General features: G+C 45.8%; 2 protein-coding genes across 4 annotated transcripts in view; both read right to left on the reverse strand.

The window, feature by feature from the left end:
- The window catches only part of ggt7 (gamma-glutamyltransferase 7), a 36,366-nt gene extending 29,389 nt beyond the window's left edge, over positions 1-6,977 (reverse strand). The window contains exons 1-3 of the mRNA XM_084333113.1: positions 6,646-6,977; positions 5,713-6,272; positions 1,807-2,033 (exon numbers count right to left, since the gene is read on the reverse strand). Of these exons, the coding sequence (XP_084189239.1) occupies positions 1,807-2,033; positions 5,713-5,947 (462 nt within the window). The 5' untranslated portion in view covers positions 5,948-6,272; positions 6,646-6,977. The remainder of the gene's footprint in view (positions 1-1,806; positions 2,034-5,712; positions 6,273-6,645) is intronic.
- A 16,206-nt stretch (positions 6,978-23,183) lies between these two features.
- tp53inp2b (tumor protein p53 inducible nuclear protein 2b) lies at positions 23,184-41,083 on the reverse strand. 3 transcript variants are annotated; one of them, XM_084333703.1, is made up of 4 exons: positions 40,837-41,083; positions 29,147-29,574; positions 27,639-28,182; positions 23,184-27,533 (listed from the first exon to the last, which is right to left on the reverse strand). In XM_084333703.1, exons 2-4 carry the CDS (start codon positions 29,268-29,270, stop codon positions 27,260-27,262), a joined length of 942 nt encoding a protein of 313 aa, XP_084189829.1. In that variant the 5' UTR covers positions 29,271-29,574; positions 40,837-41,083; the 3' UTR covers positions 23,184-27,259. The 3 variants fall into 3 exon arrangements, with proteins under 3 accessions (XP_084189829.1, XP_084189830.1, XP_084189828.1); XM_084333704.1 differs by having other exon boundaries at positions 27,639-27,795; positions 40,833-41,083; XM_084333702.1 differs by having other exon boundaries at positions 40,833-41,083.
- Between the last annotated feature and the right edge of the window lie 25,335 nt (positions 41,084-66,418).

Below are 66,418 nucleotides of genomic sequence, written 5' to 3' on the forward strand. Positions count from 1 at the left end.
TGCTCAACTTTAACAAACAACATAACTGAAGGGTGTGAGAGAGAGAGACGGATGCATGCGAAGTCAATGCAAGCCCCAAAAGACATTTTCACTTTCATCCCACGTGCCATTGCTCTGATGAATTCTCTGTGTTGTTGTTTCTCTCATGTATTGGGCTGTTTTGGGCCAATGTCTTTTGTGCCCCCGTGTGGTGTTTGTACTGTGTTGTCTTGTTGATTGCAACCATGGTGGAGCCAAAGACAAATTTCAATGAAAGTGGACAAATAAAAATATCTATTCATCTGTCTGTCTGTCTATCCATCTACATTTACATTTTACATTTAGTCATTTAGCTGAAGATTTTATCCAAAGAGAGATACAAGTTGTGTACAGGTCAGCAGGAAGGGTACAACTCTTTCAGCTGAGTAACAATGTTCATCAAACAGTGTTGAAACGTGGCTGCTGCAGTGTTGAGTGCATAGTAATAGACTAAGAGACATGGTAGTATAGTAGGTAATAATTTAGACGAGGAAGATTATTTAGTGGAAGTATCTATCTAAACAAACAAGACTAGACAGACGGTTGTGAGTGAGTACGGAACGACAGAGTGGACTAAATTAAAGAAGTCTCTCTCTCTCTCTCTCTCTCTCTCTCTCCCTCTCCCTCTCCCTCTCCCTCTCAATTTATGCAAATGACATGTCATCAGCTTGTGACTGCAACTTGTTCCCGTTTGCGGACGACTCAGCCCTGCTGGTCTCTGACAGGGACAAGTTACAGGTTGAAAAAGCCCTCAGCTCTCTCTCTCTCTCTCTCCCTCTCCCTCTCCCTCTCCCTCTCCCTCCCTCTCCCTCTCCCTCTCCCTCTCCCTCTCAATTTATGCAAATGACATGTCATCAGCTTGTGACTGCAACTTGTTCCTGTTTGCGGACGACTCAGCCCTGCTGGTCTCTGACAGGGACAAGTTACAGGTTGAAAAAGCCCTCAGCTCTGAACTCAGCAGAATCTGCACCTGGCTCGCTGATAACAAACTATTACACCCGGGTAAAACAGAGTCCATTCTCTTCGGTTCAAATAACAAACTCAGCAAGGCCAACAGCTTCTCAGTTACAGTGGGTGACAATAGTCACAAGGAAAGATGAAATTAGATACCGGGTTCCATCCTAGAGGCAAATCTTTCCTGTGACAAAATGGCATCCAATGTAATCAAAAATGTCAACCAACGAACAAGATACTTGTACCGGATCTCCTCTCTGGTAAACAAGAATACCCTGAAGACTAACAGGAGCACTCATTCAAGGGTACTACGACTATGCTTGCACTCATGGTACCAAAGCACCTCAAAGGCACTAAAAACAAGATTACAAACATCACAAAACAAACTGGTTAGACTACTGCTTGACCTTACTCCTAAAACCCACCTCACCCCTGCCCACTTTGACAACCTAGGATGGCTTAGAGTAGACGACAGAGTACAGCAACTTGCAATGGGCCTGGTCTACAAGATACACTACACCACTAAGGTACCCATGGGGCGGCTATGGCTCTGGGGTAGAGCGGGGCGTCCAATGATCAAAGGGTTGGTGGTATAATAATAATAATAATTATTATTATTTAATAATTAAATAATATAAAAATAATGTGACTCCCTACCCACCTTCAAAACCGCTCTAAAAAAAACACCTACGGGAGGCCGCAATTCGAAACTGGCCCCGGTAAATGTCCAAACCCTCCTCCCAACCACCCCAATATACAGTCTCTCTCTCTCTCTCTCACACACATACATTCTCTCACACACATTCTCTCTCGCTCTCTCACGCACACACACACCTGTGGGTCTCCGAAGTAGATCTGCATGATGAGAGCGACGGTGACTCCAGTGGCGAAGGTGAGACAGGCTGTGATGATGACCGTCAGTCCGTCCCTCTGGCAGGCGCAGTCCTCGGCCAGGGGGTCTCTGGTCGTCTCCCGCAGGGGCGAGATGTCATGGCTGGCCAGGTCGGAGGCCGAGGAGGGCAGGCGCTGCAGGCGGGCAGACTTCAGGAACAGGTCTGGGTCTGGAACACACCAGGAGGAAATAATAAATGATGCAGATCAGCACGATAACACATGCCCGCCCACGCACACACATACACACACACACACACACACACACACACACAGAGTATACAGAGTGAGTCAGGTGATTGTGTGTGTGTATGTGTGATGAGGTAGTGTAAATCAAATAACACACCTTTATATAAAGTGCTTTGCAGTAGGCTACCATGCAAACGGGACCCAGGCAGGTACAACATCCTAATGAGGGCCCCTCCTTTTAACAGATGGTCGATAGTGTGGCTGGGCGGTAGACCCGGAAATGTACCGTTACCAGCATATTAAGAATCTCTCTCTCTCTCTCTCTCTCTCACACCCCAACCTCATTTTGCTCATGTCAGTATGTTAGGTAAATGCTTTCCTCCGGTGCATAGGCAGGTTCACTTTGTGTCCCTTTGGCTTTAACCCTTTCACAACCACACTACAGGTTAACCCTTTCACTACCACACACTACAGAACCGTCTGTAGTGTGGTTGTGAAAGGTTAACCTTCTGTAGTGTGGTAGTGAAAGGTTAACCGTCTGTAGTGTGGTAGTGAATGGTTAACCTTCTGTAGTGTGGTAGTGAAAGCTTAACCGTCTGTAGTGTGGTAGTGAAAGGTTAACCTTCTGTAGTGTGGTAGTGAAAGCTTAACCATCTGTAGTGTGGTAGTGAAAGGTTAACCTTCTATAGTGAAAGGTTAACCATTTGTAATGAAAGGTTAACCGTCTGTAGTGAAAGGTTAACCATTTGTAATGAATGGTTAACCGTCTGTAGTGAAAGGTTAACCGTCTGTAGTGTGGTAGTGAAAGGTTAACCGTCTGTAGTTCAAGTTTCTTTAATAGTTGTCATGGTAAAATACAGAATACTTTTCCATGAATTTTATTTTTCTGTATGAGCTCCTGAGTGTGCTAGATAAAATAGATGAAAAGTATCAAATAGAAAAAGTCAAGAGTACGTAAACAAAAAGTGTTCAGTCAATCAATATATACAATATACAATACAGAGTAAAAAAAGAGAGAGTAACAGTGAGGTACAATGCAGCAATGGGATCAGGTACAACTTAGGGTAAGGTGCAATGAGGTATGAATTGTAGTGCAAATCTCTTTGTTAATAAATATAAAGTGTGTTAAAGTGTTTAAAGTGAGTAGAGTGGGTGTTACGGTGAGTGTGTGCGTGTGGATTCTGATAGCTGGATGCAATCCTACCTGGAGGGGAGAGAACAGATGGTGGAGGTAAACGGTACTCTACCCCCCCCCCCCCCTCAGTGAGCTGTGGTGTTCCACAAGGAAGCATACTAGGACCGCTACTGTTCCTAATTTATGCAAATGACATGTCGTCAGCTTGTGATTGCAACTTGTTCTTGTTCGCGGACGACTCAGCCCTGCTGGTCTCTGACAAGAACAAGTTACACCTGGGTAAAACAGAGTCCATTCTCTTCTGATCAAATAACAAATTCAGCAAGACCGCCGGCTTCTCAGTTACAGTGGGTGACAATATTGTCGCAAGGAAAGATGAAATTACATACCTGGGTTCCATCCTAGAAGCAAATCTTTCCTGTGACAAAAATGTCATCCAATGTAATCAAAAAAGTCAACCAACGAACTAGATTCTTGTACCGGATCTCCTCTCTGGTAAACAAGAATACCCTGAAAACTCTGGCAGGAGCACTCATTCAAGGGTACTACGACTATGCTTGCATCTGATGGTACCAAAGCACCTGAAAAGGCGCTAAAAACAAGATTACAAACATCACAAAACAAACTGGTCAGACTACTACTTGACCTTACTCCTAGAACCCACCTCACCCCTGCCCACTTTGACTACCTAGGATGGCTTAGAGTAGACGACAGAGTACAGCAACTTGCAATGGGCCTGGTCTACAAGATACACTACACCACACAGGTACCCATGTACATGTCGAAATACTTCCCAAAGGTCAGTGAATACCACAACCACAACACCAGAGGGAGTTCCACAAATCATGTGCAACCCAGATTTGGCACAAACAAGGGACTAAACACATTTCGCAATTATGCCACAACAATGTGGAATGCCCTACCCACAGCCGTAAAAAGATGTGAATCCCTATCCACATTCAAAACCGCTCTTAAAGAGCACCTACGGGAGGCTGCAATTCAAAACTGCCCACCGTAAATGTCCAACCCCCCCCCCCCCTCCTATTGTGCAGTCTCCTCCCCATCATATGTATTCTCTGTTAGGATCTATGGGTAACAGTACTGTATATTTGCATATCGTATATGTCACAAATGTAACAGTACTATATACCTGTATGTCATGTATGTCCCTATGCCATAAATGTCATGATGTCATGTATGTTGTGTATGTCATAAATGTCACTATGAATTGAAAATGGGGGACCCTGATGTAAAAAAGACAAACGTCTTTCTCTGGTCTGCATCCCCTTAACAAGTCTTTGATTATTCTCTTAGTAGTGTGGTAGTGAAAGGTTAACCTTCTGTAGTGTGGTAGTGAAAGGTTAACCGTCTGTAGTGTGGTAGTGAAAGGTTAACCGTCTGTAGTGTGGTAGTGAAAGGTTAACCGTCTGTAGTGTGGTAGTGAAAGGTTAACCTTCTGTAGTGTGGTAGTGAAAGGTTAACCGTCTGTAATGTGGGAGTGAAAGGTTAACCTTCTGTAGTGTGGTAGTGAAAGGTTAACCGTCTGTAGTGTGGTAGTGAAAGGTTAACCTTCTGTAGTGTGGTAGTGAAAGGTTGAAAGGTTAACCGTCTGTAGTGTGGTAGTGAAAGGTTAACCTTCTGTGGTAGTGAAAGGTTAACCTTCTGTAGTGTGGTAGTGAAAGGTTCACCTTCTGTAGTGTGGTAGTGAAAGGTTAACCGTCTGTAGTGTGGTAGTGAAAGGTTAACCGTCTGTAGTGTGGTAGTGAAAGGTTAACCGTCTGTAGTGTGGTAGTGAAAGGTTAACCGTCTGTAATGTGGTAGTGAAAGGTTAACCTTCTGTAGTGTGGTAGTGAAAGGTTAACCGTCTGTAATGTGGTAGTGAAAGGTTAACCTTCTGTAGTGTGGTAGTGAAAGGTTAACCGTCTGTAGTGTGGTAGTGAAAGGTTAACCTTCTGTAGTGTGGTAGTGAAAGGTTGAAAGGTTAACCGTCTGTAGTGTGGTAGTGAAAGGTTAACCTTCTGTGGTAGTGAAAGGTTAACCTTCTGTAGTGTGGTAGTGAAAGGTTAACCTTCTGTAGTGTGGTAGTGAAATGTTAACCGTCTGTAGTGTGGTAGTGAAAGGTTAACCAACTGTAGTGTGGTAGTGAAAGGTTAACCGTCTGTAGTGTGGTAGTGAAAGGGTTAATTCAGCATACAACTACCGGATCACATGTTGACACACAAACATTTGACAGGCAAACACACATAAGAGGGTCAACATGCTAACTATTCATTATTGGGAGAAGCCTTTCCTTGGGCCACATCCGGTTTGCCCCTGGCGCGTACATTCTAAGCACGGTTGACCCGAGTGGGAATCGAACCCCTAATCATGCCATCTACCCCTTGAACCTTTACAGAACCACACGGATCATTGATTGATTGATTGAATTAACAGATTGCAGAATGGGTACAATACAGTACGGCTCAATACACACAATTACCCTCAGACCCTAATTGTGGTACCATTCACACCATCCCACAACTCACCTGTATCCTGCTCAGTCAGGAAGTTATCGTCATCCTTGCGAGATTTAAGCGTGTTGTTGTCCCCAGACGTCACGTCGTCCTCCGGCAGCCTCGGGAAGCTAGTGATGCTCATGTAGTCCACCGGTGAGTAGGCGCTGCCCAAGGTTGTCTCCTGACTGCAGGCATCTTTATCGGCCATCGGCCCACTAGACTGACTAGAGTAGCCGGTCACGGCCTCGCTGGCGGGATTGTACATGACGACGTTTGCACGGTCACACTCAATTAGGCAATGAACTCGTAATCAATCAAATCACACGGGAGGTTAAAGGTCGCTGTGCAGATCATGCAACGCGGCCTATTCCATGTTCGCAGGGTTATATATAGATATATCCGTGGACCGTCCGTAATGGTCAGCGATGCACTTGGTATTGGGTAACAATGTAACACTTGTTATTGGGTAACAATGTAACACTTGTTATTGTTATTGGGTAACAATGTAACACTTGTTACGGCGAGACGTCGCCGAGCGGTTCCCCGGATGATGTGGCGTCTTCACCAGGCGAGCGGTCCACTCGTCACACCTGCGAAATGAGGGAACGCAGTGGATTTAGTGAGTCCTCCTCGTTTTCGGCACAAAATCACCTACGTTTGGCCAAATTATAGCCTTGGTTTGCATGTCGACTAACCGGCCAGGCGAGCATTGTTGACATGGCGACAAAACCGGTTATGCTGGCTAAAAAAGCTGCGACTGGAAATTGGGTTATCAAATCAAACGAGCTATAAAGCAACAATAATAACAATGTTTGTCATTGACAGTTGGTACGTTACGTATAGGGTATTCCGTGTACTTTTAACGACATTTAGATGCGCACCATAGCAACCATGGCATCAAGTGACGCGCATCTCTCATCTATGCGGCAAAATCATTGTTGCCCATTGATCGCGTTTACTTACCGTCGCGGAGATGGAGATGTGTAGTGTTATTGTTTATTGTGAATTAAATGTCCTCCTATTCCCCGGCAGGTTGTTCCTCGGCCGCCTTCATCAGGACCAGCATAGACGATCAGGACAAGAAATCGATGACATCACGGGGAGAATGTCACCACCTTAAAGATACAGTTCAGACGTCGCCTAAAAATGCAGATATAAATAAATCACTTCACCTGACAAGTCGTGGACATACACTCATATATGCCTAATATTGCTGTACTGTAGATGAACGTGCACGTCTTGATAACCGATTGAATGTAATCACAAACTCGCTACATACTACATTACTCCTTGTGTCGTATTGCTACTACTGCTGCTGCGACTGAAGCCTCTCAGGCAAATAGCCTAGTTGATAAACAGGTTTTTAGGAGGATAATGGCGCAGCAGCAGCACCTGCTCCAGTTACATACTGAGGGTCATTATGTCCGTTCATCTTTCTTTGCAGTGGGACTTGACACCCTATTCTGAATGGTAACTATACATAATAGGGTCTTGGTGTGAGCTGAGAGAGAGATAAGGGAAAAATAATAATATGATTCAGTCAGCAGCTCAAGCAGTTGGAATTAGTTTGAACACTTATTCCTATTCTAAAAAAGTATCCTATCATGAGAATGTTTCGATTTTAAGACCCTGTTCTTCTAAGCCCATTCAACGTGAGGCATTAATACCACCCGCCCATCCTCGCCACTCAGCCAACATCTCATTACCGTCCACGCCCTTGTTTCAACTACCCCACTCTCAACAAAGTATCACATCACCTCCCCCGTCCCCCACAGCCCCCCCCTCTCCCACAGCCATTGTCCATAATGACCCCCCCCTCTAGAACTACATAAACCTCCTCCCACTAATCTATCACTCTCTCACTCTCTGTTAAAGATTCCATCCCACTGTGTTGTTATTTTGATATGTTGTTCCTGGCCAAATTCCCAAACAGGTCTCTGACATCAAGGCCACCTGCACCTGGCTCGCTGACAACAAACTATCATTACACCTGGGTAAAACAGAGTCCATTCTCTTCGGATCAATTAACAAACTCAGCAAGACCGACGGCTTCTCGGTTACAGTGGGTGACAATATTGTCACAAGGAAAGATGAAATTGCATACCTGGGTTCCATCCTAGAGGCAAATCTTTCCTGTGACAAAATGGCATCCAATGTAATCAAAAAAGTCAACCAACTAACTAGATTCTTGTACCGGATCTCCTCTCTGGTAAACAAGAATACCCTGAAGACTCTGGCAGGAGCACTCATTCAAGGGTACTACGACTATGCTTGCACCTCATGGTACCAAAGCACCTCAAAGGCACTAAAAACAAGATTACAAACATCACAAAACAAACTGGTCAGACTACTGCTTGACCTTACTCCTAAAACCCACCTCACTCCTGCCCACTTTGACAACCTAGGATGGCTTAGAGTAGACGACAGAGTACAGCAATTTGCAATGGGCCTGGTCTACAAGATACACTACACCACACAGCAGGGGCGGTTCTAGCATCAGACCTTTAGGGGGGCTCAGCCCCTAGATTAGTACATTTCACTAAATGCCATGGTCAGGCAAGGGAGGGTGCGGGGCAGGGGGGTAAAGCCCCCCCCCCCTTGGTGGATTTTTTTGTCAAATCAGTTGTGCAATAGTCAATTTTGGTGAGTTGTTTCTATATAATTCACTTATGACATTTAGGTAACATTAATGAACAACTACAGTATTAAGGAAACAACTACAGTATGTAAGTAGTAAACCTATTATTATAATTTTTTATTCCAGTCGATCATAATGATCATGATCATATTACGGAGCGCTCACTGCGTTCGAGAGAGAGAGAGAAAGAGAGGGAGAGAGACTCACATTTTCGTATATCCATCCAGGCCCGGACTGGCCATCGGGACGTTCGGGATGAATCCCGATGGGCCGGAAGTAAAGTGGGCTGGACCAAAATAAAAAAAAATTTTGATGGGGGGGGGTTCGACTGGCCCATTTAGTCCACTCCGATCTGCCCACTTTGGTAGGGTAGGGCTGAAAAAATTAGATGTAAAAATGAAAATTGCCACAGAAAGATGCTTAAGATGCTGTACACTGTGTTGTTTTACTACCTGTACCCCCCCCTCCCCCCCATGCTGCTATGATGCCTGAATTTCCCCAAGGGGATCAATAAAGGAATATCTTATCTTATCTTATCTTAAAAATAGCCTACTAGCTCTTGCAGTGATTTCAGTCATCTCCCAAGCTACATGGTCTGTACGGCGGGCCGGTGTGGGCCAGTGTGAGTCGGTGTGTAGGCCACTAATGTGGGCCGGTGTGTGGGCCAGTGTGTGGGCCAGTGTGTGAGTCGGTGTATGGGCCACTAATGTGGGCTGGTGTGTGGGCCAGTGTGTGAGTCGGTGTGTGGGCCGGTGTGTGGGCCGGCAGTGGCGCCGGCAGGATTAAATTCCATAGTACGCATGCTTGCTCGCACAGAAAGTCCGTCCAGATGATGTAGCCTACACAGTGCTCTACTACAGATACACTACCCAGAGCGCAACGACACACATAGGTGACAATAGTGTGTGTGCGCGCGGGCCGGAGTGACTCTGAACGTCTCAGGCTGAATTTGTGTCCCCTAGCCCAGGGGTTCCCAAACTTTTCAGGCCGCGACCCAAAAATAACGGGGTCAGAGAGCCACGACCCCCACTATTATAGGAGGTACATTTTTTTTTTTTTTTTTTATATAAATGGAAATGTATGGTTGAAACATGCACACATTCAAACGCACACACACAAATAAGCATTGGAGGCTTTTAACCAGGGCCGGACTGGGGAAATCATTCAGGCCAGGAAATATAGTGCAAAATATAGCCCCAGTCAGGCCACTTTTTAAGCAGGGGGTCTGGGGGTCCCCCACCAGGACATTTCTTGTTACAAAGACTTCATTTCCTGCATTCTGGTGCAGGCATTTTTTTATTTGTACCCTTTAAATGCCAGTGTTTGTGATGGAATCACAAATTATTGTTAAAAAACAGGCTAGCATATGTATGATTAGCAACACTGATTTTGATGGATTTTCAGTTTTTTTGTAATGTCAGATTGAAAATAATACAATCTTTTATTCAACTGCAGCCCTGATCATAACACCACATATTAATTTTATAATTCTAACCCTTTAAATGCCAGTGTGCGTGATGGCATATATTTGCAATATATCAAATGCAAAGTAGATTTTTCTGGGGGGGATTATTACAGGCTAGCATGTGTCAATGATTAGCAACAACAGTTTTTTGTAAGGGTCCCGCCTCCACCAATCACATGCAGCTTGATTGATTGATTGATTGAAAAGTTTATTAACAGATTGCAGAATGGGTACTGTTGTGAAGGATCAGATTAAACCGAATATATATATTTATTTATATATATATATTTAAATAGTGTTTGTATATCGTCTGATATCCCCTGTATATTCCTTGTACAATATGCACTGAATATCCCTTTAGTCTACTAAACAGCCCATAATAGTTTCATTCTACCATTGGACGAGAACCTGGCGCCAGGTTGCCATACCCCTAGGTTCAAGTTCAATCGTGCCGCCCAACATGTCGTGGCAAGCCCCGGTTCCGCGTAGGAATACGTCTGGCGAAATACGAATGGTACTATTTGTTCATAGCGCATATATATATGGCGCAAGTAAAGTAGAACTTTCCTTTTAGTCCAGTTCTTTACCCTCCAACAGAGTGACAGACGCGAAGCCTCACCCACGACGCACGTGTGGTGTAGTAAGGCCTACTTGGCCTCAGAATAGGCATTGAGATATCGTGTGGATTAATAGTTGAATAGTCATAGTTTGGCACTATACCGTCGAGTTGGACGTATTCTATTAAGCTAATAATAGTCTATTTATGTATGGTGCATCGGTCGGTTAGAGTTATAAAGTTATCAGTACCCCCATCGTTCCTGACGTTATCTGGACGCTTAACCAGGCTGGGCAGACCCCTAGTGGTGCTTGCATCCGAGGAGCTCCGGGCCAGGGCGACTGGACCTGTATATTGGATTACTCTACCCGGACGACGGCGAGCCTTCCACGGCTTGGATTATGCTTTGGGTGCTTTGATTATTCCATGGATAACGGCCAACACTGCGGAGTGTTGGAACTACCCCCCGGAGAGGACTCCAGGTGAGACGGCGCTCTACACCAGTGAGGTCGCCTCACGTCTCTCCGTTGTGGACCGGCAGCTACCGTCCACCAGAGGGTCCAGCTGTATTCGTCTGCGGACCGAGGTTCTGTGGGCACCGTGTTCAAGACTTTGAATTCTCCCAAGAAATCGTCGGCCAGATGGGATACCGCCAGCGGCTTCTCTAACCCCCCCCTCCTACTGTCTTACAACCAGCGGGACCCCCCCCCCCTTAGTGTATCCAGCTCTAATCATTTAAGTACCATCGCTATAGTTCCTAAATATCCAGGTTGTATACTTACTCCCTGCGTAACCAGAGATTGGACATTCAATGTTGATTTGCCTACGAATGCTCATTTGCCATACAAGTGCATATTTCAAATCATAAGTGTAAACAAGTGAACGTTGTATATACCCTTTGCTATATTAAATATTCGATTTGTACATTTGTGTGGACTTCGTTTCATCAGGTGGGAAAGTGTTCATCATATATATATCATGTACTGGATGGCCAGAAGTTAAAGTACAAGAGGTAGTGGTATTAAATACCATATCTAACAATACAGTCAGGGAATTGTACCCCTCAGTTACAATTGGTCCTTCGAGCCGGAGGGTAACTAGTGTAATATTAATATAGTGTTATTAATATTGAAATGGCCTATGATGAACACTCCACGAAACGGTCCTCCTAACCTAGAACGCCCGCGGCGCAGACGACAGCCACCTCAGTACTTAGAGGATTACACTGTCAGTCAACTACCTAGCCTTCGACAAACGGTAAACGCGGTAAAAGTAGAAAGTAAAATTATGTCTGACCTTAACGATCAGGTTTCCCCGAACACAGAGGCCCTAGTAGGTCCTAATGTAACTGACCAAGCTCACGGTGGGGACCAGGAGGGAGCTGACATGCCTTTACCCCCCGCCACTACCGAAGAAGTAGTCCCCGACCAGCCCCGGGAGGAAGACAACCCTACAGAGAGAGAACTCTGCACGGAAGAAGAGGAGGAGAGCGCCGAGGAAATAGAGCTCCAGGACTCCCCAACGAGTACCCCCAGGAGCGGCTCACGCAGGAGCGGCTCACCTCCACAACCGCCTTCCCCCAGCGAAGCGGAGAGGATGCTACAACAGGCGTTCCTCGTCAGCCTGACAGCCTCTACCGAATGCGATCGACTTCAGGGTGAACGCGACCGTCTCCAAGCACAGGCGCTCAGCGAGCGCGAACAACTCCAAGCGCAACAACGGAGCGAAGAAGAGCGCACACGCCTGGAGATGAGACGCCTTCAGACGGAAGAGAATATGGCAAGAGACCGGGCCGACGCCCAGCGCGCCGCTGCCGGTGCCCAAAGAGAAGCAGATCTCACCAAGCGCGAAGTCGAGCGCGACAAGTTACAAGCGCAGCTAATGGAGCAGCTGATCCGCAAGGCAACACCCTCTCCCTCCGCCAGGGGTTCAAGGAACTCGTCGAGACAACAGTCAAGGGCAGCGTCTCCTCAACGAGCAAGCGACCCTGAACTTGACCAACAGACCGAGCCTATACCCCCCGCAGACCCCCTTCCCAGACCGGTCCAAGCGAGACCCAGCTACAAGGAAGGAGCGGCATACACTGCGGAGAAGCTAAATAAACGATTACAGGATCTGGAAGATCTGATAGAGGAAGAAGAGGGAGAGGAGGAGAACCAAGCCCGACGACAGCACAGTACTCCACCGGACCAGGAGGTCCAGTACAGCCCAGGCTATACCCCCGCGGCGCTGCGCTACAGACCCCCGACTCTATTCACGGGTGAGCACGACGCACGACCAGCCCCGAGGAATAGCACCTGGACCAGCGGGCCATGGTACCCTGTCAGTACCAGCCCACAGTGAGGCGCAAGAGGGGACTCACCCAGGAGGTCTCTCCCCCAACGCTCGCCGATGTATCAGCCATCCACGGCGTCATACATTGCCACGCCGTCATTTCCAGACTTCGCCTATGAGAGTCGAGCACAGTACACGGAGCTCCGGATGTGCTTAGAGACAATGATGGTGGATGTCGCTGATGAACGCCACAAGTATGCAATATTACTGAAGCACCTGAAAGTACCGCGAGCGCACAATATAGCGCTAGCCTATGCCACCTCTTCGACACCATACACAGCGGCCCTAGCGGCGCTGGACCAGAGATATGGACGTATATGGGATTACGTAATCCAAGAGATAAGGCATATTGATCGCCTACCCCCAGCCACAGACAATCGCTCATTAGACGACCTGTCAATCAAAGTGCAGTCCCTGGTAGGGATGCTGGGAGCGCAACGGGAAAAGGGCATGCATGAGCTATACGCCAACTCTAACGTCGAGAGGATTTTGGAGAAGCTGCCACCCGCAAGACAGGAGCGTTTTAGGCGGCAGAGAGACTACCGGGATCCCAACGGCCCCGAGCCATCCCTCCTTGATCTAGCCGACTTCCTGGCGAGAGAAGTCAGCAGCTTACGACTGGATACATTCGGGCGGAGCACGCCAAGCTCCAGAGAGGGACCCAGGAGAATAAATGATGGAAGAAGATCGGTGACTGTCATGCACCAATCAGAGTCAGTACCGAGCAGTAAGAGTCACAGCACCCCCTCGAGAAAAGAGAAGTGGAAGATAGCGTGTCCCTACTGTGAGAAAGAACACTGGCTGTCACAATGTGACCTATTCACAAAGATGAATGCAGAAGAAGTGAGTCAATGGATAAAGTCCAACAGGCGCTGTTACCGATGTGCGCGGCCACACATGGCAGCCGAATGCCGCCTAAAGAAAAGGTGCAGCCGGTGCGACGGAGCCCATCTAGATATACTCCACGAAAGTAACAGAAGACGGCCTCCACCTGCACCATCGAGCGGCACCAAGGCAAGTGTCATGTACATTGACCCCGCCAGCAGCAGCGGCGCCCAAGTGCTCTTAAAGGTAGTCCGTGTGACATTGAGCTACCAAGATAAAGTCATGGACACTTACGCCGTCCTTGATGACGGGTCAGAGAAGACCCTTCTGCTCGCGTCCGCTGCGGCCCAGCTGGGACTGCGGGGGAGCAAGAACGAAATGACGATTCGGACAATAAGAAGAGATTTAAAGACGATAAAGGGCGAGAATGTCTCCTTCACTATCGCAGCAAACGGGCAGCCAGAGCGACGGTATAAGATTACAAATGCTTTCACCAGCCAAGAAATAGGACTATCGCAGTACACCTACCCTGTCGCCAAGTTGATGGATAAATATGTGCACCTGCGCCAATTACCTATCCCGCTCATAGACGGCGCTACCCCGACCCTGCTGATAGGCTCCGACCATGCAGAACTCATAGTCCCGATTGACCGGGTCCATACAGGACCCCGAGGCTGTCCTGCAGCAGTCGAGACCCGCCTAGGGTGGACCCTACAAGGCCCCCTCGCTAAATCTCTCAACCGAACAGCAGCCACTAGCTGCCTCCACTCCAGAACGACAGAAGAAGACACCACTCTCCTGCAGCATGTCGAGAGGCTATGGACACTAGAGACAATGCCCTTTAAGAACGAAAGGAAAGATATTCGTTCTAAAGAAGACATTTACGCCATCAACCTACTCGAGCAGGGGACAAAGAGAGTCACAGTCGGCGGAGTGATGAGATACGCAACTCCACTCCTGAGGCGAGAGGGAATGCCCACCTTTCACGCAAAGAAAGACGCCACGGAGCGCTATCTATTGAACACGGAGCGGCGCCTAGCCAAAGACCCCGCTCAAGAGAGTGTGTACCGCGCTGAGATTGAGAAGCTAATCACAGCGGGACACGTAACAAAGATTGACATTAAAGAGGCCGATCAGACGACCGAATCATGGTACGTGCCGCATCACAAGGTCCATCACAACGGCAAGGATCGCATTGTGTTTAACTGCAGCTACCAGATCGGATCCCAAAATCTGAATAAAGAGCTCTTGCCCGGCCCCACACTCGGCCCCTCCCTACTAGGCGTGCTACTGCGCTTCCGCCAGGACAAGGTGGCTATCAGCGGGGATATCAAAGGGATGTTCTTACAGGTGAGACTAGTAGAGGAGGACAAGCCCCTGCTGCGGTTCCTATGGAGAGAGAGGATCGGAGATGAGAACCCAGCCATCTACCAGTGGGAAGTACTCCCCTTCGGAACCACATGCAGCCCGTGCTGTGCTACATTTGCACTACAGAAACACGTCGCAGAGGACCCAACAGCAGATGAAGAGGTCCAACAGAGTGTGAAGAACAGTTTCTACGTGGACAACTGTTTACAAAGCGTTTCGACTCAAGAAGAAGCCGAGGCTCTCCTAATCAAGCTACGCGCCTCCCTGATCAAAGGCGGCTTTGATCTCAGGCAGTGGGCCAGCAGTGACCCGCACGTATTGCGCAGCCTCTCCCCCGCGGACAAGGCTGCCAGCAGCGAGACCTGGATGGCGACCATCCCAGGAGAAGCCCAAGAAATGACACTAGGACTAGTCTGGCGCTTCAAAACAGACTCGCTCCACTATAGACACAAACCCTTGGCTCCAGAGCAGGGAAGGTCGACGGCGATACCGACCACCAGACGGAGTGTGTACAGAACACTCGCCAGACAATATGACCCGTTGGGATGTATTCTACCTTACACCCCCCGGGCAAAGATGATTGTACGAGCACTATGGGACAAGGACCAGGGCTGGGACGACCCAATACCCGCACACCTTGCCTCAACATGGAGAGAGTGGGAGACGGAACTCCGCTCACTCCCAGGCGTCAATATACGCCGCAGCTACTTCCCATCCACAGTGAGGCCAGAGACATGCGAGATTGATCTACACGTCTTCAGCGACGCCTCCGAAGTAGCCTATGGATCGGTGGCCTACTTGCGTGCCCAAGAGAAGGGAGGAAAAATACACACTGCTTTCATCCTGGCCCGCTCAAGAATAGCCCCACGTAAGCAACAATCTATCCCACGTCTAGAGCTCTGCGCAGCCCTAGCAGGAGCGCATCTAGCCACGTTAATCCAACGTGAACTCACCATTCCGGTGCACAGAACAATCTTGTGGTCAGATTCCACGACAGTACTCACATGGATCAAGTCTGATTCATGCAGATACAAAGTCTTCGTGGGAGTCAGAGTCACCGAGATTCAAGAGTTAACAGAAGCAGCGAGCTGGCGGTATGTGGACACCAAACACAACCCAGCTGACGTCATCACCCGGGGAATGTCTCTGGATGACCTAACCCGTCGCAACATCTACAGTGACGGACCAGAATTCCTCAAGCTCCCGGAAGGAGAGTGGCCTACGCCCACCCCACGGGAAGCAAGTAACGAGGAGGCTGAGAACAAGAAACCTATGTTCTGTGGACTGAGCACAGTCGCCTCCACAGACCCCAACATAGATGACTGCATTACCCTAGAGAGTGCGCAGCAAAGAACATTCCTGCGGCACCACCCAGAGATTCAGTCCACCACTGACATGTCAGCAGCTGACTACGAAGAAGCAGAACTTCTTCTACTACAACGAGCCCAGAGAGACTCGTTCCCCGATGAGCTAGACTGTCTACAGGGAGGAAACCCCGTCCCATCAGACAGCAGACTGCTCCACCTGGCACCAGAGAGTGACGCCCATAATCTCATCAGAGTGGGTGGTCGCCTGCGGAGAGCCCCCGATCTACCGGATGATATTAAGTACCCGATCGTCTTGAACAGCCGACACAAGGTCACAGAGCTGATCATAAAGAAATACGACGAGGATGTACACCACGCAGGAGCAGAGAGAGTCTTCGCGGAGATCAGACGTCGTTATTGGATACTGCAAGGGAGAGAAGCAGTGCGGCGCTTCCAGCGAACCTGTCTAGACTGCCGTAAGTGGCGCGCGCAGCCCAGCATACCACGGATGGCTGACTTACCCCCCTGTCGCCTCCGACTCGGCGACAAGCCATTCCACTCCACAGGCATGGACTGCTTTGGCCCGTTGTATATAAAGAGAGGAAGAGGAACCGAGAAGCGGTGGGGTATTGTATTCAAATGCATGACCACCAGAGCGATACATATCGAGCTCCTTCCGACCATGAGCACAGACTCATTCCTTATGGCCTTCCGAAGATTCACATCACGGAAAGGAAAACCGTCTACATTGTTGTCTGATCACAGGACAAACTTCAAAGGCGGAGAAAGAGAGCTGAGAGAGAGCTTCCAAGCTATGGGCCCAGAACTTAAGACCCACCTCGCTCCATCCCAGATTGACTTCCAGTTTAATCCCCCGAACGCACCCCACTTCGGTGGAACCTGGGAACGAGAAGTACGTTCTATAAAGACAGCCCTGTACGCCGTGCTTGGGGCCCAGACTGTGGCGGAGGAAGTCCTAATGACAGTCCTCACGGAGATCGAGGGAGTATTGAACTCAAAGCCCCTCGGTTACGTCTCCAGTGATGTAGCAGATGTCGACCCAGTCACCCCCAACACACTCCTAATGGGGCGGCTGGACCCCGCGCTACCCCAGACAATGTACAGGCCTGAAGAAGCGAACGGCCGAAGAATGTGGAGGTACAGTCAAGTACTAGCTGACAAGTTTTGGAGCAGCTTCCTACTCCACTACCTACCGTCTCTACAGACCCGCCAGAAGTGGGTAAAAGAGAGAGACAATTTGACAGAAGGAACAGTCGTCATGATTATCGACCAGTCACTACCCAGAGCTATGTGGCCGGCTGGCCGCGTAAGCAAAGTGATCACCGGTGCCGATGGCAAGGTCCGAGCAGCTGAAGTACTCGTCCACGGGCGCACTTACACACGACCCGTGGCGAGGCTCATAGAACTGCCCCGACTCCCAGATACTATCGATGATGACCATGACCCCATGACTTTGTGAGTTGACTGACCCTTACAGCGGACCTTGAGTGGTAGACAGTGCGGTTAATCTGTCTCTGCTTAGCTAATTAGGTGGGACTAATTAGGGGGCGGCTGTTGTGAAGGATCAGATTAAACCGAATATATATATTTATTTATATATATATATTTAAATAGTGTTTGTATATCGTCTGATATCCCCTGTATATTCCTTGTACAATATGCACTGAATATCCCTTTAGTCTACTAAACAGCCCATAATAGTTTCATTCTACCATTGGACGAGAACCTGGCGCCAGGTTGCCATACCCCTAGGTTCAAGTTCAATCGTGCCGCCCAACATGTCGTGGCAAGCCCCGGTTCCGCGTAGGAATACGTCTGGCGAAATACGAATGGTACTATTTGTTCATAGCGCATATATATATGGCGCAAGTAAAGTAGAACTTTCCTTTTAGTCCAGTTCTTTACCCTCCAACAGAGTGACAGACGCGAAGCCTCACCCACGACGCACGTGTGGTGTAGTAAGGCCTACTTGGCCTCAGAATAGGCATTGAGATATCGTGTGGATTAATAGTTGAATAGTCATAGTTTGGCACTATACCGTCGAGTTGGACGTATTCTATTAAGCTAATAATAGTCTATTTATGTATGGTGCATCGGTCGGTTAGAGTTATAAAGTTATCAGTACCCCCATCGTTCCTGACGTTATCTGGACGCTTAACCAGGCTGGGCAGACCCCTAGTGGTGCTTGCATCCGAGGAGCTCCGGGCCAGGGCGACTGGACCTGTATATTGGATTACTCTACCCGGACGACGGCGAGCCTTCCACGGCTTGGATTATGCTTTGGGTGCTTTGATTATTCCATGGATAACGGCCAACACTGCGGAGTGTTGGAACTACCCCCCGGAGAGGACTCCAGGTGAGACGGCGCTCTACACCAGTGAGGTCGCCTCACGTCTCTCCGTTGTGGACCGGCAGCTACCGTCCACCAGAGGGTCCAGCTGTATTCGTCTGCGGACCGAGGTTCTGTGGGCACCGTGTTCAAGACTTTGAATTCTCCCAAGAAATTCGCGGCCAGATGGGATACCGCCAGCGGCTTCTCTAACCCCCCCCTCCTACTGTCTTACAACCAGCGGGACCCCCCCCCCCCTTAGTGTATCCAGCTATAATCATTTAAGTACCATCGCTATAGTTCCTAAATATCCAGGTTGTATACTTACTCCCTGCGTAACCAGAGATTGGACATTCAATGTTGATTTGCCTACGAATGCTCATTTGCCATACAAGTGCATATTTCAAATCATAAGTGTAAACAAGTGAACGTTGTATATACCCTTTGCTATATTAAATATTCGATTTGTACATTTGTGTGGACTTCGTTTCATCAGGTGGGAAAGTGTTCATCATATATATATCATGTACTGGATGGCCAGAAGTTAAAGTACAAGAGGTAGTGGTATTAAATACCATATCTAACAATACAGTCAGGGAATTGTACCCCTCAGTTACAGGTACAGTACAGTACAGCTCAGTACATACAATTGTTAAGGGGATGCAGACCAGAGAAAGACTTTCGTCTTGTTTACATCAGGGTCCCCCATTTTCAATTCATCATAACATATATGACATACATGACATACAGATAGACAGTACTGCTACATCTATACATTTATGACATATCAGATTTGCAAATACAGTACTGTTTGTGATACAAAAGTGTCCAGAAAAAGAGTGTATATACATTTGGCATAGAAACTGTACATTGGAGGAGGTTGGGTGGGTGGGGTGGGGTTGGGTGGGTGGGTGAGGGCTGTACATTGGAGGTGGGGGGGGGGGGGGGGTTGGGTAGGGGACACACACACATTTTACACTGTACATTGGAATACTGACAAAGCCTTACTTGGTCATTTACTGTACAACTAGGTTAGGACATTTGTAGGGGCCAGTTTCGAATTGCAGTCTCACGTAGGTGTTTTTTGAGAGTGTTTTTGAAAGTGGGTAGTGATTCACATTCCTTTACAGCTTTAGGTAGGGCGTTCCACATTGATGTGGCATAATTGCGAAATGTGTTTAGTCCCTTGTTTGAGCCGAATCTGGGTTTTACATGATTTGTGGAGCTCCCTCTGGTGTTGTGATCGTGGTATTCACTGACCTTTGGGAAGTATTTTGACATGTACATGGGTACCTTGGTCGCGTAGTGTATCTTGTAGACCAGGCCCATTGCAAGTTGCTGTACTCTGTCGTCTACTCTAAGCCATCCTAGGTTGTCAAAGTGGGCAGGGGTGAGGTGGGTTCTAGGAGTCAGGTCAAGCAGTAGTCTGACTAGCTTGTTTTGAGATGTTTGTAATTTGTTTTTTAGTGCCTTTGAGGTGCTTTGGTACCATGAGGTGCAAGCATAGTCGTAGTACCCTTGAATGAGTGCTCCTGCTAGAGTCTTCAGGGTATTCTTGTTTACCAGAGAGGAGATCCGGTACAAGAATCGCGTTCGTTGGTTGACTTTTTTTTATTACATTGGATGCCATTTTGTCACAGGAAAGATTAGCCTCTAGGATGGAACCCAGGTAGGTAATTTCATCTTTCCTTGTGATAATATTGTCACCCACAGTGTAACCGAGAAGCCGTCGGTCTTGCTGAGTTTGTTATTTGAACCGAAGAGAATGGACTCTGTTTTGCCCATGTGTAATGATAGTTTGTTGTCGGCGAGCCATATGCAGATTTTGCCTAGTTCCGAGCTGAGGGCTTTTTCAACCTGTAACTTGTTCTTGTCAGAGACCAGCAGGGCTGAGTCGTCCGCAAACAGGAACAAGTTGCAGTCACAAGCTGACGACATGTCATTTGCATAAATTAGGAATAGTAGCTCCTTTTGTGTGTGTGTGTGTGAGAGCAAGAGAGAGAGAGAGAGAGAGAGAGATAGTTCTCCAACTTGTGTGAGTTGCAGTGATCTCCTGGTTGTTCCCCACCTAGGTTATCTCTAACTATTGCGCTGCTGCAACTAGAAACACTGTCCTGGCCTGCTTCTAAGTTCAGTGGCCTGACTGCAAAAAAAATAAATAAAAAAAAATGTGATTATTTTTTTTATTTTTTTTGGAAATCATCTGGCGACCCCCCCGCGGCGGCTCGCGACCCTCCTGTGGGTCGCGACCCCGACTTTGGGAACCCCTGCCCTAGCCTATCCGTGACATCGAACGAGAAAAACTCAATGCCATTTGGAGCATACCGTAGCGTAGCCTAATTATCCTAATTCTCTGACACCGTAGCCTATTCTCTGACAATATAAGCCTTCAGAAACGTTTTTTGTTGTCCTTTTAATGAAGGAATACTCTCCAAATCAGATAACACGGACGATTGCTTCTACTGTGCGAGCTGCCTGCCATTGCTGTTTGAATGAAGATTTGCTTCTGTGTCGTCTAAGGCTGACCCCTATTAGTCGAATAGTCGACTAATCGATCGAAAGGAGCCGTAGTCGACTGCCAACCTCTTAGCCGAATGCAATTTTTTTTTTATTATTAGAATTTTCTATTTTATTTATTTAAAAGAAAATTGCAGCACATTCCTCAGGTTTGGTGTGAACGATGGTCTGACTCAGGCAGAGCACCGTTCACACCAAACCTGTGAATGTGATTGCCATGAATTGTTATGCTTATGCAAGGTAGCCAGGTACACGCGACGAGTCGAGTGCAGCGCGTTCTTGCGTGCATGTGCGTGCACGTGCTTCTGCTCACAAAAGCTTGGTTGCCCGGCGTGCAACCCCGTCCCATGAGCAACGCACCTCTGATTACACCAACACCATGGAACTAATGACCAATTTGACAACATTCTCTGTCACAATAGTCAGTAATATTATATAGTGCTAGCTAACGTTTCAACATACTTGTCTTGTTTCCCATCAGCACTGGCAAATGCACTATTACTAAACTAGTTACAGTAGGTAGCACTATTACTAAACTAGTTACAGTAGGTAGCAGCTACATCTATTACTAAACTAGTTACAGTAGGTAGTAGCTACATCTGCTTCCACGTCTTGTGTTGAATGTCGGACTGGGACATGACATTACCAACGTCTTTGTATTTTTTTTAAAGATTTTTTTTTAGCGTTTATCGCTTTTTCCTACTGGGCAGTCCGGTAGAGAGAGCGAGAGGAGGAACGGGAGACAGAGTGGGGGGAAGACATTCGGCGAATAACGACGGGTCCGGGAATGTGGTTCGCCACTGGGGTGCCCTTTTAAAAAAAAATATATAGTTGACCAATGAGGTCAACAGGCTACTACCGGCAATCCATGTCTGTAATAATAATAATAATAATAATAATAATAATAATAATAATAATAATAATAATAATAATAATAATAATAACAATAATAATAAAACATAAACAAAAATTTATTACATTTTTTTTTTTTTTTTATTATTTTTAATCTTAGGGGGGCTAATATTACATTTAGGGGCTTCAGCCCCCCTAAAAAGGGTCTAGAACCGCCACTGCCACAATACCCATGTACATGTCGAAATACTTCCCAAAGGTCTTAAAGAGCACCAATGGGAGGCTGCAATTCGAAACTGGCCACCGTAAATGTCCAAACCCCCCCCCCCCCCCTCCTAATACAGTCTCCTCCCCACTGTATGTATATATTTTCTCCCACCCACCCACCCCCTCCTAATGTACAGTCTCCTCCCCATCATATGTATATATTTTCTGTTAGGATCTCTGGGTAACAGTACTGTATATTTGCATATCGTATATGTCACAAATGTAACAGTATACCTGTATGTCACGTATGTCCCTATGACATAAATGTCATGTCATGATGTCATAAATGTCACGATGAATTGAAAATGGGAGACCCTGATGTAAACAAGACAAACGTCTTTCTCTGGTCTGCATCCCCTTAACAATTGTGTGTATTGAGCCGTACTGTATTGTACCCATTCTGCAATCTGTTAAATAAAGTTTTCATCCAAGAGTAGGGGGTTCCCCGATGTTCCTGGCCAAATTCCCAATCAGGTCTCTGACATCAAGGCCACCTAATCATCCCTTCCCCTTAATTGGCTGATATCAATCCCTGTCTCCTGAGCTGTTCAGCCATTGTGTAGTGTGATGTGTGCCTGGTGCCAGTGTATGGTAGCTGTTGAGCCTGCGTAGCCCAAGGTTGGGTGCTACCAGTGGTGGTGAAGGAGGCAATTTCCCCCCTACATTGTGGGGAGCGCTTTGAGTGTCTAGAAAAGTGCTATATAAATGTAATGATCATTAATTCATTTTTATTCTAATTAGTGTATATATACTTGACCACACCGTGCACAATTGTACAGCCCTGGCCTATTTTATAATTCTATTCTATTCTCCTTCTATTTTAATTGAGTTTATATTCAATTTTATTCTACCATAATTGTCTGCCCGTTAATGTCGCACCAAACGACCAAATCAAACTCCTTGTATGTATGTGTAAACTACTTGGCAATAAAGACCTTTCTGATTCTGACTCACTTACACCCCCCCACCCCCCCCCACACACACACACAAATGACAAGACGAGATTCAGGTGTCAACCTGAGTGTTTATTATTGTTGTTGTTGTTTTTTTTGTTTGTTGGGTACCTGGCATTTTCTGAATGGATGTTGGGTATACAAACCCCACCCGTTGGTTTTTGCATAGGTCTTGCCTGTCAATGGACCACCGTCCATTTTGGGGACGGAAAGAATTCAGTACATCACAAAAACCATGCAGAAATAGTGAAAGGCACGATCACCATAGATATCAGATACACCAATCTTTTTATATGTCTATATATTTCTTTTTTTTATGGGGGAAGGGGTGTCCTTGTTGAGATGTAACATGGGGGGGGGGGGGGGGGTGACCCCAAAGTGTTTTTTTTTAAGCTGCCATCATTTCAGGGCACAAAGCGAATAAAAGAAACAAAAAACTCCCCACTGACATTCATCCCCCATTCAGTTTTAAATATCATACTATGTGAACAATGTTCTAATAACTATAATATGGGAAAAATACTCTTTTTTTTCATGATACATTTACATGTCTTTTGTTTCATTATTTCCTTCCTAATCCCCACCACCCCACGCCTCACATCACACTAGACTAGCTCGACAGTCACGCCCACGCCTGGTGGCTACACACCCTCTTCCACCCTAAGACCACACCCATCAGGAATCACACACACACACACACACAAACTATACTCCGAACACAATACCTTTTCAGATTACATCGGTGAGACGGGTGACAGGGGAATGACAACAATAAGAGGACTGGGTTCGCAGCGGTGGATCAGCCACTGTGATGATCGTCAGTCACATACAAACACACACACAGGTCTCCTTCCTCCCACTAGAATGGTTTCTGTGCAAGACCTGTGACCCCAGAGGCACAACCAGTTAGGGTGGTAACTATACACTAGTAATTAGGGAAGAAATAGTGGAGATGAATATGTGTGTGCGTGTGTTATGACTCATCACGTAAGATTGATCCACTGCCTCATTCTGAGTATTCAACAGATTACACAGTCATCTTTAAAACTGCAACAGAAAAAAACAAATATAGAATATTCATAATTATATCATAAATTCATAGATATTCTGAATAAAACAATCATTTATAGAGGATAATTGGCAGTACTGTCTGGAAAATTGTAGTTTGTGATTGTGGGGGTAGGGGGGGGGGGACTCAGTACAACTATGTATCAACTGAATGAAACAGATAGGACTCTTCTGAAACAAATGGAAGGGGTCGTCACTCTGAGTCTGTCCCTCCTCCAGACCGACACACATAACATTACGCTCCTGTCACAATGTGTCAGCTGATGGTACCTGCCCTCCCTCCCGACGTGAGCTGTGTTGTTTCCACCATATGCCTCTAGAGGGCAGTGTTAGCCTATGGCACATAGATTCTGAGCCTAGTTCTGCCCTGCAAAGGAGGGGGGGAACTCAATATTTTGTTGAATTTAGTCATTTCTGCCATATTAAAGTAATGTTTTATCATCATATTACATCTTTATTACGTTGTGTCTCTGAGTAAAAACTAGGGTACATTTTGATCATAACAAAAGATGTTCTTTTCCTGAGTTTAACACTCAGTAACGGCTTTGTTCCTGTGTAGGGCAGAGGTTTTAGGGGGCATCTAAGTGCATACTGGAGGAGAGGGAAAGGACACCACTTTTGGCAATTGACACGTCCGTGGTTCCCTAGTCGGCAGAGACAGAGACGGGATTCTAATCAGTCACAATGGAGCGGCCTCCCCCAGTGGCTTCCACATCTAATGGAGCGTTATACAAACTGTACTTTAATATTTACAAGAGAAGTGAGCGTTATTTTATGTTTTTAAGTGTTTTTTTTTCTTTTAGCTTTTACGTGTCATCATTACACATTCTTTCACACGTGGACGATAAAAAAAAATTTAAAAGAGGGAAAAAAACTAAAAAAACTGCACACTGCACACTAAAACCTTCGACTCACAACAATGTATGACAGTGCAAACTTACATCCATGTCTCAAATAATTTACAAACATTTGTATATAATCATACACTTCAGCACCATTGTTTACTATTATTGTTGAATACATATCAGTAAGCTAGATCTTAGAAGTGGACACTGGTAGGAGGCTGGGTGTGCTAATGAGAGAGAGAGAGAGAGAGGATGGAGGATGTTGAGTTGAGAACAGAGCAAAAGGTTGTGTGTGTGTGTGTGTGTGTGTATGATATTAGGGTTGAATAGGGTAGTGAGTAACTTGTTTAAATGAAAGGGTTTGATACATGGATCCTCCAGTTCCACTCATCGTTTCAATAAAAGGGTTAATTCTCAGCACACGTCATGGTGTTTAATGGCTGCTGTGTGCCGGGCGCATTTCTCTTCTGCACTGATTCAAAAGGGGCTTGTGTTGTTCTCTCCACAGTGATCCCTTTTTACACGCGTTGGCTATTTCATAGCCTGCGTGACTCTTTCTCTCCTACTAGGAACAGGCTCTCCTTTGGTCGGGATGTTGGGCAGAGAGAGAGAGAGAGAGATGTTAGGCTCACTAAAGATAATGTAACAAACCAAAATAAAGAGTTGCCATCTATACCGCCCTGTACCTACTATAACCCTACAGGCAAGCTCCTGCCATAAACAATAAACAGCAACGATTATATTGTATGCCCCCAAGTAAAAGGTATTCTTTTAATCTGGCTGTCATCCCACTTCCTTAAGAACAGCCCGCTGATCTACTGCATATAGATGTGGTAACTCTTTGCAGATCAATGCTTGTCATGTTTGCGCTCACAGCATAGACACGGCCGGGCCGCTGACACACGGTTTCCTGTCTCACAAGGCTGGCCAACTCTGTTGTGTTCTGCCACGCTAAGCACGTGTTTGTACCGTCCTCTCTACGAAGAGAGGACAACAAGTTTAGAGTTTATGGCCTTGAAACAGTTTGATATGATGCTGTGCTGATGCAAGCAAAGTCACTGAATTGGGAGAGCTAGCTTAAAGGCTGCACATGGGACTATGCTACACTTGACCTCCTTTCTGTTTTCACTATCGTCCTGTAAGAAGGACTAATTCATTTCCCCCCCCCCCCATCTTTTACTCCACCGGGCAAACAGACTACTGACAGAAAGACTAAATTATCACATGAGCATACACAAAAAGCACCTTAAGTGACTTGCACACCACACCAGCACACTTAAACACACAGCAGCTACTGTATGATCATTTCTTTTTTATATTTTATCTGCTGTTTTTTTTTGTTTTTTTTTACCCTGTATTGTATAGATTGTTGTGTATTTTTGTACTATGGTTGAGGAGCCGGGAAAAACAAGCACTTCATGTTAAAAAAGCGGTGACAATAAAATAAACTTTCATTTGGTTTGTTCATCCTCTCAACATCCCGGCATACGACATACGACCCTCTGTAACCTTCAAGAACGCAATGAGACGTTTTCTTTGGAGAGATTCCAAAGCCTTGGCTTTTCCTGTGTTCTCTCGTGCGCTAGTCGTCCCTAAAGGGAAGCCTGTTCCTCCAGACAGAGAGAGCCCGCTGTGTTTTCATTCTTTCTAATCACTATCTTGTACACCTAACAGGGGATTCCAAGGGTTAAATGGATGAGTGGAATCAAGAAAAGACATGCTTTAGGGGTGAAAGAAGAGTGATTTTTTTCACTCAGAAGGGAGAAAAAGTGTATAAAACTAAACTTTTTTTTTGTTGTTTTGCACATGTTTCAGTAAGTAAGTACAACTTTTTATAAATGTTTTTTGGAGTTTTGTTTATAATTGTTAGGATACTGTTTTGTCTGACTTTCTTTAAGAGGGTTTTGTTTAATAAAAGCTTGGGGCAACGTAAGGTAGCATGTGGGATCCACTTGTGTCTAAAGCCTCTAGTCTAGGCTACCTGTGTCTGCCTGTTTGATAAATGTATAGTGTGTAGCATGTAACCTCTTCCTATAGGTGTGTGTTCAGTTCTGTGTGTTGTTGGGTTTTGTACACAGTAAATTTCGCAGAGTAAATTTGACTGAAACTGAGTACATTTTACTCAAAACTGAGTAAAGTTTTACTCAGTTTGAGTCAAATTAACTCTGTGAAATGTACTGTGTACTACGAATGCCCTCTGAGTGAACGTCGCCCCCCGGTGGCGGGGAGAGCTCAGTGGCAGAAGTGGCGCTGGCTGGGCTGCTGCAGGAAGCTGGTTCTGGCGTGGCCCGCGTGGCGAGGGACCTGCTCCCTGGTGGTGCGGTTCTGGCGCTGGATGCGGTTGCGGCCCAGGTGGCGCCTCTCGGTGCGCGCCTTGCCGCGCTGCACCCTGGCCATCTGGGTGACCTTGGCCAGAGCTCCGGCCTGCGCGGTTACCCCGCGGGTCACCCTGGTGGGCATGGTGCCGTGGGCGGCTACCGGGACGGAGGCCGGTTCGGTCACCCTGCTGATGGAGACAGATAGGGGATGGGGGGGGGAAGAAACAACGATTACAGACAGAAAGAAGAGAAGGTTCTGGTGAAACCTGTGTGGAGCGTCGATCGCGTCTCACCTCATGCTACTCGCCAGGCTAATGATGCTCTCCTCTCCCACTACAGACAGGCTGCTGTTGGAGAGCATGGACAGGTTGCCGGGGGAGACGTAGACGGACATGCTGGGGTGCTCTATGAGCAGGTCCTCCATGGGGCTGTTCTCGATCGTGGCTCCCTCTGCAGTGAAACAGGGGGGAGGGGTGACAAACCAGCTCTCATCCATGCAGCCTCTCTCTGAGCCCGCCCTACTACCGCTACCCCCACTGCCTCCACACTCACTCCCAGAGCCGGGGGAGGACACAGGCGGGGTGGACAGCCTGGCCCGCCTGGGGAGGTGGGCTAACGGGCTAACGCCGGAACAGGAAAGGGGGTCTGACAACGCCTCCCGCGCCCGACCTTTATGCGTCCTGCGGCGCTTGTGAGGCGGGTGCGGAACGGGGCTCTCGGTCCTCGTAGGCGTGTCGGGACGATTTGATTGGTCGTCGTTGTTGTCTGGGAATGATTGCGCTACGGGCGGAGCCTCCGTCTCGCCCTCGGCGTTCGCCGCAGGACAGGCTGCTCCCCCTGAGCGCATGGCGGGCCGGGGTGGGATCAGGGACAGGTTTGGCCAATGACGGATAGATGTTTATGGGTCAGGAGGGTGGGAGTTTGCGAAGACGATGATGCAGAGGGGGTAGGTTTGTATAAAAGCCATGCAATAAAGTAAGGACAATTGGGGGGGGCGGGGGCACATACGCACGCGCACACACACACCAGTGTGGGAAATACGAGGGTGTTTAAATAAAATCGGGGGGGGGGGGGGGGAGGGGGGGAGCAGAGGGGGGAGGGGTGAGGAAACAACACAGAAAATAAAGAATAAGAATCATATCATTAGTTGTGTTGAACCTCGAAGCTGATGGTTGTGTGTCAGTGACATAAAGCTCACACAGACTCTGCTGCCTGAAGGGTATCCCTATGGGGGGGGGGGGGGGGGTAGGAGGCGGGCTTAAATCATTTGGTTGACTTTTGCATGGACTCAGAAACAAATTTCTACACTGTCGCCATTGACCACATTCACGCGCCGGCCCTTTTGCTCTCACGTCATGCTCGGGTTGGGAATATTGTGGAAAAGGAAGAAAACCCAACCCGAGCAAAATGGCAGCTGTGTGAATACGGTCAATGGGCTTCGTCTGAGATCATAAACAAGGTGGATGGAGCAGAAGATAAACAAGCCTGTTCCATCTTCCTGAAGGACAAACGTACATACAAGGTTTATGGCAGCCATGGGATTAAAACACCAGTCTACCCGTGGTTATTCTCTCCTAACAACATCTTCACCCTACTGCAACGTACCACCCGCCTTTAGCAATCAAATGTTAGTCCTCCACAACCTTCACTGACTCCCAATAAAATACCAGGCAGGCACACGGAAATACCTTCACAGCAGCCTAAACCCTTTGAACCATTTCCTACCCACTCCATCTATTCTATTCTAGTGCTGCACCAACCCCTCCCCCTGCGCCCTCCTGGTCGTGAAGGGGGGACTCACCGGGTAGATTGACCAGCATCCAGCCCTCCTCGTCGGCCTCTGTCATACAGGGGTTGGGTCCCTTCAGCTCCGCGGCCACCTCCTCCACCTCCCCGAATAGCAGGTTGCTCAGACGCTGAAACATGGCTACTCCTGCTCTCTGGTCTGTCGTCGATAAGGGGTCGGGGGTCAGGCGGTCGATGACTCAGGTGCTTGCGTCTTTGTCGTCCTCAAAGCGGATAAAAGCTGTAGCTGCCTTTGAAGTGACTTGTTTGTCTTTAGTTGTTACTCGTTGCTTATTTGTCTTTAATACTTTTGTCTACTGGTTTCTTACGTCTCTTTTTCACTTGAAGCCCTTCGCTGGTTTGCTTGGTGTTTGACTTGGTCACTGGAGTGGATGGAGCTTTCAGTAGTGCAAATGTAAGGTTCACTTGGTTTAGAGCAAAGGCCTGCAAGGACATAAGATGGAGAGAGAGAGAGATAAAGAAAGAGAGAGAGGGGGGAGGCTGTGGTCAGAACGGAGAAGGTCAGGTGGTTCATTGTCAGCAGACCTTTTGTTAAAGGGGCATTTTGCTGATTTCTTAAACCTGAATCCTGTGTTCTGCTGTGGAGAGGACATGTCCTTTACCAATGTGTTGAGTGTCTCCAGTGTCGGCCCCCTGAGAAACCCAGCCGGATGACGTCACCTGGTGGAGAGCACTGGTGAACTGCAGAGGCTATTTCCTGAACTATTTTCAACAAGAGAAAGTTGTGGACACAGTGTTCTGCAGTGTTCTCTAGAGGTCTCTGTGTTCCCTAGAGGTCTGCTCTCTGGTAGTTTCCCAGGGGGGGCGATGTGGCTGAGCTCTCTCTCACTTGTCACAACAGATAATCGCTGGGAATGGTGGGTTTCAGGTTAATAAAGATGGACTAAATGCCCCTCTAAGTGTTCTGCAGTGTTCTGCTTCCCTACCCAAGCTTCGAAATGCATGCACCATCACATACAGGAACATCAAAACAGTCAGTGCACCAGCTCTGACCAACCTGCTAACCATCCACCTGGCTTCAGCTCCCCCCAGCACCCAGGTGGATGGTCTGACTGCCCACTACAACTCCGCCTTATCCCGCAGCTTGGACTCTCTTGCCCCCATCAAAACTCGGACTGTCACCTACACCCGTCCTGCCCCTTGGTTCACCACTGAACTTCGCTCCCTGAAGGCTGTCGGTCGCCAATTGGAGAGGCTCCATAAAAGATCTGGCCTCACTGTCCACCTCGAGGCTTATAAGGACCATGTGCAGACCTACAAGCTAGCTCTCTCCAAGGCCAAAACAAAATACTATTCCACCCTCATCGGTAACCAGCAAAACCACCCCAGGATACTCTTCTCCACCATCAACCGGCTACTCCGCCCCCTCGATCCCCCCCGCCCATCTGGTGCCCACAACCTCTGCTCCAGGTTCCTTGTTTTCTTCCAGGACAAGGTTAACACAATCTACCAGCAGCTAGTGGTGCCCCCCTCCTCCCCCTCACCTGCTCTTCCTCCTGGGTGTCCCCCCCAATGCAGCCTCTCCTCCGTCTCCCCGGTGGATGGTCCTCAAGTTGCCAAGCTTCAGCCAAAGCCTCCACTTGTTTACTCGACCCCATGCCTACTACCCTGGTCATGATCCGCTTCCCTGCTCTCTGCCCCACCATGGTCAACAATCATCAACTCCTCACTTAAGCCTGGTCTCGTCCCCTCCTGCTTTAAAACAGCCTCTGTCACTCCCATCCTCAAGAAGCCCGGCCTCGACCCAGATGAGCTAAACAACTACCGTCCAATCTCCAACCTTCCTTTCCTCAGTAAAATCTTGGAAAGAGCAGTGGCCGCCCAACTCCAACAATACATGTCCAACCATGAGCTCTATGAGCCTTTTCAATCCGGCTTCAGAACTCACCACAGCACAGAGACCGCGCTCGTCAAAATCACCAACGACCTCCTCCTTGCAGCTGACTCTGACCACATCAACATCCTCATCCTCCTGGACCTTTCTGCAGCCTTCGACACAGTCTCCCATTCTATCCTCCTCAACCGCTTATCCGACAACCTTGGCATCACTGGCTCAGCACTCTCCTGGTTTCAATCCTACCTCACCACCCGGACACAGTTTATCACCATCGGCGATTCCAGTGCCACCTCGGCCCCAGTCAACCAAGGTGTCCCCCAAGGTTCTGTACTTGGCCCAATTCTCTTCACCATTTACATGCTCCCCCTCGGTCAGATTATACGCCTCCATGGCCTCAGCTTCCACTCCTACGCCGACGACACACAACTCTACCTCTCCACCAAACCATCCACCCAGCTCCCCCCACGCTCCCTTGTCAACTGCCTTCATGAAATAAAAACCTGGATATCATCTAACCTTCTCAAACTCAACAACAATAAAACTGAGCTCATGGTTGTGGCTCCCAAGGCCCTGCTCCGGAAGGTTGGGGATCTCACCCTCGACATAGACGGCTGCTCCATCTGCCCCTCCCCAAAGGTCCGCAACCTGGGCGTTATCCTGGACTCTACCCTTTCCTACCAAGCCCATGTCAGTTCCGTCACCAAATCCGCCTTCTTCCATCTCAGAAATATCTCCAGACTCCGACCCTCACTTTCTGACTCCACAGCGGAGACCCTCATCCATGCCTTCGTCACCTCCCGCCTGGACTACTGCAACGGGGTCCTGTCCGGGGTCCCAAGCAAAACCCTGGACAGGCTCCAGTATGTTAAAAATTCAGCTGCCAGGGTTCTAACCCGCACCAAACCCTGGCAGCACATCACCCCCACCCTCATCCACCTCCACTGGCTCCCCATCAAATCCTGCATCACCTAAAAAACCCTCCTGCTCACCTACAAATTTCTCCACGCTCTGGCACCTCAGTACCTCACTGACCTCCTCCACCTACACTCAGTCACGGTCCCTGAGATCCATGGACACTGGTCAGCTCTCTATCCCCGAGAACCATACTGCGGACCTTCGGGGACAGAGCTTTCAGTGTGGCAGCTCCCACCCTCTGGAACTCCCTCCCTGCAGAACTCCGCAATGCCCCAACTCGACTCATTCAAAAAACTGCTAAAAAAAAAAAAAAAAAAAAACGTAAAAAGAATTCTCAAAACCCACCTCTTCAACTTGGCCTTTAACCCCTAATTTCTCACTTTTTATGTTGTGTCTGTCCACTATGTTTGTTACTTTTGTTATTTCCCCCCCTATGTAAAGCGACCTTGGGTCTTTTGAAAGGCGCTATATAAAATGAAGCTATTATTATTATTAAGCATCACAGTTCAAATGGTTCTCGCAGGGCTGATGGCACCGACCAACAACAGCTCTGTTTCAAGACAAACAGCGTGGCTTCTGGCTTGATCACTGAGCTGAAGAAGACAGCATCAACGATTTGCTTGGAACCAAATACAAGAAGTCCCATTTGTTTCCCTTTACGTGGGAGTGACTTTGTCACAGCTTGCCTATTCTCAGAAACATGGCATTCATCCAACAGTTTATTATGCTGAGAATAAAGCAGACCGTGGAAATCACTTACTTTCCCAAGAACAATGTGAAAATAAACTTTAAACAGAACTTTCCATTTCCAGCATCTTCTTTTTGTCATTGGCTGTCAGACCAGTTCTGTTAGTGTGGTCTAACGCGGCATCTAACCATGCCTGCTGTACTTCAACTGTATCTGAGTGGTTCTCCTGCCCCCTGGGGAATATGACTTTTAGCCTTTATCTTATTTTCATACCAGCGCTCGGTTTCCTATGCTTTTGTTTGTTGTTGTTGTTGTTGTTGTTGTTGTTGTTGTTGTTGTTGTTGTTGTTGTTGTTGTTGTTGTTGTTGTTGTTGTTCTTAGCTCTATTTATTTTAATTTAAAACAAATCTTATGTACCTTGATACTATTGCTACCATGTATGTATATATATGTGTTTCATTACAAGGTTTATTTCTCTTCCACAGCGAAGTCTTTCTTTACAGAAGTGATCCTAAAGCTATCCTAAAACTGTATTTTCCCAGTCTCAAAAATCACCGCCAACTCGACACATGACAAAATTCCCCCTACACACCTGAAAGCCGTAAATCAACTTGCCGGCTCTTTCCACAGCGAAACGGTAGGCAAGGCACCCTGGTCTAGAAATGCAGGCTTCAATCTATCTGTTGTTTAGTCTATCTGTTCAGTAGTGCTCAGCACTGTTTCGCACAATGACCTCTTCTGAGAGAATTGTTGAATATATAATGTTTGATTATGACATCATACTGTGACATCACAAATGTTCTAGAATGTTCTATTATGATATCATACTGTGACATCACGAATGTTCTAGAATGTTCTATTATGACAAATAAGACGGTTCAATAACTTTATCTAAATCCAATCAATATTCCTTTTTTTTTTTTATCCACTTTTTCTCCCATTTTTCTATATTTTCTCCCATCCCAATTTCGTATCATCCAATTCAACCCTCCCCTGTCACGAACGCTGTTTCTTGCCTCCCACAAGCCGGCTGCAATGTGGACTAAGTCATACATAGCACAAGTCCCCTCCGGTACTTGAGGTAACAGCAGTCGCATCTTTTCACCTGCGCAGCTCGATCCCTCATTGGCGAGGAGTAACGCGTGGGAGGCTCACGCTGCCCCCGACACTTCCTGATTCTACTACGCAGGCGCACCAACCGACCTGTAGGAGTCGCTGTCCACAACGCCCGATCCCCACCCATCAGCTTCCCACCCCCTAATACGGCCAATGTGTATTAGTATGAACGACCAGCTAAACTGAAAGCAATGTGGAGCGCTGGGCTCGAACAGGCGAGCCCAGCGTCTCCGCATTCGTGGCGAGCGCCTTGCCCACTACGCCATGTAGCCGCCCAATCCAATCAATATTCCTAATGCCGTTTCAATGTAAGGTTATAAAAATAAACATAAACATTCATATAATACAATAACCTAAATATATAGCTTTGGCTCCTCTACACCAATTATTGCCTGTTCTATTCTCCATCCATCTATCATCCATAGCAACACTATATTATCACTGACATCCAGTTGGGGGATCCTTTGAACAGCCCATCTGAGGTTTCTCTCCTCCATGTGCCCCCCCCCCCATTGCTAGGTTTTTAGTGAGCCGTTCCTTATCTTCATTGGGGAGTCTGGGAGTGTTGCATATTTGGATTTAATGGTGGTTTTTGTTCTTGATCCAATGTGATGTTTCTTCTTAACTTGTATGGCCCATGGGGACAATTCCATGTGATCTTGGGCTCTACAAATACATTTGATTTGATTTGGTCTGACATCTTTCCTCTTAGGTCAGTAGGGGTTGTGGAATCTCAATCTCGAGTCTTGCAAAGTGTGTATACCTGTAGCCCTATGAGGCCTGTAGCAGAGAACTTCATCACTTTTTGGTGATGTCACCGAGGATGCGAATAGTGTGTGTCTGACTCTCACTTAACATGCACTGACTACAACGTACAACGTATGGCGTATATCATGCCAGTTAGGGTACCTTATGTATACTGCACCTGTGCATACTGTATACTTTACTTACTCATAGCATATATTCCGATTCTAAGTGTTATTGACCATATTTATTGTAATGTATAATATAACTGATAGGGCTTATATTCAGAGTTAATTATATTGTTTACACTGCTTTTTTTTACTTTTATACTGTAGGGCCTACTATCATTTTATTGCCTGTATTTATGTATTCTACTATTACCATGCCCATACCTGTACCTCCCCTCCTCCACTCCCCTGTGCTACTATGATGCCGGGATGTCCCCAAGGGGATCAATAAAGGAATATCTTATCTATGCATACGATCTGTGTGGTCACACCAGTAAAAATGCTATTCAGGTCTGTTTGCCAGGATGTAAGATGGTACCCACAGTCCGGCTCCAACGTAGTGATACTGTACTTCAAGTAGAACCACTGCATTGGGAAACACATTGGCAAGAAGAAGAGCATCCAGCTCTGTAGTAATGAAGGAAATAAGATTAGAGCCAGGAAACTGCTGTTACCATGTAAGGAGTTTGGTGGGGAAGGAACAATGGCATTGTTACCCCTCCCCCTCTAAATTTGCTTAACCAATCAGCAAACTCTTCGGACAGATGGACAGGCCGGGCCGGCGAACAGACGCGAGAGGGTAGGATGTGATACAAAGACACAGCGACAATAGACCAATAGAAAGAGTGGACCGACAGAACAAATAAAGACAGAGTGGACTGTGGCTAGGGGGTCATGGCTAGAAGGTATCCACGTTGCGTTGAACTGATCTTTCACCTTAAAAAGGTTCAATTAGATTAGATTAGATTCAAATGTATTGTCATTATACAGCACACGTGCAGTACAACAAAATTATGTTTGGCATCCAACCAGAGTGCAAATGTAGCAGTAAAGTGTAACAGCAATATACAATGTACAGGTGATTAAACTGGGTATAAAATATATAAATTAGTACTATTGAGTGTAGTGCTAATCAGATGTATACAGAGTTGTAGTATAATATGGACAGTGATACAGGTGTAAAGATAGTATGGTAGTAGTCATACTGGCCAGCAGCGTAACTAGTAAGAGTAGGATATGTACAGTATGGTCTTGTATAAACATAACCTAACCTTTTGTGATCGTCAAAGATATGACTTTAACGATAGCCACGATCCTATGGTGGCAGGTGCCTGACCTAAATCTGATGATGATGTAATGTTGCACAGATGTTTCAACGTCCAGGGGTTATTATGATGACAGACACACAAACCGGCCAATCACGATCAATGTCTATTTGTGTGTATGTGTGTGTCATCTTGCAACTCCAGGAACATATTGGACACAGAGAACTGGACATATCATTCCCCTGGACAGTCTGTTTATTTCCCACTAGTAAACGCTAGTTGGATCATGCTGGGGAACACTGAGTTACACGGATTTATTGCACCATGTGCATTCCAGAATGGAACACGAGGGAGACAGTGAGATAAAGAGTCAAATATACACATGGACAGAGAAGGAGAGAGAGAGAGAGAGAGAGAGAGAGAGGAGAGAGAGAGAGAGAGAGAGAGAGAGAGAGAGAGAGAGAGAGAGAGAGAGAGAGAGAGAGAGGAGAGAGAGAGAGAGAGAGAGAGAGAGAGAGAGAGAGAGAGAGAGAGAGGAGAGAGAGAGAGAGAGAGAGAGAGAGAGAGAGAGAGAGAGAGAGAGAGAGAGAGAGAGAGAGAGAGAGAGAGAGAGATAGTGACTGAAGAACAACAATGTCTGAGATCTGTGTGATCTGGTGTGTGGTTACAGATTAGAGTAAAGATATTTTTAGAACTGAACATTCAGTGAGAGCTATAGTCACCTTATTTTGTCCTGCCCAGTTTTGCTGTTTATATTTCTGGTTGCTGAACTTCACGATGAAGATGCTGGCTAGTGGAGATATTAACTGAATAAATAATACATCTACGTGGACAAAACTGCTTAGCTGGCTCGTTCTCCTTGTAGCAAAGATAATTGTGAAGAAAGTGACTTGCTGTTTTTTATAAAAAATATTGCCTATCCCTTTGTAGATACTGTGTCACTCGCAGGTGGGAAGTTGGATTACTGAAGCAGCAAGTTACTGGTGTCCTTGTTGCATAGAAACATAAGGTGAATAGAGTTCTATAATTACAAAACCGAATTCTGAGGAAACGTTTGAAAAAAACCCTCAACTTGAAGGATTAAATCTACAAGAATCAACATTGATTAATTTGATTAATTGGAGTGTGTGTGTGTGTCCTAGGGCTGACCCCTATTAGTCGAATAGTCGACTAATCGGTCGAAAGGAGCCGTAGTCGACTGCCAACCTCTTAGTCGAATAAAAAAATATATATACAAAAAAAGAATTATTAATATTTTTTTTTGTATCATTCTTTCCAAAAGAAAATAGGCCTAAAAGCGTGGCTAACGCTAATGGCACGCATACCAGAGGCTAACTGCCTAAGAAAACAGGCACAGAGGCACTGAAAGAGGATTTCACCCATCTAATGAACACACTAGACTAGACAAATATCAAGATGTATCCATCAGTGGACCAATTGCATGCTTTTGCAGAGGACAAGAAGCCTTCAGTCGACTCCTTCAGATATTAAGCACCCCCACAGCCCAAATGGAATGATACATTACAAAACAGAATTCTACACGCAAAAAAATATATTATACTTTTTATTTTTTATTTTTATAGTCGACTAATAGTCGACTATCGGCAAATTTCGTCCAATCATAGTCGACTATCCAAATCCTTAGTCGGGGACAGCCCTAGTGTGTCCCATATCAAAATAAGCTTTCCTTTTTAAAAAGACCACCACCCTGAAAATATATCATTTGAAATACAACATGATACTCCTAATTGAAGGAGCGAAACATCCCCATCCTTACCGAAGAAGAGAGAAGAATAACAGATCAGGTATGTAAGTAACAGGGGGGAGCATGAAGGTAGAATAACTGTGTTAGAGGTGATTTATGCAGGAAGATGAAGGGAATGTATTCACAGAAGCCTATTTGGAAGTTGACACTCCCTGATTGTTTGGATGGTAGCCATGGTGGCAGTGACACCTGGGCCACAAGGGGACATGGCCTCAGCTGTAAGGACACACATACATGCACACATACTGTACACACGCACGCACACACAAACAAACTTTTTTTTGTGTGTGAGGGAGAGAAAGAAAGAAAGAGAGGGGATGGGTGAGAGAGAAGGGGCACCCACAGTAGGGAGGCAGCCAAGGTGAACACCTCTCTCTCACACTATTTAAACCGTTTCATTATCATCATTATCAAAGCAGGCTTTCTGCTGTTTTTTAATAAACACTGAATAAACACAAGTTCCTTCTGATTCAGCCTTGTGTCGTGCTGTAAAGAAATGCTCATGGTTGGTGGGTATCATTATTCTAGTGGTAGTACACAGGACACTAGGAGGTGGTTACGTGGTGCTGAGGTCCCACCCTGACCACGGGGGATGTTTTTCAGACATTCCTCCAGTCCCAGACAAAGACAAGTCATAAGGCCATGACGGCTAAGCAAATGAGAAGTCCTCAGAGCTACTTTGCATTCTTATAAGTGCAAGTGCAAACAAACAGTGATAGTAATGTATTGTTTGTTTTTTTAGGAGCATCTTGCCCGGCGGGGACTGCAGCTGAAAAGAAACTGGCTGGCTAAAACTGCCACAGAAATGTTTATCAATGTGAATTGTCTCTGTAAGTAAATGAAAATAAAATGAAAATAGAGAAACTGGGGTGGATTGTGTTGCTTTCTTGCCCCATTCACCAGTTGCATGTAAGTAAGTAAGTAAGTACATGCATGCGCACGCACACACACACACCATTAAAGGAGTGCCACTTACCACTTCTTTGATAAGGCAATTTATCAGTTTGTTGCACAGTAGGCACATCAGTTCTATGTCTCTGGTATAAATATAACCAGCCGGTAATAATAACAAACAACAACAAATAATAGACTCTGATATAACGCATACAAGGAACCATCCCAGGGAAACCCATTAAAACCAATACTCCCATCAGGCTGCTATGTTGTAAGACATGTCATCATGTGATGTAGGCTACCTACCACGCTTGTTGTGTTCACAACATCATCAGAACGGCCGTGTGGTGCCAGGCAGCTGCACTGATCAATTCCACTATAGTAAAAAAAAACGTCCTTTAGAGTAAAATCGATTAGGTGTTGCCTGAGGGAACCGATCAATGAACCTGTGTCCACCAACCTGTTATTGAGACCATATTGGCCCGGTAATATTTGGCATGGCAATTGCAATTTCATATTGAAGGTATTAGAGCGGTATAGAAACCCTGTGTGGACTAGCTTTACTTCAAGGCAGAATGAAGACACGTAAAGGGCAAGACTGTGTGGGGCATGATCAGTGGTGGAAAGTAAATAAAGTACATATTTTTACTCAAGTAAACATTTTTGCTACTTTACTTTACATGAGTATTTTCATTTTAGGGAACTTTATACTTTTACTCCACTACATTTCAAAGGAGATAGTGTACTTTTTACTCCACTACGTTAATCTGAACCCATCAGTTACTAGATTTTGCATAGAAAACAGGGCATTTTTTTTTGGAAGATTATATACTTTCACATTTGAAGCCTGTCAACTTCCAGAGGATGTAATCAGAGCAGCATAACTGGACCACATACCACTTTAACCAGAGCAGCATAACGGGACCACACAACACTTTAACATAACCTTTAGAGGTCAATGGATTGAGGATTGAACGCTCCCAAGCACTGGAATACACAAAATGTAGAATACATACTTTTACTTTAGATACGTACTGTAAGTACATTCAATAGCAAATACTTCTCTGCTTTTACTGAATTAGAATTTGAATGGAGGACTTTTACTTTGACCAGGGTACTCATTTATCTGGGTATTTCTACTCTTACAGGGAAAGGAACTGTGTACTTCTTCCACCACTGGACATAAAGGTTCTGCTCAGAATGAAAAACCTATAGATTGATAGAATACCTTACATTATTAGTTATACGTATAGGCTACAATTAAATACAAGTAACAAATGGAGGACGCCACGGAAAGCTCTGGCCCGTAAGGTCCCTTTAAAGTGGGAGGGGCCGGGGAGATGGGAGGGGAAAGGCAAAATAAAAACAAGACGCTCATGACGACATGTTGTGACGTCACAGGCGCTGCGAAAGTCGGCCCAGCCTCCCGAGGCGACCAGGAGAAAAAAAAAGAAAAAAGAAAAAAAATAGAGGGGAACATTTGGAATGTAAAATACATCAAAGTAATATCTTCATAGCACTGTACGGAATGGGTATACCGAATGAGAAGGATTATAAGTGATTGTTTTCTATGGTAATAATAATAATGGCTTCGCTTGGAGTGAAAAGCCCTTGACATAATTATCATGAGAGGGGGAAAATGTAAATGAAAAGAAAAAAAAGGTCCGAGCAAGCAATGTTTACACTCGAAATGCTGCAAGATACGCTGAGATCATTAGAGGTGGCAAAATAAGAGCTATTCGAGCTGAGCGACAAAGAGTCTTTGTTTCAGGTTATTATAGACATGAATGATCCGTGTAATAAGCTGTCGGCACAGCCGAGGGGTCAACGCAATGACAGTTTGGCTCAGCAGCGGAGGAGGACCACATACAAAAGACGTCGAGTACATCATATATCTTTGTAAAGATGAATGGTATTAAACGGATAATAGCCAATGCGTGTCAATGCTATTATGAACTCGCTGTAGAGCCTGCCCTACATCAACACCCGCCACCACTGTAGAAAAGATAATAACATCGGCCATCTCTAGACGATTCAACATTTGGTGCAATTTATTTAACACACAATGGCTGTGTCGTCGTATGTAGGCTATATGGATGTCGTTTTGGGGGAATATAGGACGTCGAAGCGTCGAACCAGTTGGGTTGTGCAACACAGCTTTCCAATCTAACCATGACCTATTACACGGACATATGATGCACAACAACAACCTAGAATGTATACAGACACAACATAAAATGTAATGTAACAATCCCGTCATAATAACGATTCTGTTTCCACAATCTCGATTATGACTCAAGCCCGATTACCATTATGCAGATATGAGGAATGCACCATATTCTATCAATAGGCAGGGAACAGCTGTACAGTATAGGTATAGCTTATAGCCTATTTTATAACCATAAACACTCCCAAGTACCAAACTCAAGCAAAGAAAACCATATCTTACCTGCCTTTGCGATTTAATTCAAGTTGTAAACGAGATCACACACACAGTAGAAACGACAATTCTTAAAGCATAGCTTTAGGTAGCCTTAGGTGAGGTAGTTAAAACACTATAATAATTAAAAAAAAATAAAAGGCTTAATTTCTTCTTAGAAGAAGGTCTTTACACTGCTGTGTCAGATTAAAACATCTGCAGCTTTCCCTCTTATTCTATCTCCCCCCTGCAGAATATCCTTGTGTTTATTGCTGCCTCCAGCTGATCCACGGATCAGAATGTAGAACATACAAAACAGCTGATTGTGAGATCACAATACTCTCGGTGACGCCCATCGCCCCGCCCACGGCAGGCACTGGCCAATCAGAATATTACACAGGATGCGAGCCGAGCCTCTTGGTAACAGGGTGGGGGTTGGGCACAATGTGAGCTGTCAACCTGCACCCAGATGGAAATGGTGACTTTGCTCCCGACTCTGATCCCTGATCAGCCCTCTTGTCCCGCTCCTGACTGCTCTACGTTTCAACTGGGGGAGGGTAAACTGACTCTGGGTCTGCGTGCCCTTATAGCTCCAACTAAAGGCCTGCTGAAACAAGGAGAAGTGAAGGTCTGTTGACAGAACTCTTATCGAACTATCAACCTCACGCCTAATTAGAGACAGAACCCATAGACAGAGGGGCTTTAAGCTACAGATAGTTTAATGTTCTCATCCTTCTGTATTGAACTGTCTTGACTCTTGTCCCCTCTCTGTTCCAATTAGTCACTGTACACAAATGGTCTTCTATTATATTCCATGGACATTTTGAAGAGGTGACAGAATGTCTTAAACATCATGTACAACACAAATATAGCACATCAGTGTTACAATGCAAGAAATGAGTATTACTTAAATTCATATTCCTAAAAACGTTCATCACAGTATCTGTCCTCTTATGACACAGAGAAGGTCACCTACTAAAGTTGGTGATAACACCATTAATGGACAAATACATGATTGTCACAATCTACAATAAGGATTCATTATCTACAGTGTCCCAGTCAAGTGACAATTTGTAAATAGTCCTCTCTCCCCTCCCCCTCACCATCCCTCCTTTCACCCTCCTCCTCTCCCAGCTGGGAGGGCCTTGAGTGCCACTCCACATAGACAAACCAATCGGAATCGGTGCTGTCTGAATGCAGCATTTCGCTAGCCAATGAGAGGCGGAAGAGTTTTGAAAGCCTTGGTGGTCACTTTATAAAGCTGGGAACGAGGTTATGGTCACTTCCAACTCAACAGTGCCCACAGGCCACAGCCCATCATGCTCCGTCCCACTACTACTACTCACATCATGCAAATGCGAGACCATCGTAAATTTTTTTTTAAATTTTATTTATCCTTTATCTATCCAGGAAAGTCCCATTGAGTTACAAGATCTCTTCTTCCAGGGAGTCCTGAATGACTGGGTGTGTGTAGTAGTAGGCTATGTTGACATCCACATACTGCTGCCTGCCTCAGGTGTCAACCTCTAGTGAGTCTATCAGAATCAGAAAGGTCTTTATTGCCAAGTAAGTTTGCACATACAAGGAATTTGTTTTGTTTGGTGCGACATTAACAGACAAGTAAGGTAGAATAAAGACAAACACTTTGAGTGCCACTCACGAGATATCTCGGGTTTTTAATAGTGACGTTGAATGCCACTCACGAGATTTCTCGGAATTTTTTTATTTTTTATTTTTTAGCGATCTGAAAAATGATTGTATCACCCGAGCCTACCCGAGTATAGCCGAGCGGCGCCGGCGATCACTGTGGAAAAAAGCGCCCCCTGTCGTCTCCCAGATGACATAAGTGATTTTGGAATGGACTCAATGAAAATGAATGGGGAAAACAATCCGGTACTCTACATTTTCCAGTTCACTGATCCAGCCGGGGTTACCACAGTTCATTCTGGAACCTCAGATCCCGCTGATCATGGAGTTCTACAGTATCGCGTTGGATCCATACACGTATCGATTTTTTCGAATGGTGATCAGGAATTGGAATATACCAGTTGGATACCATCTGATGTCAGGTAAGGACTCTATGTTATCAGTGTTAGGATAATCAGAGTAAGTTTGATGAAGATATAAGCTGTTTTGTGAAATGTCTTCTTTCGGTTTCACTGTAAAAGTCCGAGAGGAAATCAACGAGGCGATTATCCGTGCGCGGCCGTAATGTGCTTGTGTGCACGTATAATATTGATCATCTAGCGTTTATTTGAAAACGATTCTAAAAAGGCAGACGAATATCAACGTTGTGGAATATTCCACTAAAAGACGATTTTCATAGAATGCTCCAGAATGAGCTGTTTTTTATATCAAAACGGGGGCTTTTCTAACTGCTCTGAAACGGAAACGACCCGATAAAAAAACAATCTGCCTTGACAGCACTGACTGGAAAATAGTCTTTGATAATGCGATGGGCAGATTAGACACATAGCCATAATTTAAAACATAGATTAGGCAATATTAACGTTAACATTGGCGCCGATGGTGGCATTCAGCCGGTAAAAAGGAAAACCAGGCGTGGCGCTCAAAGTGTTAAGGTAGAATAAAATAAAATGGAATATATAAACACAATTTTAATAAAAGTACAATAAATTGTACAGACAGGGCTGTACAATTGTGCAGGATGTAGTATATACAGTATATTAGTATTTGTGAGGATTGGTTCTTTCCCCACCACAGGCTTCTTAAAGTACTGTGATGATTGGTCCGTTCCCCGCCACACGCTCCGTTCCTTTAAGGTACTATGTGATTAATGCGTGCCGTGTTGATTGGTGCTTTCCTCGCCACACGCTTTTGAAGCAAGTATCAATCTCATCCCGCAGCTGTCACAGTTTGTAATCAGCGCCCCTGTGGCTTTATATACCCTGATCCCCCTACTATCGATGTTGGATCGTTCTGAATACTCCTGCATTTGCCTGCTTTCCCCGTCGCTGTGTGCTGTCTTTTGCTCTCCAGGACTTTTGTGGAGAATCCCTGTGGAGAACCTGGTTTCCCGTTCTGAGCTGCGCCTTGTTATCTGCCCGCTTTACGCGTTGCGCTCTGGTGAGTTTTTGGAAACAGTTCTTTTGGATCATCAGTTTTTGTGTGTTTGTGAAACACCGAAGAGATCCCGTTTTTGTTTGTACTGTTCTCACCTATTTTTGTGTTGGATTTACACTTTGGATTACCGTATTGTTTTTTCTCTGGACTCTGCTAACTGTGTGTGGTACACCAAAGATCAAGTCACTTGGATATATACTGGATCAGTCACCTCACCTCTCTGTTTCTGTTGTGCGCTGGGCTAACTCAGATTTCTCTCTCTCTCCGTTTCCACCGGGAGTGAAAGCTGGGAGGATCTGCAGAGCCGCTTCAGACGTCACAAGCCAATTCCTCACCACCACCTACTGGGAGTATCTGCAGAGCCGCAACAATCTTCACATGCCAGATTCCCTGTTTGTTCGGTTGCTCAACTTCATTCCATCTTGTAACTCTGAAAATAAATACGCCCTTGCTTTGGCTAACTATGAACAACTCTCTCTGTGCCGTTGCGTTTGAGGTCGGTTACAAACCCTAACAGTATTAGAATAAAAATACAGTGGAATAGATGTAACCGGGCAGTATTGTGCAAAAAGTATGAACAGTGTCATGTTCAGATGCTCACAGTTTTGAGTGTATGTACAAATATATAGTGGTGTGGTAATGTAACACAGTGGGTGGTGTCAGTGGGGGTCCCGAGCCGATCACAATTGGTATGCCGGCTGAAATAGATTGTGGTCTGAATGTCTGCTATTATGTTCTACTCTGACCAAAATAAGTGTTAATATTGTATACTGTATGTTATATTACAATGTTTCTGTATATTTTATTCATAAATCATTGAACTAATGTTAATCTTAAACTGGTTCGAAATGAAAATAAAAACAAAGTTCATGCTGTTCTCTAGAGCCGACGGTGCTGTTTGTGATGATTTGGCTTTTACACTTAGTTCCTATAGAGTTTGCACTGAATTAGGTTAACCGTCTGTAGTGTGGTAGTGAAAGGTTAACCTTCTATAGTGTGGTAGTGAAAGGTAAAATGGTAAATGGTGCATTTATATAGCGCTTTTATCCAAAGCGCTTTACAATTTGTTCCTCACATTTGACCCATTCACTCACACACTGACGGCGGAGGCAACCATGCAAGGTGCCAACCTGCTCAGTCTGGACTTGTTTCCCTAATTTTTATGTATATTTTATTCATAAATCATTGACCTAATGTTAATCTTAAACTGGTTCTAAATGAAAATAAAACAAAGTTCATGCTGTTCTCTAGAGCCAAGGGTACTGTTTGATGATTTGCATATATCCACTCTGAATGGATCTGATATCGAGAGAGTTAAACAATATATCTTGGCATCTGGCTTGATGATAAATTTACATTTAAATGCCATGTGGATAATAAGTAAACTGTGTCACAAGGTTGGCTTTTTGTACAGAAACAAAACCAGTTTTCATATATGTTTAGCAGAAGGAAGGTCATTGAAGCTGTTTTTGTGTCTGTTTTGTGTAATGGAGACGTATTTTATAGACATGCTGCTACTTCCACTCTAAAGTCTCTGGACTCTGTATATCATTCTGCCCTTAGATGTATCACTGGTGACAGTTATGGTACCCATCATTATATCAAAATACTTCCCAAAGGTCAGTGAATACCACAACCACTACACCAGAGGAAGCTCAACAAATCATGTTAAACCCAGATTCGGCTCAAACAAGGGACTAAACACGTTTCGCAATTATGCCACAACAATGTGGAACGCCCTACCCAAAGCTGTAAAGGAATGTGAATCCCTGCCCACATTCAAAACCGCTCTTAAAGAGCACCTACGGGAGGCTGCAATTCGAAACTGGCCACCGTAAATGCCCAAACCCCCCACCACCTCCTAATAGACAGTCTCCTCTACTCCCCACCGCATGTATATATTCCCTCCCCACTGTATGTATATTTCTCTCCCACCCACCCACCCCCTCCTAATGTACAGTCCCCTCCCCATCATATGTATATACTCTGTCAGGATCTAGGGGTAACAGTACTGTATATTTGAATACCGTTTATGTCACAAATGTATCAGTACTAAATACCTATATGTCCCTATGCCATAAATGTCATGTATGTTGTGTATGTCATAAATGTCTATATGAATTGAAAATGGGGGACCCTGATGGAAACAAGACAAACGTCTTTCTCAGGTCTGCATCCCCTTAACAATTGTATGTATTGAGCCGTACTGTATTGTACCCATTCTGCAATCTGTTAAATAAAGTTTTCATTCATTCATTCATTCATTCATTCATTCCTATATGACATGGTTGGGTGGTCCTCTCTGGCAGAGAGACGTGACTTGCATTGGCATCTGTTTCTTTTTTATTTATTTTGTATGTTTTTGGTAGATTTTTATTTGTTTGTACTACCGGGCAGTCCGGTAGAGAGAGAGAGAGAGAGGAAGAATGGGAGACAGAGCGGGGGGAAGACATTCGGCAAAGGACGCCGGGTCCGGGAATCGAACCCAGGTCGGCCGCTTCGCGACGCAGCACGTTACATGGGTCGCCACTTGGGTGCCCGGCATCTGTTTCTTTTTGTAATAAAATGTATTTAAAATGTTTAACTTCCACAAAACAAAAACACAACATCAACAATATCAATAATAGCACACCAACAATAGTAATAACAATGATACAACAATAATAAATAATAAATATAACTCTAAACTAATAATACTAAAGAAAAAAGAAAAAGTTAAAATATCATTGGCATCTGTTTCTGTATAAGGCCAGTATTGGTGATCTCCCACCCTACATCACCTCATTGCTGGATTGGAGCTCTGGACCTTATCATACTCGCTCTGGTGATTGGCTTTTACACTTAGGTTCCTAGAGTTTGCACTGAATTAGGTTAACCGTCTGTAGTGTGGTAGTGAAAGGTTAACCTCTATAGTGTGGTAGTGAAAGGATAACCGGATCTCCTCTCTGGTAAACAAGAATACCCTGAAGACTCTGGCAGGAGCACTCATTCAAGGGTACTACGACTATACTTGCACCTCATGGTACCAAAGCACCTCAAAGGCGCTAAAAACAAGATTACAAACATCACAAAACAAACTGGTCAGACTACTACTTGACCTTACTCCTAGAACCCACCTCACCCCTGCCCACTTTGACTACCTAGGATGGCTTAGAGTAGAAGACAGAGTACAGCAACTTGCAATGGGCCTGGTCTACAAGATAGACTACAAGATTAAGATACCCATGTACATGTCAAAATAATTCCCAAAGGTCAGTGAATGACCTAGACTTCGCAGACGACCTTGCCCTACTATCCCACAGTCGACAACAGATGCAGAAGAAGACTAACATACTGGCAGACACCTCAACACAACTAGGCCTCAACATCCATCAAGGAAAGACCAAAATACTCAAGATCAACACAAACAACAAAGACCCAGTAAACCTGGAAGGAACAGCACTTGAGGAAGTAGAATCCTTCACCTACCTAGGTAGCATCATAGATAAGAAGGGTGGCACGGAGGCAGATGTCAGAGCAAGAATCAGCAAGGCAAGGGCATCATACATCCAACTAAAGAACATCTGGAGCTCCAAGGTAATCAGTCAGCAGACAAAGATCAGACTATTCAAATCCAACATCAAGCCAGTACTCTTATACGGATCAGAGACGTCCAGGACAACCAAGATCACAATGACTAGAGTGCAGTCATTCATCAACAGATGCCTGAGGCGGATCCTGAACATCCACTGGCCAGATACCATCAGTAACAATGATCTCTGGCAGAGAACGGGCGAACAACCAGTGGAAGAACAAATCAAGAGAAGAAAGTGGGGATGGATTGGCCACACACTACGCAAACCAAACACCAGCACCACCAGACAGGCCCTTAGATGGAACCCCCAAGGCAAAAGGAAGAGAGGCCGGCCCAAGAATACCTGGCGCAGGGACTTGGAGACAGACATCACACAGAGCGGACTGACATGGAAACAGCTGGAAATCAAAGCACAGAACAGAGGACCCTGGCGAACTGTTGTCGACGTTACACTTAGTTCCTAGAGTTTGTACTGAATTAGGTTAACCGTCTGTAGTGTGGTAGTGAAAGGTTAACCTTCTAGTGTGGTAGTGAAAGGTAAAATGGTAAATGGTGCATTTATATAGCGCTTTTATCCAAAGCGCTTTACAATTTGTTCCTCACATTAGACCCATTCACTCACACACAGACGGCGGAGGCAACCATGCAAGGTGCCAACCTGCTCAGCCTGGACTTGTTTCCCTATTTTTTATGTATATTTTATTCATAAATCATTGACCTAATGTTAATCTTAAACTGGTTCTAAATAAAAATAAAAACAAAGTTCATGCTGTTCTCTAGAGCCAAGGGTGCTGTTTGTGATGATTTGCATATATCCACTCTGAGTGGATCTGATATCGAGAGAGTTAAACAATATAGATATCTTGGCATCTGGCTTGATGATAAATTTACATTTAAATGCCATGTAGATAATAAGTAAACTGCGTCACAAGGTTGGCTTTTTGTACAGGAACAAAACCAGTTTTCATGTTTAGCAGAAGGAAGGTCATTGAAGCTGTTTTTGTGTCTGTTTTGTGTAATGGAGACGTATTTTATAGACATGCTGCTACTTCCACTCTAAAGTCTCTGGACTCTGTATATCATTTTGCCCTTAGATGTATCACTGGTGACAGTTATGGTACCCATCATTATATCCTATATGCTAAGGCTGGGTGGTCCTCTCTGGCAGAGAGACGTGACTTGCACTGGCATCTGTTTCTGTATAAGGCCAGTATTGGTGATCTCCCACCCTACATCACCTCATTGCTGGATTGGAGCTCTGGACCTTATCATACTCACTCTGGTGATTGGCTTTTACACTTAGGTTCCGTTTGCACTGAATTAGGTTAACCGTCTGTAGTGTGTATTGATAACTATGTTATCAATACACATTTATAAAACGAGGCATATTTCGCCAAAATATGTTGCCAGAACAAAAAAAATAAAAAATGTACTTGCCAATGCGTTGTCATTACACCCACTGTCACCTACCCACGACCCCACTTTGGGTTGCGACCCGTAGTTTGAGAACCACTGCTTTAGACCAAGCCTACCCTCCGCTGACATAAGATAAGATGAGAGAATTAACCTACATGGAAAATACGTGGAAGCAAATGTACAAAGGTAAGGTAATGTACCTAATAACAACTAGAAAAAGCAGATTGATAGTACAGTAATAAAATAAAGAAGTAGGCTATTCTCTGTCCTCGCTCCACAATGGTGAAGTTAACTTCCCACCTGCAGTCAGGACAGCCGAAACTCGACCAATTTTCCACCGTCGACTAAAAACACACGCCTTCAATCAATATCTGAAATGAAAGAAGAAGAAAAAATACACTAACCATCGTCTTTTACTACAATGCACTTTGCTACTAAATAGTCTTCCTTGCCTAGCGAGGGTGGCGGAGAGGAGGAGCCTTGCTAAGCTCCAGGCCATCAGGGAAAACCCCTCCGACTATACACACACTTGGCTGACAGGAGGAGCATGTTCAGTGCCAGGCTCACACTACCTAAATGCAGCACTGAACGGCACAGGAAGTCCTTCATTCCAACAGCCATCAGACTATACAATGCATCACTATGCCTCACTGCATCACTGAGCACAGAGTGACAGTTACCATCTTCCTGGACTTAGTGTTATGGTTTGTAACCGACCCCAATCGCACAACACAAGACAGGTATGATGGTTTGCCAAGAAACAGATATTTATTGAGAACAGGGAAAAAGGGCACTGTCCCTTTAAGGGAGAAAACACAAAACACTGGAATAACACAAGAGGGGAAGGTAAGGTGCCTTTAAGAGGCGGGCAGGAAAAGGGAACACTATGGGAAGGTAAAGGGAAACGCCTAAGGGAAGGTTAAGGGAACGCCTAGGGACAGAGGAACTAGAGACTAGGAGAACTAGGGACAAGGAGAACTAGGGACAGAGGACTAGGGACTAGGAGAGCTAGGGATAGAGGACTAGGGACTAGGAGAACTAGGGATAGAGGACTAGGGACTAGGAGAACTAGGGACAGAGGACTAGGGACTAGGAGAACTAGGGACAGAGGCCCGCGGAGGCGGGCTGGGGACAGGGAGGACTGGGAGGACTGGTGGGAAAACCTGGGCCGCTCTGCAGAACTCTCGGCAGATCTCCGAGGTGGGTAACGGCGGCCGAGAGGGAGAGAGGAGAGGGTTAATGTACAAAGGGGAAAAACAGAGCAGATGCAGGAGAGGTGACCAGTCCAAATACCAAAGTTAAACAAAGTAAAACTATCTTCGTGAAAAATACACAAAGAGCAAAGTACCAAAACAAATACAAAGAGAATACTATCTTTGGTGTGAACAAACACACAGTGGGAGATGTAACGTCCAAAATAATATCCAAGTGAAACAAACAGAGGCACAACGCTGGGTGAGTGACTGTCAGATTAAAAGGTGGTAATTCTTCAGTGTTAGAAACACACGAAAACGGAGATGATCTAGACAGTCAAAACTCACCCAGACGTATGCGTAATGGTGCAGGAACAGCAGCGGCGGCGAGGGTGTCGCCACCGGGTAGCTGGCTGTCCGAGCCGAGAACAGAGTGGTGCTGGAACAGGCGGCGGTGGCGAGGGTGTCGCCACCGGGTAGCCGGCTGTCCGAGCCGAGGACAGAGTGGTGCTGGAACAGGCGGCGGTGGCGAGGGTATAATATCCACGAGAGAACAAAACAGGCATTACGCTGGGTGAGTGACTTAACAGTCAAACTCACCCAGGAGGCACAACGCTGGGTGAGTGACTTAACAATCAAAACTCACCCAGGAGGCAACACGCTGGATGAGTGACTTAACAATCAAAACTCACCCAGGCGTATGCGTAATGGTGCAGGAACAGCAGCGGCGGCGAGGGTGTCGCCACCGGGTAGCTGGCTGTCCGAGCCGAGGAACAGAGTGGTGCTGGAACAGGCGGCGGTGGCGAGGGTGTCGCCACCGGGAAGCCGGCTGTCCGAGCCGAGGACAGAGTGGTGCGCCACCACTTGGAGTGCGCACCGGAACCGAGAGACGCATCTGGTGCGTCTGCGTGGAGGAGTGTGCCAAGCACGAAGGTCTGGAAGATGCGCGTCGGCGCGCTGAGGTCTGGAGAGCGTGCCAAGCTCGAAGGTCTAGGAGATGCGCGTCTGCGCGCTGGTCGGGAGAGCGTGCCAAGCTCGAAGGTCTAGGAGATGCGCGTCTGCGCGCTGGTCGGGAGAGCGTGCCAAGCTCGAAGGTCTAGGAGATGCGCGTCTGCGCGCTGGTCGGGAGAGCGTGCCAAGCTCGAGCGTCCTTGGAAGATGCGCGTTGCGCGCTGGTCTGGAGAGCGTGCCAAGCTCGAGCGTCCTTGGAAGATGCGCGTTGCGCGCTGAGGACTGGAGAGCGTCTGCGCTGGTCTGGATGTGCGTCAGGACGAACAGCTGCGCGGGGGTCTGCAGTGGAACGCTGGGGTGCCTCCCGTGGAAGTACAGGGAGCGCAGACCAGTCTCCCCCACAGGCAACGGCGACAGCTGGCGAAGGCTGGAGCAAACATCTCGACACCGGAGAATGGAACAGCATAGGCAGACAGAGGATCTCCCGAAAGAGTCTAGATGTTTAGAGAATATGACTCGGCAAGTATACAACACGACCCCACGCCGAAACGAGGGGAAGCGCCCTGGTATTTAAAGCCCACAGGGGGACTAATTAGCCTGCCACCACAGGTGCGAGAGGTAATTGATAATAGTCCAGGTGTGGCCACTGAGAGTAAAGAACGAGAGGGTGGGGGCTAGAGAGAGTGAGTAGGGAATTCCTAACAGTAGGCTTAAAGAAGACAGAGAAAGTTGGTGAGCAGCGGACAAAACCTCACAGTACCCCCCCCTCAACGGGAGCCACCTGGCGACCCAAAACAAATACAGACAGAGTGGCAGGGGGCAAAACAAGACAAAAACAAAAGGTACTGGCCAAGCCAGCAGGGGAAGCCACCACAAGAGTGGGGCTAGCAAAAGAAACAGGGTCGCTGAGGGGTAACTAGGGTAGCAGAGGGGCAACAGGAGGAACTGGCCTAGAGGAAACCGGGCCTAGAGGAACCGGGTCAGGAGGAACTGGTCTAGAGGAACTGAGGGGCAAGCAGGGTAGCTAAGGGGTAACCATGGTAGCACCGGGAAAGGGCTAGCAGAGGGAAAGGGTAGCCGCCAGGGCACCGAGCTACAGGGCCTATGCTAGCTGTACTGTTACATCAACATAGAGGCTGCGCAAGCTGCCGGAGCTAGGCTAGCAGAGGGAAGGTTAGCTGCCAGGGCACTGATAGCTACAGGGCCTATGCTAGCTGTACTGCTACATCAACATAGAGGCTGCGCAAGCTGCCGGAGCTAGGCTAGCAGAGGGAAAGGGTAGCTGCCAGGGCACTGATAGCTACAGGGCCTATGCTAGCTGTACTGCTACATCAACATAGAGGCTGCGCTAGCTGCCGAGCTAGGCTAGCAGGGGGAAAGGGTAGCTGCCAAGGCACTGATAGCTACAGGGCCTATGCTAGCTGTACTGCTACATCAACATAGAGGCTGCGCTAGCTGTCGAGCTAGGCTAGCAGGGGGAAAGGGTAGCTGCCAAGGCACTGATAGCTACAGGGCCTATGCCAGCTGTACTGCTACATTAACATAGAGGCTGCGCTAGCTGCCGGAGCTAGGCTGGCAGACAGGGCTGGACCAGCATGAGAGAACAAGCTAGCTGGAAGGACAGTCCTAGCTGTGTGAGATAAACTGACCTTGCTAGCTGAAGGGCAGTCCTAGCAGTGGGAGATAAACTGACCTTGCTAGCTGAAAGGGCAGTCCTAGCAGTGGGATAAACTACACAAAAAAGTGGAGGCCATGCAGAGGGACCGGGTTAGCTGCTTGGGCCTGGCTAGCTACAGGGCCTATGCTAGCTGCAAGGCTGCATTAACATAGAGGCTGTGCTAACAGCCGGGGCCAAGCTAGCAGACTGGGGCCATGCAGAGGGAACTGGGTTAGCTGCCAGGGCATGGCTAGCTACAGGGCCCATGCCAGCAGCAAGGGCTGCATAAACATAGAGGCTGTGCTAGCAGCCGGGGCTAAGCTAGCAGACTGGGGCTCTGCTGAGGGACTGGGTTAGCTGCCAGGGCATGGCTAGCTACAGGGCCTATGCCAGCAGTAAGGCTGCATTAACATAGAGGCTGTGCTAGCCGCCGGGGCAAAGCTAGCAGACAGGGCCATGCTGGTAGTAGAGGCCTAACAAGCTGCAGGGGGGTCAAACAGGGCTAAGAGGGGAGCTAACCGGGGAGACTAACAAGCTAAACAGGGGAGCTAACCGGGGAGACCAACAAGCTAACAGGGGAGCTAACAGGCTAACAAGGAAGCTAAAGGGAACAAGAAAAAAAAAAAGGCAAACTCAACATACACCGTCTGTGCTGGCTGGGGTCGTCGATTTGGTGGGGTCGTACTGTTATGGTTTGTAACCGACCCCAATCGCACAACACAAGACAGGTATGATGGTTTGCCAAGAAACAGATATTTATTGAGAACAGGGAAAAAGGGCACTGTCCCTTTAAGGGAGAAAACACAAAACACTGGAATAACACAAGAGGGGAAGGTAAGGTGCCTTTAAGAGGCGGGCAGGAAAAGGGAACACTATGGGAAGGTAAAGGGAAACGCCTAAGGGAAGGTTAAGGGAACGCCTAGGGACAGAGGAACTAGAGACTAGGAGAACTAGGGACAAGGAGAACTAGGGACAGAGGACTAGGGACTAGGAGAGCTAGGGATAGAGGACTAGGGACTAGGAGAACTAGGGATAGAGGACTAGGGACTAGGAGAACTAGGGACAGAGGACTAGGGACTAGGAGAACTAGGGACAGAGGCCCGCGGAGGCGGGCTGGGGACAGGGAGGACTGGGAGGACTGGTGGGAAAACCTGGGCCGCTCTGCAGAACTCTCGGCAGATCTCCGAGGTGGGTAACGGCGGCCGAGAGGGAGAGAGGAGAGGGTTAATGTACAAAGGGGAAAAACAGAGCAGATGCAGGAGAGGTGACCAGTCCAAATACCAAAGTTAAACAAAGTAAAACTATCTTCGTGAAAAATACACAAAGAGCAAAGTACCAAAACAAATACAAAGAGAATACTATCTTTGGTGTGAACAAACACACAGTGGGAGATGTAACGTCCAAAATAATATCCAAGTGAAACAAACAGAGGCACAACGCTGGGTGAGTGACTGTCAGATTAAAAGGTGGTAATTCTTCAGTGTTAGAAACACACGAAAACGGAGATGATCTAGACAGTCAAAACTCACCCAGACGTATGCGTAATGGTGCAGGAACAGCAGCGGCGGCGAGGGTGTCGCCACCGGGTAGCTGGCTGTCCGAGCCGAGAACAGAGTGGTGCTGGAACAGGCGGCGGTGGCGAGGGTGTCGCCACCGGGTAGCCGGCTGTCCGAGCCGAGGACAGAGTGGTGCTGGAACAGGCGGCGGTGGCGAGGGTATAATATCCACGAGAGAACAAAACAGGCATTACGCTGGGTGAGTGACTTAACAGTCAAACTCACCCAGGAGGCACAACGCTGGGTGAGTGACTTAACAATCAAAACTCACCCAGGAGGCAACACGCTGGATGAGTGACTTAACAATCAAAACTCACCCAGGCGTATGCGTAATGGTGCAGGAACAGCAGCGGCGGCGAGGGTGTCGCCACCGGGTAGCTGGCTGTCCGAGCCGAGGAACAGAGTGGTGCTGGAACAGGCGGCGGTGGCGAGGGTGTCGCCACCGGGAAGCCGGCTGTCCGAGCCGAGGACAGAGTGGTGCGCCACCACTTGGAGTGCGCACCGGAACCGAGAGACGCATCTGGTGCGTCTGCGTGGAGGAGTGTGCCAAGCACGAAGGTCTGGAAGATGCGCGTCGGCGCGCTGAGGTCTGGAGAGCGTGCCAAGCTCGAAGGTCTAGGAGATGCGCGTCTGCGCGCTGGTCGGGAGAGCGTGCCAAGCTCGAAGGTCTAGGAGATGCGCGTCTGCGCGCTGGTCGGGAGAGCGTGCCAAGCTCGAAGGTCTAGGAGATGCGCGTCTGCGCGCTGGTCGGGAGAGCGTGCCAAGCTCGAGCGTCCTTGGAAGATGCGCGTTGCGCGCTGGTCTGGAGAGCGTGCCAAGCTCGAGCGTCCTTGGAAGATGCGCGTTGCGCGCTGAGGACTGGAGAGCGTCTGCGCTGGTCTGGATGTGCGTCAGGACGAACAGCTGCGCGGGGGTCTGCAGTGGAACGCTGGGGTGCCTCCCGTGGAAGTACAGGGAGCGCAGACCAGTCTCCCCCACAGGCAACGGCGACAGCTGGCGAAGGCTGGAGCAAACATCTCGACGCCGGAGAATGGAACAGCATAGGCAGACAGAGGATCTCCCGAAAGAGTCTAGATGTTTAGAGAATATGACTCGGCAAGTATACAACACGACCCCACGCCGAAACGAGGGGAAGCGCCCTGGTATTTAAAGCCCACAGGGGGACTAATTAGCCTGCCACCACAGGTGCGAGAGGTAATTGATAATAGTCCAGGTGTGGCCACTGAGAGTAAAGAACGAGAGGGTGGGGGCTAGAGAGAGTGAGTAGGGAATTCCTAACAGTAGGCTTAAAGAAGACAGAGAAAGTTGGTGAGCAGCGGACAAAACCTCACACTTAGTTTTGAAACAGCACTGTGCAATATTACACCTACTGTAGACCTCAGTATATTTTTACTGTATTTATTTACTGTATATTTTATTCCATTTTTATTCTATTTTACTCTACTCTTATCTTAGGCAACTTGATTTGATTTGTTTTATTATTCTTATTCGTGACCTGTTCTAAATGTTTAAATGTTTAAATGTTGAGCGATTTGCAGTGTCAAATTTCCCTCGGGATAATAAAAGTATTTATATTCTATTCTATTCTATTCTATTCTATTCTATTCTATTTTATATTACTACCCACTAATTATGTCATTACTGCAGCACCCAAGTACAACACTGTTTGACGAACATTGTTACTCAGCTGAAAGAGTTGTACCCTTCCTGCTGACCTGTTGTACAGAACTTGTAAGTCTGGATAAAAGTATCAGCTAAAATGACTAAATGTAAACGTAAAGAGATAAAAACATGGATTAAGCGCAGGATTCCAATGCAGATCCAGATCCGTAGCAGTACTGACCACCTCACACAGGATTTATAGTCTATTGTTGACGTCATGTATTATGTTCACTCCGCTATTGGGATCCTTTCAGTGACGTCACCGTCACGACTCAACACAACCCCCAGGTGTACAACAACACAGGATATACACCGTCATGTTTATGACCAGATGATTACAGTATTGCAGCACCCCAGACACCGTAATGTCAGGAATGTGTGTGTGCGTGCGTGTGTAAACCCACACCTGTGTGTGTGTGTGCGTGTATGTGTTCGATTTAACCCTTTCAGGTCTTTTTCTTTTGGTAACAGTTTCCCAGAGTTAATTCTATCTTAGCCATGTGATATAATCATTAGAATGTTCATTCCGCAAAATCCTAATGTCATATCGATGGCCGAAGAGCAAAACCTTGTTAGCTTTTTTGAGAAAACTAAAAATAATTGTTGTTTTCTTACAGAATGCACTTTTTTTAAGGATACCCAATACAATACACTGTTTTTGGACTACATTACTATATTATGTGTTCACAATACCGACCAGGTATTAGTGCCTCTCAAAGTGCAGATAGGAGGTTTTCCCCCACCTACCGTGTGTGGAACTACATCTAAAACAAATAATGTTTAAATAAGTAACTTTTCCTGCCAGTCTCTCGTCATGCTCAACGGTGAGGGAGGAGAGGAGAGACCAGCCCAAGGACTGTACGCACCAGCGCAATGCGAGCCGTAGACATCTAAAGGACAGATGATAAGGTTTCAGCCTATACAGTTACCAGGTGCTAAGCAACACACACACACGCACACACACACACACACACACGCGCGCACGCACGCACGCACACACACACACACACACACACACACACACACACACACACACACACACACACACACACACACACACACACACACACACACACACACACACACACACACACACACACACACACACACACACACACACACACACACACACACACACACACACACACACACACACACACACACACACACACACACACACACACACACACACACACACACACACACACACACACACACACACACATTCACCTCTTTGTACCGCTATGATATCTGTACCATGGTAATAGTACAAACACAGCAGACCTTTAGCTCGCACGCTGAGCTGATGGCACTGTTTGTACTGAAATGAATCATGACTTGGGAGTAGTCACAGGGCCTGGTCCAACTTGTTACATCACGCCCCTTATGCCGTGTATTGTCAATATCAGTCACAATAATAGCAATAGTATGTGTTTAAGCGCACAGCAATTACCTTTGGAGATGTGAACTACGATTTCAATGAATGGAATACGTTTGTTATAACTTATAATACATACATATATTGTTTGTTTGTTTTTGTTTAATCATTATCACAGTCGCTGTTATTTGATACTGTGATCAGTGGGCTTGGCTGTGCAGCTCAAGGACAGAGACTGAGAGGATTGAATTCATCCTTCCTCCTTTCATTTCTCTCAGATTTCCACAGATACCAGTGCTTTCGCAGAATTTGCTCAACTTCACAGAACTCATGCTGTTGGGCTGGTCGGAGAATTGGGTGAGAGGTCACAGCAGTGTCTGTTCAAAGTGTTGGTCTCTCTTCCATCCACTCTCTCTCGCTCTCTCTCTCTCTCTCTCTCCCCCTCTCTCCCCTCTCTCTCTCTCTCTCTCTCTCTCTCTCTCTCTCTCTCTCTCTCTCTCTCTCTCTCTCTCTCTCTCCCTCTCTCTCTCTCTCTCTCCCTCTTTCCCTCTCCCTCTCCCTCTCCCTCTCCCTCTCCCTCTCCCTCTCCCTCTCCCTTTCCCTCTCTACACGTTTTCTTTCAACAGCCGATATATGTTGGCATGCCCCTGCCGTGGCTGACCTCGAGGCACCTGAAGGCTGAAACGTAAAGCCAGCCAAGCCCTAAAGTTTATAAACACTGCCGCTTGTCTGTGACTTTTCCTTTCCAGAACATGGGTGTGGTGATGAATAGGTTGACTCAATCAGAAGTCTTGCGTGTGGGGTTTTGTCAAACTTGAAACAACAAGTTGGGTTCATGTTTGTGATGTCATTTGGCAGAATAAAGTTTTGTGGAGTCGCTTTGGTCCGTTGAATACACATGAGAACAAATCCTGTAAAGAAGACAGTCATTACTACCAACAGCGTTCCTGGGGCTCCCCCCTCCAGAGGTATTTGCTGAAGGAATTTGACGTTGATAAAGATCTGAGGGGGTTGCCTTGTAGGAGGATATTATTGGGATAAACATGATGATGTAACAGCCATAGAGAGGAGAGGAGAGAGGAGGGAAGGGGAGAAGAGGGTAGGGAAAGGGAGAGAAGCGGAGGGTACACTGTAAAAAAAAAAAGTTTTTTCACAGGAAATTCACTGTATTATGTTACAGATTACTTTTGTTTTTCTACTTTAAGTCTAAATGCCATACAAATACAGTAAATTACCTTTTATCAAAATATTAACAATTAAATAAAGGTTGTAATCTGTAAATGTATTTTATTTTACTGTAATTTGACAGTAAGTATTTGGCAACGCCAGACATTTACCATTTTCTTGCAGCTTTTTTTCTTACAGTGGAGGGAGAAGAGAAAAGAGGAGGGGAGAAGATGAGTGGGAAGAAGAGGAGGGAGGAGGGAAGAAAAGGGGAGAAAAGGGGAGGAGAGGGAAGAGGAGGGGAGGGGAGAAGAGGGTAGAGGAGAGGATGGAAGAGGGGGAGAGGATAGTAGAATATTATGGGTGGAACAGAGAACTCCTCTGCTATTTAGACCTGATGTTTAGTGAACGATCAGACCTAATAGGTGAAATTCTTACATCCCTGAGTTCATGGATGTGTCTTGCTCCTCCACCCTCCTACCCCAGTGTCTGTGTAAATGCCACTGCCTTTTCTAAGTGAGTCTTTCTTACTCAGGAACAGTCTAAAGGGGACGTTTTGTCACTCACATGCGCAGGTAGCGTCGTGGGTCTGCATAGGTTTGCGCTGGTTGACATGTTAACATGGGAATAGCTCAAAGAGGACCCTATGGCTCACAATTAAATGTCTTATGTTGACAGATTTAATGAATTTTTCAATCCCACAAGGGGTCCTCGTCACCTGACGAAGACCATTACATCTGGGAACATTTGAGTCTCTGTCTCAGCACCATGGATATGTGTATGTTGTACATAGCAAAGTAACATGGGAGTAGTTTGTCCTCTGGTGTTGGACGCCAGATGACCCACCTCATACTATCCATATGTCTATGCATTTACTTTGTATGATAGCATGTACAATCACTATGTATATGTATACCATATATAAATTGCATTTATATTCTTATATTTACCGCATATATATATATATATATATATACATATTTGTCTGAATATACCTGCATATAACCCCTCTATATACTTACTTATACACCTGCAAATAACACTTAGCTCTGTATGATAGCATATATATATATATATTAGATAAGATATTCCTTTATTGATCCCCTTGGGGAAATTCAGGGGGGGGGATATTTATTCTCACCACATATATATCTATCCACACCTGTCTGTATTTACCTGCATATAATCCTTTTACATATACAGGATGTAGATACTATATCTATATATGTACATATCCTACTCTTACTAGTTACACTGCTGGACAGTATGACTACTACCATACTGTCTTTATACCTGTATCACTGTACATATCATACTACAACTCTGTGCATACATCTGATTAGCACTACACTCAGTAGTACTAATTTGTATATTTTGTACCCAGTTTAATCACCTGGGCCCAGGAGTTCAAAACTTGTAATCCCTATCTGATTGGATCAGATTTGTATTCATTAATTTCAACTCATTATGAATTGAAAATGGGGGACCCTGATGTAAACGATACAAAAGTCTTTCTCTGGTCTGCATCCCCTTAACAATTGTGTGTATTGAGCTGTACTGTACTGTACCCATTCTGCAATCTGTTAATAAAATGTTTCAATCAATCAATCAATAGGGATTCAATGTTTTGAACTCCTGGGCCATGGGCAACCTTTAATCCCTATCTGATCCGATCAGATTTTTAAATCCCATTTTTTGTGATCCAGGATCAGACAACTCTGCCAGATTTTGTCCCGGTATTTCAAAGCAATCCAGGATAGGATCACCCTGATCCAGATTCAGACTTTTCAAGATTGCTAGATCATATCAGTGCTTTAATCCTACCGATCTCCATCTAGTGGATAGGAAAAAGAATACAAGGAAGACAAGAGACCACATTGCAGAGACATCTAATGTCTAATTATATTGTTAAATACATAAAGGACATAAAATCATAATGGAATTGTAATAAAATAAAATACTCCCACTAGGGTAACAACAAAAAAACATGCATTCAAAGGCAGCTGATCATCCAGGCGTGCTTTGAGGGGCTGCATTTAAGTGAGGTTTCAGTTTGCTGAAGGTGATGAGTGATGACAGATGATGGACTTTTTTTTTGTTGAAGATATTTTTTCTTTAATCTAAATTACATTTGTGATTGACAATCTTTGTTGTGATACTTTTATGAGCATAAACAAAAATAATATTCTTTTTAAATAGGCCACCACAAATGTGACCAAACAAATAAAAGATTTAATGTATTTAAAATATTTTAAAATAAATTGCATACTACATTTTGTTCTGGTAATCCAGGGCCCAGTTGTTCAAAAGTAATCCGATCGGATTTCGGATAACAGATTTGATCAAATCTTGAAAATGGGTTGTTCAAAAGAAAAAAAGGATTCTGAAATCGGATTGGATTACGTAATCAAATCTTGGTTTTGATCCGGTTTTTGAAACCTTCAGTATGCGTTGTTCAAAAGCTTTTAGTAGGATTGGGATCACTTTGATCCAAAAAATCAGGATTAAACTGATCCCAGTAGAATGGTGGATTCAGGGTGGATTTCAGTCACAAAATGTAATGAAACTTTAAAATGTGTATCCAATATTTGGATTATACAGTATACATTTATTCATATGATTTTCACTTAATTTGTTCATCCGCTAATGATCAAATATATAAAGTAGACATTATGATACGTATTCAGCCTTTCAGTACAGCAAATTCAAAATATTTTGGCCTCATAAAATAATCCCCCAAACAGCTGTCAGTATTGAACACAAATAATATATAAATTATAAACTGTCATTTTTTCTTTTTCATATCCTCAAACTAAATCCTCAATTTGAATAAAGTGATTCAAACTTCGCCAGGGTTTTTCGATCAGACGTTCGAACCTTCGTTTTTAATAAAAGAAATTAAATTAAAATAATTATTCTCATTTTCTTTTATAAATTATTTTTTTTCTTTTTTCCCCCTCAAACTAAATCCTCAATTTGAATAAAGTGATTAATCTGATTAAATGAGTCTTTTTTCTTTTATTAAATCAACTTTCCAGCCCCCTGTCAACTGTCAAATGATGTCAACTGTCAACCTGAATTAACATTCAGTATTCAATATTGTCTGATTCAATATTAACATTCAGTATTCAAGTAGAACAGCTAGCTAGCCGTTGTGGACACTCACCTTTCCACAGCAAAACGGTAGGCAAGGCACCTTGGTTGAGAAATGCAGGCTTCAATCTATGTTGTACAATCTATCTGTTCAGTACTGTTTCAAGATTCACAATGAGATATTCTGAGAGAATTGTTGAATAGATACACAAATGTTAATTTTTTTGATTATGACATCATACTGTGACATCACAAATGTTCTAGAATGTTCTATTATGACATCATAAAGTGATTCAACCTTCGTCAGGGTTTTTCGAACGGACGGAGTGTTTTACAAAGGTGTGAGAGAGAGAGAGAGAGAGAGAGAGAGAGAGAGAGAGAGAGAGAGAGAGAGAGAGACAAACAGACACGATATAGACAGACAAATGATCAACCATATATCCTTTGCTATTTTAAGCTTGTTCTGGAAGAAATTACTGAGTGTCAACCTTTAGTAAAGTCCTGTCTTTATTATAAATCTTATACAATTGATATCTTAATTATAACTTATTAACCTTAGTTGTATAGTGCATAATGAAACGTTTGTCAATCTGTATTGTTCTAGAGAAAGAATGGGCATTCATTCAAGTCAAAGTTAATTTATCATGGATGATTCCATCATTCCAAGCTGTTGAGAGGGAGAGAGAGAGAGAGAGAGAGAGAGAGAGAGAGAGAGAGAGAGAGAGAGACACACACACAGACACAGAGAGAGAGACACACAGACAGAGAGGGAGAGAGACACAGAGAGAGAGAGAGACCTGGAAAGCGAACAGGCTCTTGGAATGGATGTCTGGGAGGAAGTGGGGGGTCTTTCGATGTTGATTAAACGGCAAGCAACTAATGTCATGAGTGCAAAATTAAAGGACAATAAATCGAATCTATCTCCTGCATTGGTGGCGAGCGCCTTGCCCACTGCGCCACTTAGCTGCCCTTATTATGGTGTAGTTAATACTTCATGTATCCTTAATCCCTAAGCTAATGAGGCACTAAGATGTTAGTAAAAAAAAAAGAACGTATGCCAATGACAGGAAGTAACGGTATATGTGTGTGTGTGTGTGTGTGCGTGCACTGTGTACGAGTGCACATCTAGGGGCGGAGTGTAGATTTGGTCTCCCTGATGTTGAATCCGTGCATGTGCGTCCACGTGCTTCTGCTCACAAAAGCTTGGTTGCCCGGCGTGCAACCCTCTGATTACACCAACACCATGGAACTAATGACCAATTTGACAACGTTCTCTGTCAGAATAGTCAGTAATTTTATATAGTGCTAGCTAACGTTTCAACATACTTGTCTTGTTGCCCATCAGCACTGGCAAATGCACTATTACTAAACTAGTTACAGTAGGTATCTAGCTACATCTGCTTCCACGTCTTGTGTTGAATGTCGGACTGGGACTTGACATGACATTACCAACGTCTTTGAATAAAAAAAATAAAATTAAGATAAATTTTTTAGCGTTTATCGCTTTTTACTACTGGGCAGTCCAGTAGAGAGAGAGAGAGGAGGAACGGGAGACAGAGTGGGGGGAAGACATTAGGCAAATAACGACGGGTCCGGGAATCGAACCCGGGTCAACCGTGCCGCGACTCAGCGCGTTATGTGGTTTGCCACTGGGGCGCCCTTTTTAAAAAAATGTTTTTATAGTTGACCAATGAGGTCAACAGGCTACTACCGGCAATCCATGTCTGTAATATGCTGCTCACTGGTTTGATTGATTGATTGATTGATTGATTGAAAAGTTTATTAACAGATTGCAGAATGGGTACAGTACAGTACAGCTCAATACATACAATTGTTAAGAGGATGCAGACCTGAGAAAGACTTTCGTCTTGTTTCCATCAGGGTCCCCCATTTTCAATTCATCATATGACACACACGACATACAGATAGACAGTACTGCTACATCTATACATCTATACATTTATGACAACTACTGGTAGAGCCAGTAGTTGCCACAGGAGCTCAGAAAAGAGGCTTGAAGTGTCCTTTGGCAAACAGAGATGGTGATTATAAGGCACTTCTGCAAAGAGAGACTGAAAGGGCGGAAGTACTGACTCGTCTGGCAGAGGAACAACTGACTCTTACCTGACTACAGCAAAACAAGGCTAGACTTGAGATCCGCCTGCTAAAAGCCAAGCTTGTACAAGCTGGGCTCTCCACTGCAGATGATGAAGGACTCTAAAGTTATTTATTTTTGGTAAGTATTGGACATTTAGCCTTTTTTTTTTTTTTTTTTTTTTTTTTTATTATCTTTTTCCCGATTTTTCTCCCATCCCACCCTTCCTGGTTGTTGTGTACTTTCCCCTACTGTTGGTCCGAGAGACCGGAGACTGTCACATGCTTTCCTCCGACGCATGTGCAGCTTGCCGGCAGGCCAGCCTGGCCGTGCAGATTCTCACCGGGGAGAGTGTAGCGTGTGGGAGGCCGCACTATCTCTCCCTAGATCCTACCCTCGTTGAGCAGGCGCCCCGACCGAACTGTAGGGGTCGCTGTCCACAACGCCCAGGACCCACCCTTCAGCTTTCCCACCCTCTAATACTGCCAATTGTATTAGTGTGAGCGGCCAGCCAAGCTGATAGCAACGCCGGGAGCTGTATTCGAACAGGCGAATCCAGCGTCTCCGGCATTGGTGACGAACGCAATCTCCGCTACGCCACCTGACTATCTAGGTCGTCCTCGGACCGGCCCTCCATCGGTGCTTCCAGTCATCCCGATCCTCCATGCATCTGGCTAGCTCGCCGGTGCATTCTGTTCCCGCATCTCTCCTGAGTACGTCCACGTAGGTTAATGTGGGACGTCCTCGTGATCGATGCCCGTGTGTTGGTTCCCACAGCACAAGTTTGCTGGTTGGCATCTCATGATGTCTCTGGCAGTGACCTGCCAGCCTCATTCTCCTGACTCACCCTTAGCACCCCCCCATACAAGTTTGCATTAGTGACATGCTCATCCCTGTTGATGTTGAGCACCACACGCATCATTCTGGTGTAGCACCCATCCAAGGACTTCTGCAGGGTGGGCTTCAAGGTCCAGCATTCACTGCCATACAAAAGGACAGACTCAACTGTTGCATGAACGAAGTTGAGCTTGATTTGACGGGGGAGGTTGGATTTCCACACACTGGTCATGCCGTTCAGAGCCCTCCACGCAAGCGCCTTCCTCACTTTAAGGTCTTGCTCGGACGAGTTGACCCATGAGCCCAGGTATTTGAAATCACCGACTTCCTTTAGAGCAGAGCCTCCTGTTGTCCTTAGAGGTGGATGATCCGGGAGGATGTTATACATTATGACCTCGGTTTTCTTGGCATTTAGCCTAAGGCCAACCTTGGCGCACTCCGTCTCCACTCTGCACAGGAGTTCCTGTGCCTGCTCCACGTGGTCAGAGAGCAGGCTGATGTCGTCCGCGTAGACAAGGTCTGTTAGGACTATGGCGGGGTGTCGTCTCGATCTCCTTGGGGTTATTGTGTGAGACCAAGTTCTTGCTCCCGTCCATTGATGGCCTTCCTGAGCGCATAGTCGAGGACTATGACGAAAAGGAAGGGGGCAAGGGTGTCCCCTTGCATCACTCCAGCCAGGATGTCAAATTCTTCACTGTTGCCGTCTGGGGTTACCACCTTGGCCCTTGTACCCGTGTGCATGGTCCCTATGGCCCGGAGTAGATTGGGAGGGACTCCGTAGGCCTTGAGTATCCTCATCATCACGGCTCTGTGTATCGAGTCAAAAGCCTTTTTGAAGTCGATAAAGCACAGTACCGGGGCGGTACTGCCTGACCGCCCCGACATTTAGCCTTTTTATTCAATTCAATACATCTTTATTTGAAACTTGTTCTAAATATCCACAATGTACAGGATTTGTGAGTAATGTATATTTTTATTTATTTGTTGTAGGTCTCAGGATGGCCGGTTTAAAAAAAAGAATAAAAATAAAATTTGTTTTATTGTGTTGTTTTCTGTTAAAAAAAATAACCCTATTCTACCTGTCTACATAATAGCTAGTAGCCTACATTGTGATAGCCTATCCCATTTCGAGCACTGGTTATCCGGATTTTGTAATCCTGAAAAGTTTGTATCCGGATCAGAGTAATCCAATCCGATGTTGCTTTGAAAAAACGGCACAAAAATAAACTGGATTACGTGATCTTGGATAGCAAAACATAGGATTTCCAAATCCGGATCAGTTTTATCCAGATTAAACCTTTTGAACAACTGGGCCCAGGGAAATCCACCCCTCTGGTGGGATCAAGATAATCCAGTTTTTTCAAATTGATCCCAATCCTGTGTTGTCGGTTTTTTCAAACTGATCCCAATCCTGTGTTGTCGGTTTGAACTACCCGTTTTGAAGATTTGATCCAGATTAAAGCTTGGATTTTATTTCCTGATCTGATCGGATATCAAAGTGATCCTAATCCTGTTTTTCGGTTTTCAACTATACCCAAAATCCAAATCTGATCCAATCAGATAGGGATTAAAAGTTTTTAATTCCTGGGCCCAGGTACATTGTATATTACTGTTGCACTTTACTGCTACATTTGCACTCTGGTTGGATGCCAAACTTCTTTTTATTGTACTGTACTTGTGCTGTATAATCATTTTAATACATTTGAATCTAATCTAATTTGGTCTATGTGTGAAATGTGCTGGGACAGTCCTTATTGTGACCAATACAATCTACATCACTTGTCATATCAATGTTTATACTGGCTTTTAATTATCATCATATTAGTTAACGCACCCTTTTTAAACATATCAACCTTCATAAGATCACAAGATACGGTTAGCTCAGTTCATATATTTAAATTCATCAACAGACAAGTAAAATTACTATTGTGAATTCTCTCAAGCGCTATATAAATT

This window comes from Notolepis coatsorum (assembly GCF_963971535.1).
Source record: "Notolepis coatsorum genome assembly, chromosome: 17".
NCBI lineage: Eukaryota > Metazoa > Chordata > Actinopteri > Aulopiformes > Paralepididae > Notolepis > Notolepis coatsorum.

What these genes read in the sequence shown, in the direction of transcription:
- tp53inp2b (XM_084333703.1), bottom strand. Translation starts at nt 29,270, where the DNA reads ATGTTTCAGCGTCTGAGCAACCTGCTATTCGGGGAGGTGGAGGAGGTG. An exon ending in GATGCTGGTCAATCTACCCG is followed by an intron (nt 28,183 to 29,146) that starts GTGAGTCCCCCC and finishes CCATGCGCTCAG; the next exon opens with GGGGAGCAGCCTGTCCTGCG. An exon ending in AGCCTGGCGAGTAGCATGAG is followed by an intron (nt 27,534 to 27,638) that starts GTGAGACGCGAT and finishes TGTCTCCATCAG; the next exon opens with CAGGGTGACCGAACCGGCCT.